Genomic DNA, 72,089 nt, shown 5'->3' with positions numbered 1-72,089 from the left:
ATTCCCAAAATGCTTACAAATACCTACTGTCCTCACAGAAGTGAGTTTTTATTCAGAAACCCAACCTTTTGTGGTATGAGGAATCCCCTAGATTATTTTGTGGTAGTCACTGAGGAAAACTCACATGATACAATTTTAGAGAGCTTATAGTTATAGAAATCACTCTAAATAGAAATAACATCAACTGTCCCTCTAGGGAGGAATGATGTACTCATTTTCATTCTCACTCTTCATGGCAGATGGTCAAAATGGAAACACCAATGTGCTGTGCTGAAATGTAAACGTTTAAACCCCTTTTTGAAAAACTCTCATATTATAAAATCAAAATGTATCAAATTAAGACCAACTGAACTTTAAAATATATGAAAAATGCTAATGAAGCTCCCTGGCTTGGAATGTGTGCTATTTTTTTGTCTGCAAGGCCTGGAATTTGAACTCAGGCTCTGGGTAACTCTGTTGCAGTCTGGGTGAAGGGGAAGGTCTCTATGCTTGAAGATCAGAATATCAGGCCAAGATAGGATTGAACTTCCAGACAGGTGTTCAGTCTATATCATGTTTGGTGTGGTTATTCATTGTACTTTTTGTTTTATTCATTTATTTACCGTTTATTTTCTTGACTGTGATGACACCTAACTATGTATTACATTGTTTATACCCAATCACATAGTATTTAGATTTGTAGACTTGTTCTCCATCATACCTGACACCCCGCACTCTCACAGAAAAAAAAAAAAACAGGTGTCACACTTGGCTTCTTACTCCAGGAGGAAATTTTTGGCAGCCTCTGAGATCGAGCCCCAGGGGTGGCCAAAATAGCCATACATGGATAGGCAGGTGGTAGTACACCAATAAATACGTATTAGTACAGAGTGCCAGAGCCATGTATCTGGTATTCAATGACATCTGCTACATTCCTACCAAGTCTTAGGTAGTTATTAGGCCTCCATTGAAGGAATATTATTCTTTTCATGCCTAATTAACCATTAATTAAGTTCAATCATCGTCCTAGGATTATTGCATCTAGTTTGAGTCCAGACAGCTGCACGAACTATTCAATCATGTGTTGGATATCATTCCATTGGAATTTCCATGCGCAGGCAGGAGTCTCTTGGGATCTCCTGCCATTGGTAGGTGTCAGGACCAGGATTTGAACTCAGGGACTGTGTTGTGGGGTTGGCCTACGGCTTTCCTGACAGTCCCCCAGCCTTGAGCAATGAAAGGTCACCTGTGTGTGGCATCCATGGCATTTAGACCTAGGATGGTCACCGTGCAAGGAACCAAAGTCAAGAAACCGCCAACCATATACGGCTTGCGGCTTGTTTTAGTGTCATATTCATTTTGTTTTCCTATCAGACATCCGGTCTTAGGATTCCAGGATCGGCTTTGGTTCTGGACTGCATCACAGGCTAGTGTGATGGAAGCTGAGACAGAGCAGTCACGATCTGAGTTCAAGCCATGTGCATGGCCAAAAATGAACAAAAAAATTGAATTAAAAAAGTAAAACAATTAAAAAATTAAAACTATTTAAAAATTATAAAAACAATTATTTATCTCCCTGTTTTGCAATTCGTGACATTTTTTCTGCCAGGCCTGGGATTTCAACTCAAATTCTAGATAAATAGGCAACACTGTCGGGCTAGGGGAATCACACCATACTTGAAGCCAAGAAAGTCAGGCCTCTTTCCTAGGCCTGAGTTCAAGCCTCAGTCCTGCAAAACATACTCCTTATATGCATCTTATTTACATTTTAAAGACAGGATTTATACTTCCATATAGTCAGACAATATCATGTTTGGTATGGTTACTCATTTCATTTGTTTTATTCATTTATTTACCATTTATTTTATTGACTCTTTTGACACCTATACCTTTTATTACATTTTTTTACTTCCTATCACATAGCATCTAGATTTGTATATGTGTTCGCTATCATTCCTAACACCCAGGACTCTCTCAGAAAAGGAAAACATGTGTCACACTCGGCTTCTTACTCCAAGATTAAATTTATGGCAGTGCTGGGAAACCGAACTCGGGGCCTAGCAGGCCCAATTCATGAATGGGTAAGGGTGAACACGGCAGCCTCTAGCCAATGAAGCTGTGAGGAGGTTCCCAGGCACTGAGATGGAGCCCCAGGTTTGGCCAAAACAGTGATACATGAATTGGCAGATGGTAGTATACAATTAATACATATTGGTAAAGCGTGCCAGAGCCATCTATCTGACTGAATGCCGCCTACTACATTCCTACCAACTCTTAGGTATTTATTATACTGTCTTTGAAGTGATATTATTCTTTCCATCCTTAGTAAACTATCAATTAAAATCAATCAGCATCCTAGGATTATTACATCCACTTTTAGACTCGACTGATGCACGAACTACTCTTTCAATCAGTATTCCTATGCATAGGAACGAATCTCTTGTGATGTCTTGCCATTAGTAGGTGTCAGGACTTAGATTTTTAACCCAGGGCCTATGTTGACAGGTTGGTCTATGGCTTCCCTGATGGCCCACCAGCCTTCAGGAATAGAAGTTCAGCTCCCCTTTGCAGTCATGTCATTCAGACTCAGGATGGTCACCCTGCAAAGAAAAGAATAACGTAAAACCCCTAGTCCTCTGCAGCTCACCACTTTCTGTGCTGTCCCATTATTATTTTCTTCATGCAAGTCCTCTGGGCCTAGGATCCCAGGATTGACTATGGGTGAGAGGCTGCAGCTCAGTCTAAGGCAATCGAAGGTGAGGTATAGTTGCCACGACCTGAGTTCAAGCTCCATGGTTGGCATAAATAAATAAATAAATAAATAAATAAATAAATAAATAAATAAATAAATAAATAAATAATTTAACTAAGTTGAAAAAATCCCCCTGGTTTGGAATTTCTGCCATTTTTCTTTCCTAGCCTGGGATTTGAATTCAGGATCTTGGTAAACCTGTAGCAATGTGAGGGAAGGTGCAGAGTTTCTACTATTTGAGTTCAAATCCTGTGCCAAGCCAAAAACAAAAACTTAAGTCACTGACCTCAGCTGGGGGTTTGGGGGATAGCTGTGGAGGTGGGAGGGAAGGGATGGCAAAGGGAAAACAAAGGAGGAGGCAACAATGCTCAATAGTAAATGTACTCATTACTTTGCTCATATAACTGTAACCCCTCTATACAACATTTTTACAACAAAAAGGGAAACAATTTAGAGCTCGGATAACCACTTTGCAGGTAAGGGAAGGGTGTCTGAATAGATATACAAAATTATACACTGTTGTTTTTAAAATGTTCAGTATGGAGCTGAATAAAAATAACTGCTTCCATTAAAAATAATTAAGTCACTGTCTTGGAACTGGGGCTTGTATTTCTGCCACTGCTGGGATTTGATCTCACCATCCGGGTAACTCTTTTGCATCGTGGGTGAAGGGGAAGCTCACGGTCCTTGAGGAAAAGAAATTCAGGGTAGAGTTCCCAGAGCCTGAATTAAGTCCTTATAATGGAAAATAATATTTGTGTACATGTGTAATATATGTTACATATTACATGTGTATGTTTAATACAAACTGATTTTTAATTATTGATTTTGTATTTCTATGTTTTATTTATTTAATTATTGTTTATTGTATTAATATTATTATTCACATAATATTTATTACATTTTGCACATCTATTATACAATTATACACAATAATTTAGGATATTGACTCATTTTTCATTAATACTTTATTAACTGTTGAAACATGATACATAGTTAAATGGAGGCATTTGTCACAGTCTTCACATGTTTAGAGTCTTTCCCAAATATGAGATTTGACTTGTTTATCTTTAACACCTTCCTACAGGAATTTCTTTAGATGATTTATACTCAGAAGCCTTTCCTTGAGGATAAGCAAGTTGAGGGATAATTGTAAGGGTGGGGCTGGGAATGTGGCTTAGTGGTAGACAGCTTGCTCAGCATTCATGAATGCCAGGGTTTGAATCCTCAGTGCCACATACTCAAAAAAAGCCAGAAGCTGTGGAGTGCCCAAGTGGTAGAGCACTAGCCTTGAGACAAAGAAGCATGGACACAGTACCCAGGCCCTAAGTTCAAGCCCCAGCACTGGCAAAAACAATAGGCCAGATGCCAGTGGCTCACACCTGGAACCCTATCTTCTCAGGAGGCTGTGATCCGTAGACCACAGTGCAAAGACAGCCTGGCAAGTAAAGCCTGTTAGACTCTTATCACCAATGAACCACGGAAAGGCCCCATGTGGCACTGTGGCTCAAGTGGTAGAGTGTTCGTCTTGAGATGAAGGGCTCAGGGACAGTGCCCAGGCTTGGGTTTGAGACACACAATGGGAAAAAAGTGATGGTTAATCAAAGTATTTTTCCTATTAGCTAATTAGGAGAACATTCTCTGGAAAATGAACGCTGATGTACACCAGAATTGGAGTCAGAGCTCAAGGTCCAGTTTAGCAGATCCATATGCCCAGCCTCTCAGACTCTAGCATTATAACCTTGTGTCCTACAGAGTTCTGAAAGGTCCATTGTTGAAAGGCTTAATATGCTCCCCAAGTCCTTTGTGATAAGTAGTTGACTTGTATTGTCAATGTTATTTCAGTTCTGACCTAGCAAGCCCCAGTAGCCAAGGCCCATCACCCTACCTCAGGAGGCCGAAGTCTGATGATCACAGGGTGAAGCCAGCCAGGGCAGGAAAGTCTATGACACTCTGACTTCCACTTCTGAAAGGGCAGATGTTTAAGAGCTTCCTGGGTTTCCCTTGGTGATGATAAGTTACTTGTACTTGAGTTGAACTCAAGGCCTGGGCACTGTCTCTAGCACTCTACTACTGGAGCCACAGCACCAATTCTGGCTTTTTCTGTGCATGTGCTACAGAGGTGCTGTGGACTGGCTCTTTGGGGACACCGGAGGACACCTAGTGGAGGAACTGGAATAGGTGAGGAGATGGCAAACAGACAACTCACACACAAGATTTGTGCATGCTGAGTGCGATTTAATGCAGAGGAAAACAAACTTTTATAGCAAAAGTCTCCATAAGAAAGGGCAAAAGGTTACACAACCTTGCTGCAAGGCTTCGTTCTTGGGTTTTCAGCAGCTGGTCGCCTAATCTTGTTTTTTAGATGACGAGCTATAAGGATAGGCACTTGTTTTTGGCTTTACCTCTATTTTTAAGAAATACAACGGGTTTCGATGTTTATCACCAATTAACCATTAACCAGAGCTTATGGGCAAGGTGCTGAACAGAAAGGCATGAACTCTAGTACTTCATAGTTACTTTTGTTTAGTTGTGTACTTTATACATTTTAAATCTTTTCTAAGCAATTGTGCTTAGAGGGTTCCCAATTTGTGGCCAAAAATTATGATATTCAGTATACTTATTTAAATCTGGCCATATATCAAATTTAAGCTCATAGTGTCTTTTCTGTAACCCTTTCACATAATCGCTTACTCTTTTCTATAGAGGCCTTAACTGTCTCATAAGACCTTTTTTGTTCCTTCTTTAATAGTAAGCACCAAGATGGCCTAGATCTAGCAAGTGTCTCAGTAAATGAAAGAGAGTAACAGGAAGTTCTTTCTCCTAATTAGTTTTCCCAACAGTTGCCATCCTTATCATACACACCTGTAAAAGCCTATGGATCTGGGGGAAGTCTTTGGGGTCCTCTAGGTAATGGAGGATCCCACTATTTTCCTCTGATAAGCCATTGCCACCTTTTATCTACCAACCTTTTAGGAATCTTATTTAGCTTTTGGTCTAAATATCTCTCTACATCTTTCTTACCTACAGGATATCTATATGAGTCTATTGTATATGTTTTAGGATTATAGGGAAGTCTCCAGTAGCCATACACTCTTTCTGCTCTAGCCATGCCTACAGCTTCTTGTAAATCTCTTACAAACAATTCCTTCTGCCGAAGTGACTTCATGAAACCCCCAATACTTTTATATTTACTTATGACTCATCTACTAACCTCCACAAGAGGGGCTTTTAGGGTAGCACTTAACTCTGGTGAGTTAGTCATATTCTCAGGACACTCATCAGATGTTGGAGTCATCATCACTTTTAAGAAAGAGCCTTGACTAAGGGAACATTGAGCATGAGTAAGTACAATAAGCAGCAGGAACAGTAAAAGATTAATAGGCACTCCTATACAGTGAAGAAAAAAAAAACCAGCAACACATCTTTCCCAGGGGCTTGCCAGCCTTTTCCAGGAGATAGGCCTCTTTGAAGACCCATTCTCAGATCTGAAAGCAGGTTTCCCATGCTAAGCAGACTCCACTGGAGTAGGCTTGGCACAGAGGGCTTCTTGCATTCTAAGGACTAATCCACATTCCCAGCCCTCTCATTTTTTCTTAATGGTAGTTTCTACATAAGTATGCTACCACTTTACATTCCCCAAGTTTAATTTTCTGAATACAGGTTATTTCAAAAACCCTGATCTTCTCTTCCTCTGCCTGATTTGTGACTGTTCCTGCCTTGGCCTCATAATAATATGAAATAAAGGCTGCTGTGAACTTAAGTGTGTATCATATGAGGACACAGGCCTGGAACTCTGGAAGAGAAAAGCCATGGGCCTGAAAAGAAGAGAATGATGCAGTATGTGCAACAAGCCTATCTGAAAAATAAATCTGTACATAAAAGGAGAAGCATTGCATACAATCTGATTACACTCAGAGAGGTAATATACACACATAAGTAGGTAGGGCACTGATACATAAACTTGGCCTTCTCTTTTTGAATTTTTTTGGTGGCCATCCCAGGGCTTAAACTCAGGGCCGAATGTGTCCCTCAGCTGTTTTCCTCAAGGTGGAGACTCTACCACTGCCACAGCTCAACTTCCAGACATCTGGTCCTTAATTGGACATAAGCACCTGCCAGGCTATCCTGCCTGGTCTCACTTGGATCTCCTGCTCAGCTTTCTTTCTCAAAGCTGGAGCTCTGTCCTCTGGGCCACTGATTCATTTCTGGTTTTCTGGTGATTTATTGGAAATAAGAGTCTCGCAGACTTTCCTGCTCGGGCTGGCTGTGAACAGAGATCTACTGAGGAGACTGTAAGTGGCTTTCCTCAGGGATTCGCTGAGAATCTGCTCCACACAAACCCTTAGTCTAAATCTAAAGAGGTACTAGAGAAAAAAGGAAACATGAAGATGCTTCCAGTATGTTCTAGATACTTCAGGTGGGAGACACAAAACATTCATAAGTATTAGATAATTTTATAAGCCTAAGGAGCAATTCAGACAGTATGAGGATCGCTCCAGCTTTTGGACCTCTCGTCCTGAGACAGTAAATTCACTGCAGCTCAATACTAAGTGACTGAACTGGCGTGTCCTGTGGACATTTGCTGCCAAAATCATGTCACACTCATTTCTCACTCTTGGCTTCAAACCTATGACCAGAGGAGAAGAGGAGGAGAGAAAATCCTTCTCAGAGAAAGCAACTATAAAGAACATTGAGTAGTGGACTTATAAATTCAAAGCATTGGAATGATGCTGTTAAGTAGTCAGATTGTCCAGATTAAAAAATGAAGAAGAAAAGAAAGGCAGGTGCCAGTGGCTGCTGACTGTAATCCCAGCTCCTCAGGAGGCTGAGATGTAGAGAATCTGAGTTTGAATCTAGCCAGCATAGGAAAGTCCATGACACTGTTATTTCTAAGACATCACAGAAAACCCAGAAGTGGGGCTGTGGCTCAAGGTTAATGCAATACCCTTGAGCACAAGTAACTCAGGGACAAGGCCTATGCTCATAGTTCAAGCCCAGGACCTGCTTCCATGTCTTTGTGTATGTGTGAATGTATTCCTATAGGTGAAGCTCCAGAGTAGCTATGATGAAAGGCACCAAGCTAGAAAATTTGTTTTCAATACAATGATTTCATAACAGAGACTGCTTTCATGACAGTGCATGTTCCTAGGCTCCCCTCATAGTTCCCAATGCAGCCTGAGGGTTTCTCTGCCTCCCAGGCCTGCTGGAAGAAGGCTCTCTCATTGTCTGAACAGACAGACAAAAGACCTCAGTCCTGTACAGCTCTGTAACAAACAACTCCATCTGGGCCAATTAGTGAGGATGAGTGTGGATGGGCTCTGAAGGTCAGGAAAACAGGCCTCTTTGTACTCCAAGCTATCTCTCTCCCCAGTGCTCTGTGTTGACAGGCAGCCTTCATTTGGGGCATCTCCTGTGGCAGGCCAAGTTCCCAGCACTTATCCTGCCTTTGTGAGACTATATTCTGGTGTTCAGATACAGTGCTCAATATAATTCAGGAGTCCTTCTGGCAGACAACTAGGGCACTTAAGTTCAAGAAATGTTTCATTGAGGGTGATGATGGGCCTATGATGCCTCTGCTAGGTTTCTGAAACCTTTGGAAATCCAAGCACATGTCTGATCTCACCATGCTTCCTGTCATCTAGGACTGCTGAAACACATTAGGTTTTGAAACCTTTGCACTCTCCTAGTTGAGCCCTGTGTGGCAAGGTTTTGGGGTTGAACACAGGGCCTGGGTGCTGACCATGAGCTCAGCGCAGGAGCCCAGTGATTTACCATTTTGTGTCACAGCTTTACTTCTGGTCTGTGTGTGTGTGTGTGTGTGTGTGTGAGTGTGTGTGTGTGCGCGCGCGCACATACACCAGTACTGGGGTTTGAACTCAGGACCTGAGCACTGTACCTAGTTACTCTTGTACAAGAATAGCCCTCTCCCACTTGAGCCACAGAGCCACTTCAGGCTTTTTGCTAGTGATGTGTTCCTGAGAAGTCAAGTCCAGGGTTTCATAGATGCAAAGCACTCTACCCCTAAGGCACATTCCCACCCCTCTACTTCAGGTTTGTTATTCATGCCATATTTTTCTGTCAGTCCTGGGATTTGAACACAGGGCCTAGGTACATCTACAGCACTTGGGAGAAGGGGAAGCTCACCATGCTGGTAGACAAGAAAGTCAGGCCTGTTCCCAGGGCCTGAATTCAAGTCCTAGCTCTGGCAAAAATAATATTCGTATTCATTTTAAATACAGGATTCATATTTACATACATATGTTTACTGCATATTGCAGTTAGTGTGGTTATTCATTTTATTTTGTGTTTTATTTATTTCTTATGTATTTTAGTGAGTATGATTACACACATAACCTTTTTTACATCTTATTACATAGGACATAGATCTGCCAATGTACTATACAGCACTCCTGAGACCCAGGACTTTCACCAATAAGGCAAACAAATGGGACATTTGGCTTCTTCCACCAGGATTACTTAAGTTTTTGGCAGTTCTGTGATTTGAACTCAGGGCCTAGAAAGCCCACTTCATGAATGGGGAGTGGGTCAATGTTAGCACACCAGTCTGATGCAAATGAAGTTGTGGGGCAAATTTGGCCCTAGGAGTGGCCAATATATAAACACATAGATTTGTAAAATGCAGTGTGTGTGTATTTACATATGTATACACATCTATAAATGTATACAGAGAGAGACAGATAGACATTTATGTAGATTCTAGTGTATAACTCTATATAAAGAGTGATGTCTATATCTTACTTTTGTATATTCTATTACTACTAATTATTCAGTCTACAATTATTCCTCCATTAATTAATCATGGTAGAAGACTTAATAAAGTATTAATTAAGTTAATCAATGACCTATATTTAATGCATACAATCTTACATTAGAAAGACATTTAGTACATTTCAAGCATTCTATTAGTGTTCCTAGAGATAAGAACCAGTTTCCTAGGACCTTCAGCCATCTGTATGTGGCAGTCCCAGGATTGAACTCAGGGCCCAGGTGTCTGGGTTAACCTCAGGTTTCACTGACAGCCCACCAGCCTCAGCCATGCAAAGTCATGTACAATTTTCAAGCCAAGTCAGTGAGACCCAGGATGGTCACTGTGCAAAAGAAACAAAGGTAAAACTGTTGTGTAAAACTTTCTGATTTTTCCTCTTCCATTTTGGTTTGTTTGTATTTTGGCCAGTGCTGGGAGTTGAAATTGGGTCCTAGGATCCCTGGATGATCTGTGGGTATAAAAGCTGCACCCCAGCCTAGGGTAATCAAGGTTGAGGCAGACTTGTGATGACCTGAGTTCAAGCCCTGTGCCTGCCCTCCCCCAAAAAAATTAAGGTTCTGGTTTGGAATTTGGGACATTTTATCTGCCATACCTGGGATTTGAAATCAGGGCCTGGGTAACTTTATTTTGTTGTGGCTGAAGTGGAAGCTCATCCTCCTTGAATAAAAGAAAGCCAAGAGCATTTCCCAGGGCATGAATTCTAGACCCAGGCATGGCAAAATATTTATATACATTTATATTGTATATCATATATATGTATTTGCATAGGTATTACATATTGTACCTAGGAAACAATATTTTCACAGACAGCAGAACAGGTCAACATTGCCTTCTTACTCTACCTATTGTGTTTGGCACTGCTGGGATTTGAACTCAGGGCCTGGAATTCCAATTCCTCAAGGGATCAATGTAAGCACAGTAGTCTAAAACAATTACATTGCTAGGGAGTTCCCAGGACCTAAGTTTAACCTCCAGGAGTGGCCAATATATAAATAGATAGATGCGTAAATTGCTGCAAACACATATATATGCATAGTGAGTGAGACAAAAAGAGAGAGAGATGTATATGTATATTCCAGTCTATGTTTAAATATATAAATATATTTATAGAATGTGAGATGTCTATATATCATTAAATTACACGTAATATATTACTAATAATTATTAGGTATTGAATTATGCCTTCATTTAATGATGTATCATGGTTTAAGGCACAATAAAGTGTTTCCTTGTGAAAAAGGAACTCAGGGACAATGTCTAAGTTGACAGTTCAAGCCTCAAGACCTGCGCCAAAAAAAAAAAAATATATAGAGCCAGTAACTCCATGTCTGTGTATGTGTGAATGTATTTCTATTGGTGAACATCCAGAGTCGCTATGAAGAAAGGAACCCAGCTAGAAAATTTGCTTTGAATAGAATGATTTCATAGCACAGAGGGTGCTTTCAAGACAGTGCATGGTCCAGGGCTCCCCTCCCTGTTCCCAGTGTAGCCTGAGGGTTTTTCCACACCCCAGCTTGCTGGAGGAAGTCTGCCTCATTGTTGGAACAGGCAGACAAAAGGCCTCACTCCTGTACTGCTCTTTAAAAAACAACTCTATCCCGACCAACTAGTGATGATGAGTGTGGGCAGACCCTGAAGACCAGGAGAAAAAGGCCTCTTTGTAACCCAAGATATCTCTCTTCCCAATGCTCTGTTTTGACAGGAAGCCTTCATTTGTGCCACATCCCGGGGCAGGCCAATTTCCCTGCACTTATCCTGTCTTTGTTAGACTGTGTTCCAGTGTTGAAACAAATTGCTACAATTAATTCAAGATTCCTTCTGGCAGACAACAACTAGGGAGCTGAACCTAATTCAATGATTCATTATTGGCAACGGTGCCTCCCTAGGTTTTCAGAAGCTTGCTACATCTAAGGCAAGCACTCTACTACTGAGCCACCTTCCCTGCCCTTCTCCTTTTTCTTTTATCAGTCCCGAGATTTGAACTCAGGACCTAGGATCTCAGGATGGGCTGTGGGTCCATTGGCTGCACCCCAGCCTAGGGTGATCGAACCTGAGGCAGAACTGCCACAATCTGAATTCAAGCCCCGGGCCTGGACAAGGCCCAAGGCCATGACTTGGAATTTCCTCCATTTTTCTGGCAGGCCTGGGATTTGAACTCAGGGTCTGGGTAACTCAGTGACACTGCAGGGGAGGGGAAGCTCATTGTTGTTGAAGACAAGAATTTCAGTTTCCAGGCCTGAATTTAAGTGCCAGCACTGGAAAAATTAATATTCATATATGTGATCTTTTTACATACATGGGCTTACTGCATATGACATTTATTACCCTTTTTTATTCATTATTTATTTTATTTAGTATTATTACATATATAACATTTATTTCATTTATTGCCTCTTATCACATGCATATATTTGCATATGGATTATACTTCATACTGAGACCAAGGATTTTTACAGAGAAGGAAAAAAAATGTGTCAAAGTAGGCAGGATGACAGATATCAGCCACAGATGCCTAGACTGTAACATTTTGTACAGGTGTCCTTGGGTCCCCTTGGTAGGGTGCTAGCCATGAGCCCAACAGGGAAGAGTCAGTGGCTAGGCCCTGAGTTCAAGGTTCATGACCAAGAAAAATAAACCAAAACAAACGTCTGCAGGAGACAACTCACTAGAGTTCAGTACATACATCATTTTGGCCCTTACATGGGGACATATCTGAGCCTCAAGGTTCTCACCTGCACAATAATCTGTGGAGCTCTTACAAGGACCAGATGCAAGAATGCACTCAATACACCATTCCTCATATAAGACTCATGACATAGCTGTATCCACACACTGTCATTAGATTAGGGTGCTTTCATCAGTTCACCAAACTACACAAAGTTCACATCTAATGATTTAGAGGGGTGGGTTTTTTGTGGGAGGGGCGGGGAGTCAGCCACAGGGATTCCACTGAAAGTTTGGGGGTACTGTCCTAAGATCATTTGCTCAAGGCTAGAGCTCTACCACTTTGAGCCACAGCTCAGAGTTTTGCAGATTTCCTGTCAGGGCTGGATTTTAAAACCACCAGTGTCTGATCTCAGCCCCCAGTATCTTGGATGACAGGGCTGAGAGAGCCAGAAGCATCTGGTTCTGTGTAGCTGGGTTGCAAGCAATTTACCTCTGGCTAAGTCAGGTTAGATTGCAGCTCTCAGCACCAGACTCCTAGCTTGCTCTATGATGATGTATTTGCAGTCCTATCCTTAAATCTTTGCAGTCAGAACATTCTATCATTTTGCTTTGGTACCAGTTCTGCATCTTGAGTAAGTGTCTAGACACAGTCCCTAAACTTTTGTGCTCAAAGCTAGTACTAAACTGCTTGAGCAACAGCATGACTTCTGGATTTTTCTGTGCAACTGGTAGTGAGGAATGGAACCCAGGGCTTTGTACATACTCGGTGAGCACTCTAGCACTGAGCCCCAGGAGTGACAAGTGTATAAACAGATAAATGTGTAGATTGGTAGATAAAGATTGATAGATAGATAGATAGATAGATAGATAGATAGATAGATAGATAGATAGATAGATAGATGGATGTAAATGTATAAAACAAAAGAGATGTCTGTATATTATGAAACTGCATATATGATATTACTACCAATTATTGGCAATTAAATTATTCCTTCCTTTTTAAGTATCATGATTGAATACATAATAAAGTATTAATTGAAAATTAGTCAATGTGGAATAATTGTGGTCTATAATTTTAGAATATAATCATACACTAACTGCTAATTTAAATGTTATTTTATAACATTGCATTTGTACGGATGTATATCAGGATGCGTTTCTTAGAACCTCCCACAATTCATTATTGGCAGTTCTATGATTCGACCTCCAGGCCTAAGTAGCTGGTTTCAGCTATGGCTTCCCTAAAAGCCCACCAAACATTAGCAATGCAATGTCATGTACACATTCTTGGGCTTGTCATTTAGACAATGGTCACAATACAAAGGAAAAAAAAAGTAAAACCTCCTTCTTGAATTTCTCAGTTTTATCCTTCTCCTTTTTATTTTTTTATTTTTTTGCCAGCCCCAAAAATTGAAATAGGGTCATAGGATCCAATGATCAGCTGTGGCAAAGATGCGAAGACCTGAGTTCAAGTGCTAGGCCAAAAACAAAGTAATAATAACAATAAGACCCTGGCTCGGAAATTGCACCATTTTTCTAGCAGTCCTGGGATTTGAACTCAGGGTCTGGGTAACTCAGTGACACTGTGTTTGAAGGGGAAAGCTCACCGGCCTTGAAGACAAGAAATTCATGGGGCTGGGAAGGTGGCTCAGTGGTAGAGTTCTTGCCTTGCATGCATGAGGCTCTGTGTTCAATTCCTCAGCACCACATAAGCAGAAAAAGCTGGAAGTGATGCTGTAGCTCAAGTGGTAGAGTGCTCACCTTGAGCTGAAGAGCTGAGGGACAGTGCCCACGCCCATAGTTAAGGCACCATGGCTGGCAAAAAAAAAAGAAAGAAAGGAAGAAAAAAAGAATGAAGAAATTCTGACCTGTTCCCAGGGCCTGAACTGAACCCCCAGCACTGGAAAAAAATAATATTCATATATATGAGATCTATTTCCATACATGGGTTCTACTGCATATGACATTTATTACCCTTATTTATTTAGTATTATTACATATATAACATGTCCTTTATTACATCATATCACATAGGACATGTTTGCATATGGATTATCCATCATATTGAGACCCAGGGCTTTCACAGAGAAGGAAAAAAATGTGTCAAATTAGCCTCATAGTCCACAAATAAACTTTTGGCCATGCTGGGATTTCAACTCAGCCTACAATGTTCTACCCATACATGAGGTACAGTCATAGAAAACCATCCACTGGCAAACTGAGCATCCAGGAAATTCTGAAGACCTGTGATCAAGCCACAGTAGTGCCAAATAGATACATGTGTAAATTGATATTATATATAGATATCCATATATACCTGCATATATATGTATATATATATATACACATACACATACAAAGAGGGAATATGAGGCTATTATTAAATTATATATATGATATTACCAATTATTAGTAACTAAATTATGACTCCATTTAATGAAATATCATGGTTGAATACTTATAAAAGCATTAATTAAAAATTAGTCAAGGGGCTGGGAAGTTGGCTCAGTAGTAGAGCGCTTGTCTTGCATGCCTGAGGCCCTGGGTTCAATGCCTCAGCAGCACATAAGCAAAAAGAAAAAAGCCGGAAGTGGCGCTGTCTCAAGTGGTAGAGCGCTAGCCTTGAGCTGAAGAGCTGAGGGACAGTGCCGAGGCCCAGAGATCAGGCCCCATGAACGGACCAAAAAAAAAAAAAATTAGTCAATATCCTTAATCATACCATGGTGCTAGAATGGAAGATATGAATCCAATAATTTTTGTGTAGCATTCTAAAATAGAATCATAAATTAACTGCAAATTCAATGATTACTTTTATAACATTCCATTAGCATTCACATGAACAGGAATTAGTTCATCAGGATCTCCCTCCATTTGTGGGTGGTAGTCATAGCATTTGAATCCCAGGCCTGGGTAGATTACTTTGAATGCAAACCATTGGAATGACACCATGAAGATTTCAGATTGTCATGATTAAAACAAAAGAACAACAAGAAGAAAAGAAAGCCAGGTGACAGTGGCTCCTGCCTATAACCCTAACTCCTCCTGAGTCTGAGATGTAGAGAATGCCAATTTGAATTCATCTGAGGCAGGAAAGTCCAAAACAATCTTCTTTCTAACAGATCATAGGGAGAAAAAAAGCTTATGAGTGGGGCCGTGGATCAAGGGCAGAGTGCTATTCTTGAGCAAAAGGAGCTCAGGAACAGGGCCTAGGCTCATAGTACAACAACCCTGGACCTGCCTCACCCCCACCCCAAAAAGGAGGCAATAACTCCACGTCTCTGTGTATGGATGGATGATGTATGGATGGTTTGCATTCAGCAGGTTTCCCATGTCCATCCCCCTAACCTGGGCAAGTCCTCAGAGAGTCCTAAGTCTGAGCCAGCAGCTTGAACAAAGCATCCTTCTCTGCCATTTAATAACTAAAGCCTGGCCGGCATTGCCTGGGCTGTGCAACAGTTGCCTTATGTTCTGGCTGAGATGTCCCATCGGGACACCTAGCAGCCAGCCACTGCCACCAGGGAGATCACAGTTCCTAGGCTGTAGGAGTTGTCAAAGGTTCTGGCTCCACATTCTCTATCCCTCTGTAGGATATGTGAGCCTACTCCTCTGGGGCCTGGTGGCTATCCCTCATTCACCATTCCTCATTGCTGAGTCATAGGCTGGTCACAAATCTTGGCAAAGATATGAAATAGCCAGCTATTTCTGCACCAAAAAGGGGTAAGTCAATAAATCCCACCCTCATAGTTACTGTCAGAAGTGAGCCTTGGGCTGTGAATGTGGCTTAGTGGTACTGTTTACCTAGCATGCATGAAGCCCTGGGTTCGATTCCTCAGTATCACAGAAACAGAAAAAGCCAAAAGTGGCACTATGGCTTAAGTGATAAGAGTGCTAGCCTTGACCAAAAGAAATTCAGGAACATGCCCAGACTCTGAGTTCAAGCCCCAAGACTGGCAAAAAAGTGAGCCTGGTGAAACACATTCTTCTCCTACTCATAGGAGGGCCAAGGATAGAGGTCAGAGGTAGGGTAGAGGACAGTTGCTGGTAGCTCACCCCTGTAATCTTAGCTAATCAGGAGGCTAAGATCTGAGGATCACAATTGCAAGCAGGAAAGTCTATCTGAGACACTTTTCTCCAAATAAACACCCAAAAAGACAGAAGTAGAGCTGTGGTTCAAGTAATAGAGTGCTAGCCTTGAGCACAAAACCTCAGGGATAGCATCCAGGCCATGAATTCAAACCCCAGGACTGGCACAAACACACAAATACACAAACACACAAACACACACACACACACACCAAGCTAGAGCATTTGTCAGTCAGCCTGCATAAGTTCCATCTCTAGCAACTCAATATTAAAAAAAAGAGGGAGAAAGAAAGACTTGCTCCTGGAGGTGATATAACCAGTGCCAAAATTCCACAGGAGTTCTAAGATGTGGAACAGGATAGAGAACCTCAGGCAAAAGGTACAACACTGCACAAAGTTTCCTGAGGTGTGGTGTAGAAAAGGTGGTGTGGGTGGAATGAAGGTTCTGTGGCTTCAGACAAGTCCGGCAGGATATTCAAGGCTGCATAAAGGTTTGTACTTGAGTCACAGGGAGGGCAGAGGGTGGAGGTCCCAGAATGGGGCCCAGAGGGAAGATTAGCTTGACTTTTCACCATGGACCCCAAGTATTTCCTGTGGCTGGAAGCCTATTTTTCACAGCTCCTGACTCTCAGGCCTCCTTTACATGGAGGACTCAGGGCAAATGCAGGGAAGAACACTTGCTTAAGAAAAGCTTCTAGCCCAATGCCACTGGTGGCTCAACCCCTGTAAACCCTAGCTGCTAAAAAGACTGAGATCAGAAGTTGTGGGTCAAAGCCAGCTCAGGGGAGGAAAGTTAGTGAGACTCTTCTTGCCAGTGAACTACCAAAAGCCAGAAATGGAGGTGTGGCTCAAGTGGTAGAGTGCCAGGCTTGAGACAAAAATTAAAGAGACCAGAGCTTAGACCCTAAGTTCAAGCCCCAGTACTGGCACATAAAAAATAAAGAAAAGATTTCAGGAGTTCCTAGTTCACTGTGGTGAAAGTCCAAACCAGTTGAGTGCTGGTGGCTCATGCCTATCCTCCTAGCTCTTCAGGCGGCTGAGATCTGAGGATTATGGTTGAAAGCCAGCCCAGGCAAGAAAGGCCAGGAGACTCTGATCTCCAGTGAACTACAAGAAAACTGGAAGTGATACTGTGGCTCAAGTGGTAAGCTGAAGAGCTGAAGGGACGGTGCCCAGGCCCACAAGTCAAGCCCTATGACCAACACCGGGCCTGCTTGAACCTTACTCTGTAGCTCTAGGCAGAGTAATTTCCAGTGGGCCCCTTAGCATCTCCCAATATCTAGATGTCCTACAAGTCTTGAAAGCAGCCTCTTTGGGAGCCTTTGCCTACAGAGTCGGCCAGAGTTTCAGAGAAGGGTCTAGCCTTGGGGCACGGAGGACATCGGCCAGAATGACATCAGAGTGGCATCTGTCATGGGTGCAGTGTGGATCTGAGCAGTAAATCAGCATTTCAGACCATGTTTCTGGGCCAGGAGGGGCAAGAGCTGCAAGATGGCACAGCAGGTATTGCCTAATCACGGGGGCAAATTTGACAGGCACACCTTGAGTGGGTGTTGAGTTGGGCTCATGAAAGATTCGTAGGATCAGGAATCCACAGCTGGTTGGCTGCTGCTGGTAGCAGTGGCTATCCCAGGAGTCCCAGGGCTCAGAGCACTGCTTTCCTCACCAATGTTCAGTGGCAGATGAAGGTCTGCAATCATGCACGGAGTATAAACGAGCATCCATCGTGTTCTTCCCTTGGTCCTGTACCCTATGCATGGATGGAGGCGCAGGTTCCATGGAACTTACTGCCATGGCCCAGACCCCTCAGCCCAAGAAGGAGTTGGGGAGAAATAACTTACGTGTCGAGAGTTCACTATGAATGTGCCTCTAGACTGCCCCCAGTTCTAGCTCAGCTGATCATTACCACCTTCCTGTGTGTGTGTGTGTGTGTGTGTGTGTGTGTGTGTGTGTGTGTGTGTGTGTGTTCACACGCACATCTTGGTACTAGGGCTTGAACTCAGGACCCGGGCCCTGTCCCTCACTTTTTTCATTCAAGGCAACTCTACCACTTGAGCCACAGCTTTTCTTCCAACTTTCAGGTGGTTATTGGAAGAGGAGTCTCACACACTTTAGAAAAGTGAGCTGGTGATAAGAAATATACTCATTATCTTGCCCATGGAATTGTAACCCCTCTGTACAGTATTTTCACAATAAAAAAAAAGATCGTACTGATACAAAAAAAAAAAAAACAAGAAAAGTGAGCTAGGATGCCTCTTAATACCAATCCTTAGATCTCAGCCTCCTAAGGAGCTAAGAATATGAGAGCATGAGCTATTAACATCTGGCCACACTTTCCTTCTTGGCTAAGACAGTGTACCTCTCTCCCAGCTTAGCACAATGTACAGCTAACCTTCCTTCTCCTTCTTCTACTCCTCCAGGCTTCAGAGGAAACGTACCCTGCCCTGAAGACATAGAAATAGGATGCTTGACAAGTTTGAGCTTTATGTTCTCCACACAGTCAAGGGCTGCTGGGAGCTGATGTAGAGATCAGAGATCTAGGCCAGGGCAAGTAGACAGCTGTTAGAACAGAAGACAGTATGAAGAGACATCCTTGAAGCTGGATGCCAGTGGCTCATGCCTATAATCCTAGCTACTCAAGGCTGACACATGAGGATCAAGCAAGATTCAAAGCTAGCCTGGGCAGACTCTTATCTCCAATGAATCACCAAAAAGCAGAGGTACTGTAGTTCAAGTGGTAGAGCACCAACCTTGTGCAAACAAGCTAAAGGATACCACCTAGGCTCTGTGTTCAAGCTCTAGTAAACACACACACACACACACACACACTAACAACCCTACCAGGTGCCAGTTGACTCATACCAGCAATCCTAACTACTTACGAGGCTGAGCTGTTAATATGGCAGCTTGAAGCCAGCCCAGGCTGAAAAGATTGTGAAAATCTTATCTCCACTAAACTACTAAAAAAGATGAAATGTGAGCTGTGGTTCAAGTGGTAACATTTTAGATTTCAGCAAAGGAAGCTCAGTGCCTAGGCCCTGAGTTCCAGCTGTAAGAGTTTTTTTTTTAAGACACCTTTTGTCCCCCTCCTTCCCTCAGGCCATAAATCCAGATGTTGGTCATCCTAGATCTCACTTCTACTCCTGCCACTTCCACAGCACCACAAGTGGCCAGTTTCTGGCCAGCTCTGGGTTAAGAAGTGAATGTACACAAGGGGGGCATACCCAGGTCAAGGCTAATGCCCCAGAACATTGAGGTATTGGCCATACCAGTTTCTCCTCCCCCAATTCCCTGGCCCTTGAATCTAAAGTCTGTGCCTCTGTATTCTGGGCATCCAGAATTCTCTAGAAGGATTGGAGAGTCCCAGCTGGGGCTGGAAGATAGACTTGCCTGCAATAAAGTATGTTGACATTTCCTAGACAACAATAGATATTTCCAAGCCACCTTGGCCTCACCTCCAATGTAGCCTGGAATCCTCCTTGCTTGGGTGGCCTTCAGTCCGCTATCAAGCTGGAGTTGGCCAGAGCCACCGGCAACCCCCTTCCCCCACTCACTGCCAGCCTGCTGAGAGGGACATGCAGCCAGAGGTCTAGCTGAGGAAAAGGGAAGGACATCCCATGTCTGAGTTCCCCACCCACAGACAGGCAAGGCTTTATTGCAGCTGGCCCAGTTGACCCAGAATCCCCTGCAGGAGGCCAAAGATTTGGACAGCTGGACTTGGGCTCCAAAGAAAAGCTTGAACTCAGGTCTCTGGCAATTTAGGACTCATTGTAGACCCTGATAGGAGGATAAAGACAAAGTTGGTGTGGAGGAGGGGCACCATCCAAGGTCAGAAAGAGGCAGACAGGCACCCAGGAAGGGGACAGAGAAAGATGAGGAAAACAAACACACACACACACATACACACACACACAAATATGGCACAGGTGTCTCACACCTGTCATCCTAGCTACTCAGGAGGCTGAAGTCAAAGCCAGTCAGCACAGAAATATCTGAGAGACTCTTATCTCCAATAAACCACCAAATAGCCAGAAATGGAGCTGCAGCTCAAGTGTTAGAGCACTACCTTTGAGCACAGAAGCATAGGAATTTCAACTAGACCCTGAGTTCAAGGCCCAGGTCTTCTACATCCAAACACACAGACACAGACCCACACAGACAAAAGACACACGAACACACAGATACAGCCAGTGGTAGCCCAAAGCCTCAGCAGTCCCTGAGCACCCTGACTATTCCACCCCAGAGATGATAGCACTACCATCATCAGACCAACTGTAGACAAAACTCAGAGCCTCTCACATGTCTGGAATGGTTCGCAACATATCATGGCATTTCTACTGTACACATTGTTATGCTGAAAATTCAGCTACCTTTTGTTTGGTTGTAGGTTATAGGGTTTGAACTTTGGGCCTGCCAGCAGGGTCTCAGCTCTTCAGATGAAGGTGTGCGCTCTACTACTGGAGCCACAGGCACCACATCCTATTTTCTGGTGGTTCATAGAGGATAAAGTCTCATAGACATTCCTGCCCAAGCTGGCTTTGATCCGTGATCCTCAGATCTCAGCCTCCTGAGTAGCTTGGATGACAGTTGTGAGCCACTGCCAGCGCTCGGCTACACCCAACTTCTTTTTTTTCTTCAGATCTTTTCTTTCTTTCTTTTTTTATTGTGAAAATACTATAAAGACAATGTTCAAGAGGAAGTGTACTCATTACCTCACTCATGTACCTGTAACCCTTTGTATAGTATCCTTACAATAAAAACAAAGAAAATACTATAAAGAGGGGTTACAATTACATGGGCAAGACAAGGAGTACATTTCTTATCAAACATTGTAGCCTCCTCTGCAGCCACCTTCTTATACCAAGGGAAAACCCAACTCATCAAGACACAAACAAAATGTAACCCTACACTTCAGACTTGGTCACCAGCATCCAAAACCTTCTTCCATGGATGGAGAGCATATAATTGACACTACCATCCCACCCCTGCTCCCATTCACCCACTCCCTGCCTGCCACAGGCCACGACCTCTGGAGTTCTTGGTAAGGCACCACCCACTCTGCTATGGCTTCACACTGGGGTAAACCTGGGGAGTTATTAGAAATGTCTGTACTGTGAGGCCAGCATCTGGTGTCACAACCTCAACCACCCCAATACTTCACTATCTCTTGCAAGCAAGGAAGGGGTATCTTTCTTTCTTGTTTGGTTTTTTGTTTTTGTTTTTGTTTTGTTTTTGTTTTTGTTTTTTGGTTGAGAGCCTTGAACTCAGGGCTTGGGTACTGTCCCTGATGTCTAATTTTCTTCAAGGCCATTGTTCTGCCACTTGAGCCACAGTGCCACTTCTGGTTGGAGATTGGAGATGAGGATCTGGAGGGACTTTCGTGCCTGGGCTGGGAAATGAGATCCACTGCATCTCAGACTCCTGAGTGGCCAGGATGACAGGTGTGGGATGATAGGTATGAGCCAGCAGCTCATGGCTCAAGGTGTCTAGTCCTTCAGAATTTCCACCTACTCCTCCTCTAGAAGATACCACCTAGACACCCCTCTACCTCCTTCAGAGACAGCAAAGGGAGGCTAGAATTTGGGTGGGGCCATGGGTATTAAAGAGCCCACTCCACATCACTAATCCCCTCTAAGCTCCCATCTGCCTCCTCCTGATTGCCTGGTCTTCCAGGGCAGATCAGACCCACAAGGAGTTCTGGGGCCTGCCCTATGTCCCCCTGCCCCACCAAACCAATACCTGAGGACTTCCGGGGCCAACTGCTCCATGTCCTGGTGGAAGACCTTGGGAGGCTTGCTGAAAACTGGGTACAGGGGTGCACAGGGCAGGAGTGTCCAGCTCCCCTCTGTCAAAGGAAACACAAAGCACGGATGGATCTACTAAGAGCTACAGGGCATAGCCATCCACCTGTCACCAAGGTCCCTGGGAGAACTGCTTTATGGTGACAGCCCTGGGGCCTGACCACAGGGCCCCGGTACTGTGCCTGACTTTCTTTGTCTCCAGAGGAGTGCTCTTTCACCTGAGCCACAGTGCCACTTCCAGCTTTTACTGTGTATGCAGGACTTAGGAATCGAACCCATGCTATCCTGTGTGCTAGGCGAGCCCTCTACCTCTATGACGCAATGCCACCCCTGGATAGCTGTTCTTCTGTGACCCCTCAGGCCTGTCTTGGGACAGTCTCGCACATCTATACCAAGTCTCTCACCAGCAGCCCTGGCTGGAAATGAACATGCTCTGCTATGTTGTCTCCAAGAAGCCCTTTCTGATCACCTTGGCATAGCTGGAGACTCTCCACTGTGCAGCCTGCCAGACTTGTCAAGCTCTGCCTTCCAGCCAGTGTGGGTTGAGAGTGCACAAAGAGGAAGTCCTGGATTCCACCACAGGATTTCTGAAGGCCCTGATACACCACCCAGGGGCAGGTGTTGTATCACACTCAGTGAGAGGGGGAGCGAGGCCTGGGCAATCTGTGGGCAACTAGACAGGACCATTTCTTTGTGTGAGCTTGAACTGAGGATCTGGGAACTGTCTCTCTGAGTTTTATTGCTCAAGGCTGGTGCTCTACCACTTGAGCAAAAGCTCCACTTCTGGTTTTTTGGTGGTTCCATGGAGAGTAGATTTTCATGGGCTTTCCAGCTTATGGCTTGCTTCAAACTGTGATGCTCAGATCTCAGCCTCCCAAGTAGCCAGGATAACAGGCCCGAGCCTGAACCCCAGGTGACCGGCACCAAAAGCTTTTTGGTTTTTGTTGGCTCACATTCATATCCTATCAACTAGCAAGCCCAAGTTAAAATAATCAGTTACAGGGGATCAAATTCCTCTCCTGGGTCAGTTAATCCAAGGAGATAAAGTGTCTTTGGAAAAGGCTAGTCTGAGTTGCCTAAGGGATGTTTGTGTGTTTGTGTGTGTGAGTGTTGGGGTCCTTACCCTCATCTCTGTGGTGCCTCATCCTCCCAGCAGGGAGTGCATCCAGGATCTACATCCAAGGCTATGATCCGAATTCTGTCCTGCAACCTAAGCCTGGACAGATAAAGGAGAGAAGGAGAGGGTTGGGAGAACATCAAAGGTATCCCCTTTTCTTTGGCTGAATGTACCAGCCAGAAAACTGAATACATCTTTCTTGGTAGTCAGCTAAAAGGTGTACACTATTCATTTATTTTATGATTGTGTTAGTCCTAGGGCTTGGATTCAGGGCCTGGGTGTTATCCCTTAGCTTCTTTTGTTAAGGCTAAGGCTCTACCAGTTGGGCCACAGCACCACATCTGGCTTATTTGTGTGTGGGTTTGGGGAGGGAGGTGGTTTATGGGAGATAAGAATCTCATGGAATTTCCTTCCGGGGCTGCTCTGAGTCACAACCATCAGACCTCAGCCTCCCGAAGAGCCAGGATGATGGGTGGGAGCCATGAGCTCCTGACCGCCACCATCCATTTATAATCCCTTAGGCCCAGGGCTGGGCCACCCATACTAAACCTCTTGCTGGGAGTAGGAAGCAGACATGAGTGGGTTTGATACTTCAACAACCTACCTATCTTTGAGCATTGTTCTGGGTCAGTCTGATGGAGGCTTTGTCCTTATCCACAGCAATGACTTGGCTCTGTCACAAGAACAAATGTACAACGGGAGGTGTCAGGTCTTGGGTCTTTCCTCTGAACCCCGCCACTCTAACCGAAAGGAAACTCTCCAGCAAAGGGTATTACACATAGAGTGTTTTTATTGTCTTATATCCAGGGTCTTGTCAGATAGGTGGGGATATAGGTCAGAGTCCCTGGATTGTGCTGGGCAGGGGACAAGATGACACCTTCTCATCCACTTTCCTTCAACGGTGTAGCAGAGTGATGTGGGGAAGGACTCATGGGATGGACAATGAATAACCATCACTGTCTAGCCAGGGCACAGAGGGGCTTACCTCATGGGGCTGGTTCAACAGGCTGACCAAAACAGCTCCTGACCCACAGCCCACCTCCAGAATGAGAGGGCCACCTTGGGTTCCAGCCACATGGGGATGCTGGGACACCTCCTCCAGCACTCATTCAACCAATTCCTGAGAGAGACAAAGAGAGAGGGAGAGAGAGAGAGAGAGAGAGAGAGAGAGAGAGAGAGAGAGAGAGAGAGAGAGAGAGAGAGAGAGAGAGGGAGGGAGGGAGAGAGAGAGAGAGGCAGAGGTTCAGTATTACACTTAAGCCAGGTGCTGGTGGCTCAGACCTATAATCCTACCTACACAGGAGGGTGAGATGTGAAGATCGTGGTTCATAGCTGGCTCGGGAGGAATGTCTGTGAGACTTTTTTCCTCAAAGAACCAACAGAAAACCAGAAGTGATGCTGTGGCTCAGGGGGTAGAGTACTAGCCTTGTTCTGAGGAGCTCAGGGATAGCATCCAGGCCCAGAATTCAATCCCCACAAATGACAAGAAGTGGACTTCCCACCACAAGAAGTGGACTGAATAACACCCACTGTTCTAGGAAGCATGGCAGAGAAATCAGGCCAAAATTCTTGTCAGCTAGAGGTCATGAGTAGGTCACCTGGCTTCTCCATGACTCATTTTCCCCAGCTGGAAAAATGAATAGAATGAAGGATCCCTTCCTCATGGAGACAGGATAATGATGAAAGACAGCCATGTTTTGTTTCATTATCCCACACCTGTTGCATGATTAATAGCAGACCCCATCTGAGCTCTTCCCCCGGCAACTTCCTGTCATATGCTCACAGAATTGTTGACAACTGTATCTGACACCTGCTCCCTCTGTGCCTGGCCCTGCTCCAGAGATCCTTCTGTATTAGTCCCTTATTTACTCACAACTGTCCCATGAGGAGACTGAGGTCCGATGGTCGACATCCAACCCAGAGCTTCACCTGTGGTCAAGAATCAGCTGCCCTGAACTAAGAGTTTTGGACAATCCATCTAAAATGATGACTGAGCAAGGCGCTAAATGTCTACCACCACCACCCCTCACATACACACACACACACACACACACACACACACACACACACACACACACACACACATACAAACACACCTCCACTGTCCTTTGTAGGCAAAGATGTTTTACTTTCTTTCTTTTTGTTGGTTGTGGGGCTTGAACTCTGAGCCTGGGTGCTATCCCTGGGCTGTTCAGCTCAAGTCCAGCACTGTACTACTTGAGCCACAGCACCATTTCTGGTTTTCTGTTGCTTTATTGGAGAGAAGAGTCTGAGGGTCTTTCCTGCCCAAGCTGGCTTTTACCCGTGATCCTAAGATTCAGCTCCTGAGTACTTAGAATGACAGCCATGAGCCACTGGCACCCGGCCAATGATGCTTTTCTATGCCTGTCATCCTATCCCCTCAGGAGACTGAGATCTGAAGACTGCAGTTGGATGCAACCCTTGGCAGCAAAGTCATTCAGAACTCTTATCTCCAATTAAACACCCAAATATGTTGCAAGTGTAGCTGTGGCTCAAATGGTAGAGTGCTAGCTTTGAGCATGAAACAAGGGATGGGACCCAGGCCCTAGTTTTAAGATTTTTCTAGCATAAACCCACCCAAGAAAAGGAAGCAGGTGAGCACACGGGAGCTCAAAGCTCACACATAATACTCATCCTGCTCTGAGTCTCTAGATTCTATGTCCTAGGTCATGGCAGTCTTAGATGGGACTGACCACGCACCAAGTCAGGACGTTCAAGTACAATCTCATACTGAGGATCCCATGACCTCATCAAGGACTCAAGATCTCTCACTTTCCTGTCTTGACAGTGGGCAGTCAGGTGAGATCTAGTTATCCAAACAAAGCATACGGAAATGAATGAATTTCTCAGCCAAGGGTTGGAGATTGGAGGGCTCTAGGTCCTTCTATCTCGGGAAGGAGAAAACGGCTGATCCATTTAGGAATGTTCCTGGGTTGTGAGTATCCTCTAAGAAACAACCCTGCTCCCAGCCCAGTGCCTCCTGTTTTCCCACTAGCCTCACCTTCAGTCAGCCCCTCCCACATCTGCCATCTAGACTAAAGGCTGAGCTAGCAAAGAGACCCACCTCTACCTCTGAAGATGGCAGTCACAGGGCCCTAGAGTCCCCTAGATGAAGTCTGGGGGCAACACAGTTCTGACTCTCGCCCTCATTCCCTGAGTGTCCTGTTCCAGTAGCACGCTTAACTCTGTCTCTGGTCGAGGAATGAACACTGGGGGTGTCATCTTCAGATTGAGCCAGCAAAAGTCCCAGTCCCCACGGATGTACTGCACAGGCATCCTGCAGTGGATGACAGCCAGGTTGTCAACAGTGAACCCAGAGTGCCAGGACTTTTAATAGCCATGTGGCTGGGTTGAAGATTCTATCACTGATGGTCTAGGTTATCAGTTGAGGTCCTGGCTCCAATAGCCTGACTCACTGGATCTGGATTGTCCTCCCTCTTGATCTTCCTGTTTATCCCTTGCTACCCCCGTCTTGCCCCTCCCTCACCCTATACCTCCCTAGACTTTGGACAGTTTCTTCTTATCTGACCAGAAAATAAACTCCGTGAGCCTGGGGAGATTGAAACTCTGTGACCCACCCTGAGCCCTAGGGTCTACCCGAGGCTGCTTCCCTCTGCAGTCAGCGACCACTCAGATTTGGATGTCATGAAGTTGCTGATGTCATGAATGGGTCAGTGGCTTGGTCCTACACACTAGCTTTAGGCTCTGAAACTGTCCCCACAGAGATTGTGAATGGTTGGCTCCCTTGATCCAGGGACTCCAAATCAAGGCTTGCATGCTCCCTTCTTCCTTCCTTTCCTCCTTTTCTCCCTCCATCCTTCCCTCCTCTCTTTCTCTTTCCTTTCATTGTGTCACTCCTGGGCATGAACTCAGAGCCTGGGTGCTGTCCCTGAGCCATTTTACTCAAGGCCAACAGTCTACAGCTTGAGCTACTCATCCACTTCTGGCATTTTCTTTTTGGTAGTCAGTTGGAGATAAGAGTCTTACAGGCTTTTCTGCCTGGGCCTTAAGCCTCAATCCTCCTATCTCAGCCTCCTAAGTAGCTAGGATGACAGGTGTGAGGCACCAGCATCCAGCTCAAACCAAGATTTCTTCATGTGTTGTGGAACCAGCACTGGAACCTTTCATCGTGTATGACCCCCCACTCTCTCCCCCCCCCCAGAACTGGCACACACTGTAATGTTTTGTTAGATAAATAGATGAGCATCTGTCTATGACAATACTATAGAAAAGTCCCATCCAACTCAGGTAAGCATCCTGGGTGGGGGAAAAGCGTGACGTAACTCTCCCACAGTTCTCCCTCCTCCCTCTTCCCACCCTTCTGGTGCCACCGCACTTAACTGTTTTGGTTCCAAGGACATGAGCCATGATGTACTCACTGTATTCTGGGGCCTCTGGGATGCCTATCTTCTCAACGATCTCTGTCCAGCAACTGACCAGCTGTGTGGCACTCCATTCCCCACTCAGCTGTGAACAAGGTTGTCGTGAGGTGAAAGCCTAGCTCAAGTGTCCTCCTCTGCACTCCCTAGGGCCAGACAGGATGGTCCACCATAACCGGCCCCCAATTTTCATGTTGCAGAAAAGGATCCCTGAGGCATCCTGGGTCTCTGAATCTCCCAGAGTCCAGTACAGGTTCTGGGAATTGTCTCTGCTCACAGCGATCAGGCTGCAGATGGCAAGGGCACAATCTCTGCTCCCCACAACATCCTCGACTGTAGTGATCACTCTAGAGAGAGCCGGAGGAGAATCGGCAGCTGCCGGAGAAAGGCAGTCAAGGCACGACGTTCATTGCAGGAGACCATTTGGCTCAGGAACTCTGCTTGTGCTGCTTGAATGTCATTGTTTGGTGACTGAAATGGTCCATCTCATTTGACCCAGTATCCCAAGCATTAGTAGAAATTGCCACCTTCAAGAAAAAACTCTGGAAATGCTGCCATTTCAACTTGTCCCAATCAAACTTAAAGGGTTCCAAAGTCAGTGGTCCCCTTTTCCTTCCAGACAGCCTACAGCAGGTTACAGAAAATGGCATTCAGAAAGCCCGAGCTAACTGCCATGTCCTGATCCCAAGTAGGCTCCAGCAGGGGGAACACACTTGCCTACCATTGCCCAGCTATAAACAGCCCAGGAGGAACATAGATTGGTGTCTGCAGGAATCCAGGGAGGACTACCCACCAGTGCACTGTCTCTAGAGGGAATCTATGCCACCATTGGAGGCCCGCAGCCCCCTGCCCAGATGCCCACGTACACCATCAATACCCTGGGTAAGATTCCCCTCTCACCCTCAGTCGTGGTGAACCATCTGCTATGTCACATCGTTCGTCACTTCCCAGACCCTCCTAGATTCACAGCTCCTGCCCTACTACCTCCCATCTCGTTCCCTATTTATGTTTGGCAGACTCATTTCCAACCTTGAATTAGCTCCAACTATACACACCAGAGCAGACTGTCTGGCTGGAAGAGTGCGGTTGTGATCACAGTAGCCTCATGAGCCTTCTGGCTGAAGACAGAAGAATAGGTGTCCACTCTGGTCTGTGGTTCACACAGGACTCCTAGGGGAGACCCACACAGGTCCAGCAGCTACTGTGGGCTGCAGGAAAGGAGAAGAAAAAGGTGGAAAGGAACATTTACTGAAACCTTCTCTAAAGGAGCCAAGAAACGGTGAAAGAGAAAACAAAATTATGGCTGGGCTCATACTGGGCATTAATTGAAAAAGAATAACAAATACACACAAATAAAATGCTTTTGCTCTTTTTAGACATGGTGACTGTACAATGAGAAAGATGATCTCTCTCTCTCTCTCTCTCTCTGTCTCTGTCTCTGTCTCTGTCTCTGTCTCTCTCTGTCTCTCTCTCTCTCTCTCTCTCTCTCTCTCTCTCTCTCTCTCTCTCTCTCTCTCTCTCTCTCTCTCACACACACACACACACACACACAGATTCAGAGCAGTGTCTCTCCTGAGTTTGTTGGTTTCTCATCTGGGCAATGTACTAGCTGGAGCACAGGGGTTCCCTAGCCAGAACCAGGGGATCTCACCCAAGGGGAACAATGCTCTAATAATGCAGAACCATCCTGATTCTCCCTTTCTCCAGTGTCAAACCCTTCCCATTGTGAACAACCAGCCTTGACTCCCCATTCACCAAAACCCTAGGCCAGGGCGCTGGGTGAAGGAGTTCTGGGACATGTGGCTTCTCAGAGCCTGGACAGAAAACAAAGCAGGTGCCTCCAGAAAGGTGTCTGATCTGGGGTGGGGGTGTTGTTGGGGACTTTGATGGGGTCCTAAAGGCTATATACATGGATGGACTCCCTACTTCCCTCCTACATACTTCTGGGCAACTTGGCAAATTCTTGGGGAGGACAAGGAGACAAGATGGACTGGTAGCACTAGCAGAAGCTGGCAGAACTGGGAAATGTGATCACCCAGTCAGAACTGTTGACAGCTGGGGTTGGGGGTACAGGGAGAAAAAGGATGCAGATGCACAGCTGTGTGGCTCCCACTGCTCGAGACCAGGGGCTCTGTTTTGCCCCCACCTCCCCATCCCTGCAACTCCCCTTTTCCTGGAACACTGGCCACTAGGGATGAGGGTGGGATCCCCGGGTGGACACCCATCTCCACCCCCCACCCTTGGGGTGCATTTGTGGCAGAGCCAGGACAGACTGTGGGGCATGGGGAAGACAAGAGGCAAGGGTCCAGATCCGCGAGGGTGGGGAGGAAGGGTAGAGTGGGGGACGGGGTTTACGGGGAGGGGGTTGTGGGGTGCGGGAGCGAGCGCAGGTCGGCCACTCACGTGTGCTGCTGGGAGAAGCTGTAGGCTGGGACTCCAGGTGCGTGCCGGGAGTCTGAAGACCAAGGGCCGGAACCAAGTCAGGCCCACAAGCAGGCCAGGGGTGCAACATCTCCGCCAGGTGACTGCTAGAGACTCCGTGGGTCCCAGCCAGCAGCGCCATGTTTGAAACCCAGCGCGGGCGCCTGGTGGAGCTGCGCGCAGCCTCTGCTCCTCCTCAGCCACCACCGCAGCCTCAGTGGCCTCCTAACCTGTGGCCGCCGCCGCCTCAGCAGCCACTGCCTCTGCCGTGCTCCCCGAACCAGGACCTCAGATTCAGGGCCACCATGGCTGGGCGCCTCCGAGGGGCTGCGTGTGGCGATGTTCCTGCCTTGCAGGCTCCGCATGCTCTGCGCTCCCGGCCAGGACCCACACTATGATCTGAGCAGCCGCCAGCCATTGAAGCCATTTCCACGGGTGCTAGTGCTCCTGCTCGCTCTTCTCCCAGCTCTCCCTGGGCCCCACACTCCTCTCCTGGGCCACCCCGCCCCTTCTGCGCACACACCCCTGCCCCCTTGTGCCCCTGGCCATTGCTGCCACCAAAGTGTGCTCCTGGGCCCCGCCCCGACCTCCCCTGGGCCCCGCCCCCCACCCCTGGCCACAATTGCAGCCCTGACTGGGCCCTGAGGCTTCTAGACCATGGTATTGCAGCCTTACCTCAGCTCAGCACTAACCCCCACCCCCAGTACTGGCCCAGGGGATCGAATCTCCCCTCAGCCCCACCAGTGGAGGAGACTCTCCTCCATCCCCCTCCACACCACAGGTGCATGGTGACACTGGTGTGTGTATGTGTGTTTGTATTTGTGTGTGTGTGTGTGTGTGTGTGTGTGTGTGTGTGTGTGTGTGTGTGTGAGTGTTGGGGATAACCTCTCAAGGACTCAGATCATAGCACCCTTTGGGATGAATCAGCACACAACGCACTTCCAAAATCAGCACAAAGCACCCTGTGTAAATGACTCAGCACACAGCTCTCTTTGAAGGACTCAGCATGTAGTATGCTGGATAGAGTATTCAGCACACAGCACACTTTGAAGGAGGGAATCCATAGCCCACAGTGTAAAGGACTCAGTCCATGGCACACTTTGAAACACTCAGCACATAGCACTCTTTTCCAGGGACTCATCACACCCTGTGTTGAAGCATGCTGTGTAAAACACCCAGTGCACAGCATCCTTCGAAAAACTCAGCACACAGAACAGTTTTGGAAGACTCAGCATTTACCACACTGTGGAGGCACTCAGCACACAGCATCATTTGAAGGACAGTACAGAGCACCCTGTGAAAAAACTTGGCACACAGCACTCAAAAACACCTCATCCCTCTTTTCTCAAGGGCTCAGCACATAGCAGGACCCTTTGGGATACATTAGCAGACTCAGCATACATTACATTGAGTAATGGACTCAGCACACAACACCCTTTAAAAAACCCAGGACGACCCACTCTTCTCAGGGACTCGGCACATAGCACCCTTTGGGATGACTTAACAAACAGCACTTTTGTGAGGACTCAGCACACAACTCCCATGAGGGAAGGACCCAGCAAATAGCTCCCTGTGAAGGAATCAGCATATAGTTGTATGTCACAAGTTCAGCTGTCATTAGAATTAGGGTGCTTTCTTCAGTATCACCATTCTTCAGAAACACTTCATAAATGCTACTAGTTCACATTTAGACAGCCAGTGTTTTATGGGGGAAGGTCAGCTGGGGGTCTTGAACTCAAAGCTTGGGGGCCCTATCCCTGAGCTCTTTGGTTCAATGCTAGAGCTCTACCACTTGGAGGCACAGCAACAATTTTGTTTTTTGGGTTGTTCTTTGACAGGTCTTATGGTGATAAGTAAGGCCAAGTTGGGGTATCCATGGGCAAAGACTCTTAGCTCAGCTTGGAGCTGACCTCTCCCTTTCTTGTGTTCCTGGAAAGCTGGGCTTCCTGGAGCTCTATTGGCCTAGGGTTGAACAGACCTGCTCTGGCATCAGCAATCAGGGTGAACAAAAGTGAGCTTGACCATGGTAACTTCCCCAAATTGAACTCAAGAGGATACTGGCACCAGGTCACATGTTCTGCGTGTGGCCATCAGGGGGCAGCAGTGGCCCACCATAGGGATTGTACCTGCAAGTTCTGTTTACTCTTGCTTCCCTAGGGCCTCCATCATGCTTCAAAGCCACCCTGGAGAGAAAAGTGCCTGAGACTCTTACCTATAATTAACCATTGAAAAGCAAGTGAGGCTGTGGCTCAAGTGGCACAGCACTATCCTTGAGCAAGAAAACTCAGGGTCTATAGAGCCTAGTCCCTTAGTGTACACACACACACACACACACACACACACACACACACACACACACACACACACACACACACACACACACACACCACACTACATACATGCAAAATCAGAGATTTCTACACTGCAGTCTTTGGATATTCTCTATTTTTTTCCCACTAAGCCTGGTGGCTGCTGGCCTAGGTGTTTGGTGCATACAACATCACATGGCATCTTCAATTTTGGGGGAACAGAATGGCTAGAAGGTCAACCTTCCCCTATCCCAGCTCCTTGATTGGGTCATGGTCTATCCAGGCCCTTTGGGGCTCCTTTACAGACTCAGCAAGATGCCTTCAAAAGGCATCACATACTGGGCACTGGTTGCTCATGCCTGTCATCCTGGAGGATCATGGTGCCAAGCCAGTCTGGACAGGACAGTGTATGAGACTCTTATCGATGAACCATCAGAAAACAAAGTGGCATTGTGACTCAAGTAGTAGAGTGCCAGCCTTGAGAAAAAGAGCTCAGGGACAGTGCTCACGGCCAACAAAAAGGAGAGGCATTGCATGATGCCTTTGGGATTGGCATGGGCCAAATATAATTGGAATTAATTATAATTGGAATTAATCAAGTCCTCCAAGACAAAGCAGTACCTCCTTTAGTCCTGGGCTCCTCCATCTTGTCTCACCCCCTGGCCTTGTCTGTGCTTTGGGTCACCATGGATCTGGCTGGGTGGGAGGGCTCCAAGGAAGATCCCAGAGCAATCACCCCACCTCCTTCTGCCCTGCTCACCCTGCTGCTTCTGCTCTTTGCCATAGACCTTCTTCCTGGAATCCATCCATGAGGTCATCACCACCAACATAGTGGTGAGTGGTGGGTCTGGCCTAACTAGGGGCAGTCAGACATGGAAGTAGGTCTGGGACTAGGAGCTTCCACCTTGGGTGTGGGCTGAGGCCATGGCTGACCTTTATTTCATCTTGAGCCTTGCAGTGGTGGGGAGACAGTGTAGACTTCACATTGAGTCAGATAAGATCAGAATCTGGAGGACTACTTGAGTGGGGGAGGATGTGGGACTCAGGGGGCCACTGTTCTTGGTACTCTCTTGGGACTCCCCTCTTCCTCTCTCATCCCTCAATGGTAGAAGAGAAACTTCAACTAAGGGTGTGGGAAAAGGGGGCGGGAGAATATTTTGATGTGAACCAGACTTGTGCTTCATATTCATCCTAGCCCCTACTTCCTATTGATCTGAGGAATGGCCATATGGGTTTGGGAGGGGGAAGAATCATCCTAACTGAGAATGTGGCTTAGTGGTAGAGTGTTCGCCTAGCATGCCTGAAGCCCTGGGTTCTATTCCACACAGAAAAAGCTGGAAGGGGAGGTGGGGCCAGCCTTGATCAAAAAGAGCTCAGGAATAGTGGCCAGGTCCTGAGTTCAAGCCTCAGGGCTGGAAGAACAAATCTTTGTTGGAGGCTTTTTTTTTTTTATTTTTCTTTGAAAACACTTTATTCTTTGTGATAAGCATAACATGGGTCTCTTTCCTGGCCACCAATGGGCCATTAGCTATCCCTTGAGTTTGGGAAAACTCCCTGCAGCCTCTGCCCTACCCTACTCCCAGTTTAACCTTCCTGTCACCTCGCATATGGAGGCTTAAGAGAAAGCCACTTGGCCACCTACTTCTGGTGGCTGCCAAGGCTTTTGAGAGTCGGTATATCACAGAGTTCGTCATCATCCACATCAGTCTATAGGAGAATGTGAGAGAGCATTCCTCCCCTGAGCCTGGGAGCTGTGGGGAGATCTGGATGTGGGGCATCTGGGGCAGGACCTTCTCTTTGGGGGACTCCACTATGGGGACGGGAATCCTGACCTCTCCTCTAGCAGGTTCCATGCTGTCTTCAAGTGGCAATTCTTCAAAACCTTTCTGATCCTCCCTCATTTCACCCACCACACATCCTGAGGCATCTGAAGCAGAGTTGGTGGGGGGTGGGGGGTTCAGCCTGTGCTGTCATCTGGAGACTGCTGTCTGTGCCTTCCCTTGGGAGGAGTGACAGCAGCTCCCGCAGCACTCTCCTCTTCTCCATCTTCTCCTGGGACAGCCAGTGCATGCACTGGGCTTTCTCCCAACACAGCTCATTCAGGACCAACATCTGCTCTTTACACACCATGAGGGACTCCTCGATGGTTTGGATGTGTGCCGACAGCTGGCTGCATCAATGGTGGAGCTCACCTGCTGGACTCTGGAAGTCTACCTCATCAGGCAGGTCATGGATGAAGCAGATTTTCTTCTCAGATGCCCACGTGTCTCAATTCCAATCCCCATGCCTGCTCTGGTGGCAGTTCATGAGGGTCTGTGGCTCCAGCTCAGTCTGGCACTGAGCTGCTGGGTCGGCCAGGGGGTGCCTCCAGCTGGCCCGCCATTCTTGTGGCAGGAGTTTCCCCCTGTGGATCTCATCCTCCAAGAGCACTCTCAGAGCCATGTCACTCTTGGTCTGGGGGACATCTCTGTCCTCTGTGATGGTCACATGGAAGGGGGAGGGCGGGTGTCACCTCCTTACCTTTTGCTTCTCCAGGGCTCATGCCTTCCCCTTCCCCAGGGAAAACCAAGGAGCTCAGCTGGACCTGCAGGCACTCCTCCTGTGATCTGGTGGCTTCCAGGCACTTGAGAGTGTCCTGCCACTTGGCAAACCACCTGGTCCCTCCAGTTTGTTGAGCCCTTCACTTGCATCAGCTGCTCCAGCAGCTGGATCTGCCTCTCTAAGTGCTGCTGCAGGGCCTCCTTCTCAGAGCACAGCCACTCATTGGAGGCGATGTGCCTCACAGGAGGCTCTGAACTCCTGCACTGGCCCAGGGACTGCTCCTGCTGCTCCTGAGCCTCTTGGCTCTCTCTCTCAGCCACCACTATCCATTTCTCTATCTTCTCCTCTGAGCATCTCCTGCTGTTCCACGTTCTGAAGACTGAGACTGGTTTTCCTAGACCTGGATGTGAAGTTGTTCCTCCAGGTTTTTCAATTCCATCTCCTTGCTGTAGGCCTGGACTTACAGCTGCTGCTTGGCCTGAGATGGTCCTGAGGGGGGGGGGCGTGGTATTACCAGCTTTCTTCTCAGTTCCCACAGCTCATTCCCTAGGTCCAACACATGCCTTACCCCTCATTCCTTCTCCTCTGTCAGTTGGTTCACCCATTGGGTCAGCCATCATGCCTCCTCCTTCCCTGCGGACCTCTCAATGCTCAGGTCCTCCATGAAGGTGTCTCTCTCCAGATTCGCTGTGGTCACCAGCCAGCTCAGGTTGTCCAGTAGTCTTTCAGTACCTCACGTCCCTCCAGCACTTGTTGGAACTTGCATATTCTCTTCTTCATGTGGCTCCTCTGTATCCACAGCACTTCCAGCGTCTCCTGCAACTCTGTGTTCACTTGCTCCAGGTCATCGAAGCTTCTGGTCTTTTCCTCAAGCTGAAGGGTCAGACCATTCAGCTGTTCCAAGAACATTTTGGTCTCCTTCTTTGCAGCAGTGACCGCAGAAGCCGCTATCTCCAGCTCTGCCATGGGCCACTCTGTAGCTTGCAGGCAGCTGGTGAGAGCTTCGTGCTCCCTTTCTCTGTCATCAGTGGCCTGCTGCACTTGGGCCAGTGCACATTGTAAAACACTTTCTGCTGAAACCAACCGCTGTATGGGTGCCTTGTGGATCTCTACCTCCATTTTTGGTGCTGCATGTATCTGGGCTATCTTCGCCCTCTCTTACTCCCATTGATCCTGCCAGTCTGTCTTTCCCTGCTTCAGTGGTTGGATCTTGGCACAGAGTGCCTGGTTTCTTCTTTTCTGTAGTCCAGGGTGGGCACCACATGCCAGTAGCCCCTCTGTGGATCCTTGGTGTTATTGGGACCCTGGACACCCTGGACCCTGGTGGCTGTGACTGTGTCCAAAAGCAAGGGAGGCCCATGGTCGGCATCACCTTTGGCCGGACTCTCCATTCAATTCGGCTCCCCAGAGATGTTTGTCTTGGGGATGCCTTCTTTTTTCGTGTTCTTTGTTTTCTTGAATGTTTCAGGTCTGTCGGAAGGATACTGCTGGTGTTCTTGTGGCAATTTCTTGCCCACAGTTCTCTCATTGAGTCTTATTGTTTCAGACATCTGAGTGCTGGGACAGGAAAGTTGGGCAGGCCACGTTCCCAGGCTCTAGGAAATCCTCTCACTGACTAGGACATGGTTTCCTACTCTACCTCAAAGTCACCTGGAGTCTCTTGCTCACCACTCAGCCACCTCTACCTTCCTCAACTGCTTTTAGTGTTATCAACCAACAGAGGGAATCCTAGTGATACAGGGAAACATGGAATGTGGTCTTGGCCACTATTCTTGTATCCCATTGGTCAAAAAGAACCATGAAAGAATGAGGGTGTGTCTGGAATTCTGTGATACAGACAGAATGGATGGAGTCAAGATGACAGCATACCCTTTACCAGGAAACTCTGTCAAATCCAGTTGGGGACAAGAGGGAGACCTGCTTTAGCCAGATGGCTGCACAGATTGTTGTGTATGTCTATTTGTTGCCAGTCCTGGACTTTGAACTCAGGATCTGGGCACAGTCCATGAGCTGTTCTTGCTCAAGATTAGCCCTCTACCACTGGAGCCACACAGCTCTGCTTTTGCTTTGTTGGCATTGAGGTTGGACAGGGGTCTCAAGGACTTCCCTGCCTAGGGTGACTGTGACCATAATCCTCCTATCACAGCCTTGTAAGTATCAAGGAGGACTGGTGAAAGCCACTGGTGCCTGGCTAATCATTGTTCAGGATTATGGCTTCCCCAGTAGCCTGCAAGCCTTCAGCAATGCAAGGTGAAGTGTCCTTTGGAGCCGGATCACTCAGACCCAGATGGCCACGGTGCCAAAGAAGAAAATGTTAAAACTCCATCCCACCACTTTTTTTCTGTGCATCCTTCCCCGTTCCCACCCACCCGCCCGCGGCACAGGGCCTGAAGTTCTAGGATCTCAGGATAGGCTGTGTTTCGAGCAGCTGCACCCCAGCCTATGGTGATGAAAGCTGAGGCATGGTTGCCATGACCTGAGTTCAAGACCTTGTTTGGCAAAATAAAAGCAAAAAAATAGCTCCCTGGCTTGCAATTCATGCCGTTTCTCCTACCCTTGAATTTGAACTTAAGGCCTGGGTAACTCTGAAGCACTGTGGATGAAAGGGAAGCTCACCATGCTTGAAGACAAGAAAGTAAGGCCTGGTCGTTAAGCCTGTATTCAAGTACCCACCTCGGAAACATTCTATTTATATTCATTGTAAAGGTAAGATTTGTTCTTACGTATAGATGGTCAGTCCATATCCTGTTTGTTATGGTTACTTATTGTATTTTTGTTTTATTCATTTATTTTCCATTTTTTATTTTGAAAATACTGTACAGAGGGGTTATAATTACGTGGTCAAGATAATGAGTGGATTTTGCGGTGCTGTATTCATTTTGTTTTCCTGTCAGCCCCTGAGGCCTATTATCCCATTGTAGGCTGTGAGTCCAGAGGCTGCACAATCCCAGCCTAGGGTGATGGAAGCTGAGGTTCAAGTCCTGTGATTGGCAATCGATCAATCAATCAATAAAATTTTAAAATATTAGAAATAGCTGGCGGCCGGTGTCTCACACCTGTAATCCTAGCTAATCAAGAGGCTGAGGATTGTGGTTCAAATCCATCCCAGGGTATAAAGCCCATGAGACTCTTATCTCCAATAAAGCACTAGAAAACCAGAAGTGGTGCTGTGGCTCAAGCGGTTGTGTGCTCGCCTTGAGCTGAAGAGCACAGGGAAAGGGCCCAATGCCAGAGCTCAAGCCTCACAAAATAAAAATTGTAAAAATACTAATGAAGCTCCCCAGCTTGGAATTCGTGTCTTTTTATTTTGCTGTCTGGTATGGGATTTGAACTCAGAGTTTGGGTAACTCTAATGCACTGTGGGGGATGGGGAAACTCACCATCTTTAAGACAAGCAATTCAGGCCTGTTCCCTAGGCCTGAATTCAATCCCCAGTCCTGTTAAAGTAATATTCATCCACATTTGAAATAATGATTAATAAATATCTACATACTTATGTTTACTGCATATTATTTTACTGTGTATTTATTTTATTTTTTGCACTATTCATTCATTCATTATTTATATTGACTATTATTATACTTATAACATGTATTAATTGATTACATCTTATGAGAACTATACAGATTAGCATATGTATTATATATCTTATTTCAGACCCAGGACATTCACAGAAATTCTATAGTAGATGATCCCATGCTTAGAAAAACAGAAAGAATGCACCAACCAAAGTCAAATTCATCCCTAGGCACCTCAGTGGCTCACATCTGAAATCCCAGCTACTCAAGAGGTGAGAACTGGAAGATGAAGTATCAAAGCCAATCCAGGCAGAAAAGCCTGAGAGATGACATCTCCATTTAACTGGCAAAAAGCCAGGCTTCAGGTATGGCTGAAGTGGTAGAAAATCAGCTATGAACAATCAAGCCAAGAAAGAGCAAGCTGAATTCAAGTGCAGAGAGAGGGGGGTAGAGGAAGAAAGCACAGAGAAATTCTCCAAAAACAGAGAACAAAACAACAGTACACACATCCCACCTAATTTATGGCACCAACAAACTGAAAATAAAAAATCAAGCTTGTGTAGTGTATAACTTTACATGAGCACATATGCTTTTAGGTACACTTCAAAGCTATGTTTTAATAATATATATGTATGTATATATATATTAAAAATGTTTATATATATATATATATATTTAAATGAACTAAGAAACCAGCCAATGAATAAATACTTCTGAATTAGTGCCTTAACCATGGCATTATAAATTATTTCTATTAAAAGTGTATTTCAAATTTCTTTCCTCAGAATCAATCTTTAAGTTTATTCATGCTCTGGGCATCGGTGGCTCATGCCTATAATCCTAGCTACTCAGGAGGCTGAGATCTGAGGACGGCGGTTCAAAGCAACCTGGGCAGGAAAGTCCATGAGACGCTTATCTCCAATAAACCGGAAATCACACTGTGGCTTATCTCCAATAAACCGGAAATGGCACTGTGGCTCAAGCTGTAGAGCACTTGCCATGAGTTGAAGAGCTGAAGGCAGGAAGTCAAGCCCAGAGTTCAAGCCCCACCACCGACCAAAAAAAAAAAAATAGAAAAAAAGAAGTTTGTTCATACAGATCATAAAATTCTAACCTTCTGACCTTTAGCAAACTTGCCTTCCTTTTCTTCCAGGGTCTTATGCTCTTTAGGCAAGCACTCCACTACTGTGCTACATCCCAGTCCCAATGTTTTTGTTTTTCATTTTACAATTCACTTTATTCCCAAAATGCTTACAAGTACCTACTGTCCTCACAGAAGTGAGTTTTTATTCAGAAACCCAACCTTTTGTGGCATGAGGACACCCCTAGTGTATTTTGTGGTAGGCACTGAGGAAAACTCACAAGATACAATTGTAGAGTGGTTATAGTTATAGAAATAACTCTAAATAGAAATAACATCAACTGTCCCTCTAGGGAGGAATGATGTACTCATTTTCATTCTCAGTCTTCATGGCAGATGGTCAAAATGGAAACACCAATGTGCTGTGCTGAAATGTAAATGTTTAAACCCCTTTTTGAAAAACTCTCATGTTATAAAATCAAAATGTGGCAATTAAAGGCCAAGTGAACTTTAAAACATATGAAAAATGCTAATGAAGCTCCCTGGCTTGGAATTTGTGCTATTTTTTTGTCTGTAAGGGCTGGGATTCGAACTCAGGGTCTGGGTAACTCTTGTATCTAGGGGAAGGGGAAGGTCTCTATGCTTGAAGATCAGAAAGTCAGGTCTCTTCCTTAGGCCTGAATTCAGGCCCCAACCCGGGAAAACGCAGTCCTTACATGTATTCTAAAGATAGGATTGAACTTCGAGACAGGTGTTCAGTCTATATCATGTTTGGTGTGGTTATTCATTGTACTTTTTGTTTTATTCATTTATTTACCGTTTATTTTCTTGACTGTGATGACACCTAACCATGTATTACATTGTTTACACCCTGTCACATAGCATTTAGATTTGTAGACTTGTTCTCCATCATGCCTGACACCCCGCACTCTCACAGAAAAGGAAAACAGGTGTCACACTTGGCTTCTTACTCCAGGAGGAAATTTTTGGCAACCTCTGAGATCGAGCCCCAGGGGTGGCCAAAATAGCCATACATGGATAGGCAGGTGGTAGTATACCAAAAATACATATTAGTACAGAGGGCCAGAGCTGTGTATCTAGTATTCAATGACATCTGCTACACTCCTACCAAGTCTTAGGTAGTTATTATGCCTCCATTGAAGGAGTATTATTCTTTTCATGCCTAATTAACCATTAATTAAGTTCAATCAGCGTCCTAGAATTATTGCATCTAATTTCAGTCCAGACAGCTGCACGAACTATTCAATCATGTGTTGGATACCATTCCATCGGAATTTCCATGCACAGGCAGGAGTCTCTTGGGATCTCCTGCCATTGTAGGTGTCAGGACCAGGATTTGAACTCAGGGACTGTGTTGGGGGGTTGGCCTATGGCTTTCCTGAGAGTCTGCCAACCTTGAGCAAGGAATGGTCACCTGTGTGTGGCATCCATGTCATTCAGACCTAGGATGGTCACCATGCAAGGAACCAAAGCCAAGAAAGCACCTACCATGGGTGGCTCGCAGTTCGTTTTAGTGTCATTTTCATTTTGTTTTCCTGTCAGATATCAAGTCTTAGGATTCCAGGTTTGGCTTTGGTTCTGGAGGCTGCATCCCAGGCTAGTGTGATGGAAGCTGAGACAGAGCTGTCACGATCTGAGTTCAAGCCACGTGCATGGCCATGGCCAAAAACAAACAAAAAAATTAAATTAAAAAAGTAAAATAATTAAAAAAATAAAAAAATTAAAAAAACAATTATTTATCTCCCTGTTTTGCAATTCGTGACATTTTTCTGCCAGGCCTGGGATTTGAACACAAAGTCTGCATAAAAAGGCAGCACTGTCGGGCTAGGGGAATCACACGATACTTGAAGCCAAGAAAGTCAGGCCTCTTTCCTAGGCCTGAATTCAAGCCTCAGTCCTGCAAAACATACTCCTTATATGCATTTTATTTACATTTTAAAGACAGGATTTATACTTACATATAGTCTGACAATATCATGTTTGGTATGGTTATTCATTTCATTTCTTGTTTTATTCATTTAATTACCATTTATTTTATTGACTCTTTGACACCTATACCGTTTCTTACATTTTTTTTACTTCCTATCACATAGCATCTAGATTTGTAGATGTGTTCTCTATCATGCCTGACATCCAGGACTCTCTCAGAAAAGGAAAACATGTGTCACACTCTGCTTCTTACTCCAAGATTAAATTTTTGGCAGTGCTGGCATCCAAACTCGGGGCCTAGCAGGCCCAATTCATGAATGGGTAAGGGTGAGCACGGCAGCCTCTAGCCAATGAAGCTGTGAGGTGGTTCCCAGGCACTGAGATGGAGCCCCAGGTTTGGCCAAAACTGATGAATGGATTGGCAGATGGTGGTATACAATTAATACATATTGGTAAAGAGTGCCAGAGCCATCTATCTGACTGAATGACGCCTACTACATTCCTACCAACTCTTAGGTATTTATTATACTGCCTTTGAAGTAATATTATTCTTTTTATACTTAATAAACTATCAATTAAAATCAATCACCATCCTAGGATTATTTCATCCACTTTTAGACTCAACTGATGCACGAACTACTCTTTCAATCAGTATTACTATGCATAGGAACGAATCTCTTGTGCTGTCCTGCCATTGGTAGGTGTCAGGACTTAGATTTTTAACCCAGGGCCTATATTGACAGGTTGGTCTATGGCTTCCCTGATGGCCCACCAGCCTTCAGGAATAGAAGTTCAGCTCCCCTTTGCAGCCATGCCATTCAGACTCAGGATGGTCACCCTGCAAAGAAAAGAATAAGGTAAAACCCCCAGTCCTCTGCAGCTCATCACTTTCTATGCTGTCCCAGTTTTTTTTTCTTCATGCAAGCCCTCTGGGCCTAGGATTCCAGGATCGACTATGGGTGAGAGGCTGCAGCCCAGTCTAAGGCAATCAGAGCTGAGGTAGAGTTGCCATGACCTGAGTTCAAGCTCCATGGTTGTAAAAAAAAAAAAATCCCCTGGTTTGGAATTTCTGCCAGTTTTTTTTCCTAGCCTGGGATTTGAACTCAGGATCTTGGTAAACCTGTAGCAATGTGAGGGAAGGTGCAGAGTTTCTACTACTTGAGTTCAAATCCTGTGCCAAGCCAAAAACAAAAAATTAAGTCACTGACCTCAGCTGGGGGGTTCAGGAGATAGCTGTGGAGGTAGGAGGGAAGGGAGGGCAAGGGGAAAACAAAGGAGGATGCAACAATGCTCAATAGTAAATGTACTCATTACTTTGCTCATTTAACTGTAACCCTTATATACAACATTTTTACAACAAAAAATGTACAAAAAAGGAAACAATTTAGAGCTCGGAGAAACACTTTGCAGGTAAGGGAAGGATGTCTGAATAGATATACAAATTTGTACACTGCTGTGTTTAAAATGTTCAGTATGGAACTGAATAAAAATAACTTCTTCCGTTAAAAGTAATTAAATCACTGTCTTGGAACTGGAGGTAGTATTTCTGCCACTGCTGGGATTTGATCTCACCATCCGGGTAACTCTTTCCCATCGTAGGTGAAGGGGAAGCTCACTGTCCTTGAGGAAAAGAAATTCAGGGTAGAGTTCCCAGAGCCTGAATTAAGTCCCTATAATGGAAAATAATATTTGTGTACATGTGTAATATATGTTACGTATTATATGTGTATGTTTAATACAAACTATGATTTTTTATTATTGATTTTGTATTTCTGTATTTCTATATTTTATTCATTTACATATTGTTTATTGTATTAATATTATTATTCACATAATATTTATTACATTTTGCACATCTATTATAAAATTATACAAAATAATTTAGGACATTGACTCATTTTTCATTAATACATTATTAAGTGTCAAAACATGATACATAAGTAAATGGAGGTATTTGTCACAGTCTTCACATGTTTAGAGTCTCTCCCAAATATGAGATTTGCCTTGTTTATCTTTAACACCTTCCTACAGGAATTTCTTTAGATGATTTATACTCAGAAGCCTTTCCTTGAGGATAGGCAAGTTGAGGGATAATTGTAAGGGTGGGACTGGGAATGTGGCTTAGTGGTAGACAGCTTGCTCAGCATTCATGAATGCCAGGGTTTGAATCCTTAGTGCCACATACTCAAAAAAAGCCAGAAGCTGTGGAGTGCCCAAGTGGTAGAGCACTAGCCTTGAGACAAAGAAGCATGGACACAGTACCCAGGCCCTAAGTTCAAGCCCCAGCACTGGCAAAAACAATAGGCCAGATGCCAGTGGCTCACACCTGGAACCCTATCTTCTCAGGAGGCTGTGATCCGAAGACCAGAGTGCAAAGACAGCCTGGCAAGTAAAGCCTGTTAGACTCTTATCACGAATGAACCACGGAAAGGCCCCATGTGGCACTGTGGCTCAAGTGGTAGAGTGTTCGCCTTGAGATGAAGGGCTCAGGACAGTGCCCAGGCTTGAGTTTGAGACACAAAATGCAAAAAAAGTGATGGTTAATCAAAGTACTTTTCCTATTTGCGGGTTAGGAGAACATTCTCTGGAAAATGAAAGCTGATATACACCAGAATTGGGTCACAGCTTAAGGTTCAAGTGTAGCAGATCCACATGCCCAGCCTCTCAGACTCTAGCATTATAATCTTGTGTCCTACAGAGTTCTGAAAGGTCCATTGTTGAAAAGCTTAATATGCTCCCCAAGTCCTTTGTGATAAGTAGTTGACTTGTATTGTCAATGTTATTACAGTTCTGACCTAGCAAGCCCCAGTTGCCAAGGCCCATCACACTACCTCAGGAGGCTCAGGTCTGAGGATCACAGGGTGAAGCCAGCCAGGGCAGAAATGTCTATGACACTCTGACTTCCACTGAACTCAATGCTAAGTGACTGAAGTGGCACGTTCTGTGGACATTTGCTGCCAAAGTCATGTGACACTCATTTCTCACTCTTGGCTTCAAACCTGTGACCAGAGGAGAAGAGGAGGAGAGAAAATCCTTCTCAGAGAAAGCACCTATAAAGAACATTGGGTAGTTTACTTATAAATTCAAAGTATTGGAATGGTGTTGTTAAGTAGTTAGATTGTCCAGATTTATAAATGAAGAAGCAAAGAAAGGCAGGTGCCAGTGGCTGCTGACTGTAATCCCAGCTCCTCAGGAGGCTGAGATGTAGAGAATCTGAGTTTGAATCCAGCCTGCATAGGAAAGTCCATGACACTGTTATTTCTAAGACATCACAGAAAACCCAGAAGTGGGGCTGTGGCTCAAGGTTAGTGCAATACCCTTGAGCACAAGTAACTCAGGGACAAGGCCTATGCTCATAGTTCAAGCCCAGGACCTGCTTCCATGTATTGTATATGTGTGGATGTATTTCTATAGGTGAAGCTCCAGAGTAGCTATGATGAAAGGCACCAAGCTAGAAAATTTGTTTTCAAAACAATGATTTCATAACACAGAGATTGCTTTCATGACATTGCATGTTCCTGGGCTCCCCTCACAGTTCCCAGTGCAGCCTTGAGGGTTTCTCTGCCTCCCAGGCCTGCTGGAAGAAGGCTCTCTCATTGTTTGAACATGCAGACAAAAGACCTCAGTCCTGTACAGCTCTGTAACAAACAACTCCATCTGGGCCAATTAGTGAGGATGAGTGTGGATGGGCTCTGAAGGTCAGGAAAACAGGCCTCTTTGTACTCCAAGCTATCTCTCTCCCCAGTGCTTTGTGTTGACAGGCAGCCTTCATTTGGGGCATCTCCTGTGGCAGGCCAAGTTCCCAGCACTTATCCTGCCTTTGTGAGACTATATTCTGGTGTTCAGATACAGTGCTCAATATAATTCAGGAGTCCTTCTGGCAGACAACTAGAGCACTTAAGTTCAAGCAATGTTTCATTGAGGGTGATGATGGGCCTATGATGCCTCTGCTAGGTTTCTGAAAGCTTTGGAAATCCAAGCACATGTCTGATCTTGCTTCCTGTCATCTAGGACTGCTGAAGCACATTAGGTTTTGAAACTTTTGCACTCTCCTAGTTGAGCCCTGTGTGGCAAGGTTTTGGGGTTGAACACAGGGCCTAGGTGCTGACCATGAGCTCAGCACAGGAGCCCAGTGATTTACCATTTTGTGTCACAGCTTTACTTCTGGTCTGTGTGTGTGTGTGTGTGTGTGTGTGTGTGTGTGTGTGTGTGTGTGTGTGTGTGTGTTGTGCGCACATACACCAGTACTGGGGTTTGAACTCAGGACCTGAGCACTGTACCTAGTTACTCTTGTACAAGAATAGCCCTCTCCCACTTGAGCCACAGAGCCACTTCAGGCTTTTTGCTAGTGATGTGTTCCTGAGAAGTCAAGTCCAGGGTTTCTTAGATTTGCAAAGCACTCTATCCCTAAGGCACATTCCCACCCCTCTACTTCAGGTTTGTTATTCATGCCATATTTTTCTGTCAGTCCTGGGATTTGAACTCAGGTCCTAGGTACATCTACAGCACTGTGCGAGAAGGAGAAGCTCACCCTGCTCGTAGACAAGAAAGTCAGGCCTGTTCCCAGGGCCTGAATTCAAATCCTAGCTCTTGCAAAAATAATATTCGTATTCATTTTAAATACAGGATTCATATTTACATACACATTTTTACTGCATATTGCAGTTAGTGTGGTTATTCATTTTATTTTGTGTTTTATTTATTTCTTATGTATTTTAGTGAGTATGATTACACACATAACCTTTTTTACATCTTATTACATAGGACATAGATTTGCCAATGTACTATACCTCATTCCTGTCACCCAGGACTTTCACCGATACGGAAAACAAATGAGACATTTGGCTTCTTCCACCAGGATTACTTAAGTTTTTGGCAGTTCTGTGATTTGAACGCAGGGCCTACAAAGCCCATTTCATGAATGGGGAGTAGATAAATGTTAGCACACCAGTCTGATGCAAACGAAGTTGTCGGGCAAATTTGGCCCTAGAAGTGGTCAACACATAAACACATAGATGTGTAAAGTGCAGTGTGTGTGTATTTACATATGTATATGCATCTATAAACATATACAGAGAGAGACAAATAGACATTTGTGTAGATTCTAGTGTATAACTCTATATAAAAAGTGATGTCTATATCTTACTTTTGTATATTCTATTACTACTAATTATTCAGTCTAAAATTATTCCTCCATTAATTAATCATGGTAGAAGACTTAATAAGGTATTAATTAAATTAATCAAAGACCTATATTTAATGCATACAATCTTACATTAGAAAGACTAGTTAATTAGTAATTCAATTAGTACATTTCAAACATTCTATTAGTGTTCCTAGAGATAAGAACCAGTTTCCTAGGATCTTCAACCATGTGTATATGGCAGTCCTAGGATCGAGCTCAGGGCCCAGGTGTCTGGGTTAACCTCAGGCTTCACTGACCGCCTACCAGCCTCAGCCATGCAAAGTCATGTACAATTTTCAAGCCAAGTCAGTGAGAACCAGGATGGTCACTGTGCAAAAGAAACAAACGTAAAACAATTGTGTAAAGCTTTCTGGTTTTTCCTCTTCCATTTTGGTTTGTTTGTTTGTTTGTTGGCCAGTGCTGGGAGTTGAAATTGGGTCCTAGGATCCCTGGATGATCTGTGGGTGTAAAAGCTGCACCCCAGCCTAGGGTAATCAAGGTTGAGGCAGACTTGTGATGACCTGAGTTCAAGCCCTGTGCCTGCCCTCCCCCAAAAAAATTAAGGTTCTGGCTTGGAATTTGGGACATTTTATCTGCCATACCTGGGACTTGAAATCAGGGCCTGGGTAACTCTATTTTGCTGTGTGTGAAGTGGAAGCTCACCCTCCTTGAATAAAAGAAAGTCAAGACCATTTCCCAGGGCATGAATTCTAGCCCCAGGACTGGCAAAATAATATTTATATACATTTATAATGTACATCATATATATGTATTTGCATAGGTATTACATATTAGCCAGGTGCTGGTGGCTCACGCCTGTAATCCTAGCTACTCAGGAAGCTGAGATGGGAGGATTGCGGTTCAAAGCCAGCCAGGGCAGGAGACACCGAGAGACTCCTATCTCCAATAAACCACCAGAAAACTGGAAGTGGCGCTGTAGCTCAAGTGGTAGAGCGCTCGCCTTGAGCTGAAGAGCTGAGGGACAGAGCCCAGACCCAGAGTTCAAGCCCCACGACCGACAAAAAAAAAAAAAAAGTTATTACATATTGTACCTAGTAAGCAATATTTTCACAGACAGCAGAGCAGGTCAACATTGGCTGCTTAATCCACCTATTGTCTTTGGCACTGCTGGGATTTGAACTCAGGGCCTGGAATGCCCAATTCATCAAGGGATCAATGTAAGTGCAGCAGTCTAAAACAATTACATTGCAAGTGAGTTCCCAGGACCTAAGTTTAACCTCCAGGAGTGGCCAATATATAAATAGATAGATGCGTAAAATGCTGCAAATGCATATATATGCATAGAGAGTGAGAGAAAAAGAGAGAGATGTATATGTATATCCCAGTGTATGTTTAAATATATAAAAATATTTATAGAATATGAGATGTCTATATATCATTAAATTACATGTAATATATTACTAATAATTATTAGTTATTAAATTATGTCTTCATTTAATGATGTATCATGGTTTAAGGCACAATAAAGTGTTTCCTTGTGAAAAAGGAGCTCAGGGACAATGTCTAAGCTCACAGTTCAAGCCTCAGGACCTGCACCAAAAAAAAAAAAAATAGAGCCAGTAACTCCATGTGTCTGTGTATGTGTGAATGTATTTCTATTGGTGAACATCCAGAGTCGCTATGAAGAAAGGCACCCAGCTAGGAAATTTGCTTTGAATAGAATGATTTCATAGCCCAGAGGGTGCTTTCAAGACAGTGCATATTTCAGGGCTCCCCTCCTTGTTCCCAGTGTAGCCTGAGGGTTTCTCCAAACCCCAGGCTGCTGGAGGAATTCTGCCTCTTTGTTGGAATAGGCAGACAAAAGGCCTCACTCCTGCTCTGTAACAAACAACTCTTTCTGGGCCAATTAGTGATGATGAGTGTGGGCAGACCCTGAAGTCCAGGAGAAAAAGGCCTCTTTGTACACCAAGATATCTCTCTCCTCAGTGCTCTGTTTTGACAGGAAGCCTTCATTTGTGCCACATCCCGGGGCAGGCCAATTTCCCTGCACTTATCCTGTCTTTGTTAGACTGTGTTCCAGTGTTGAAACAAACTGCTACAATTAATTCAAGATTCCTTCTGGCAGACAACAACTAGGGAGCTGAACCTAATTCAATGATTCATTATTGGCAACGGTGCCTCCCTAGGTTTTTGGAAGCTTGCTACATCTAAGCACATTTGCAAAAATCACAATGTTCCCTGTTATGTAGGGCTGGTGGAGCTCATCAGGTTTGGAAACTTTTGGCCTCTCCTAGTTGGGCCTTGGGTGGCTAGGTTTCCAGGTTGAACACAGGGCCTGAGTACTGACCATGAGCTCAGAAGCTCAGTGTGTAGTAGAAAGACCCCTACTCAGGCAGGCAAACCCACCTAGTCATCTGGAGTGACAGAGCCCACCTCAGCAAAGTTGTTTACAAAGAAGCAACTTTATTGAGAAGTTTCCTACACTGACCGGCCAGGGCCACAGCACAGGCTAAGGAGCTGATACTGCTACCCTGAGCAGCCCCCATTCTTTGGTTTTTAAAGGCAAAATCGATAAGGTTGAGCCTGGTCATGCACAGGTGACCAATGGGATCATACCACACAAAAGGATTGCATGGTCATACCAGACCACACACAGGCGGCCAATAGGCAGAGTTTACTGTGTGAAAGGCAGGGTTTACCACCACAAGCACGTGTTGTTGGGCAGTTGGAGCCAGATTACAACCTATCTGTTTTATAGGTCAGTCTTTAACTCAACAATCAAGGTGGGTTAGGTTGTTAAGGGGAGGGGGACCTAGAGGCATTCTTTCCATTCCAGGAACAGGGCTGGTTGGAACCAAGTTCTAGTTAACCTTGTTTAAAGTTGTTTTTCTAAAATCCCTATAACAAAGGCAAAGCCTTGAAAGAAGCTGTACCAGATCAAGTCTCCTCTCAGGACCTACTTCCCAGTGCTTAACCCTTTGATGTCACAGTTTCACTTCCGGTATCTGTGTGGGGGGGGGAGGGGAGATGGTAATTTGTGTGCATATACCAGTCCTGGAGCTTGAACTCAGGACCTGAGCACTGTACCTGAGTTTCTCCTGTACAAAGATAGCACTCTACCACTTGAGCCACAGAGCCACTACAGGCTTTTTTCTAGTGATGTGCCACTGAGGATTCCAAGCAAGGGTTTCATACACGCAAAGCACTCTACCCCTAAAACCCATTCTCAGCACTGTATTTCAGGTTTCTTTCTTTCTTTTCTTGTAAGTTGGAGGAGTTGAAGTCTGGGCCTGGGTGCTGTCAGTCAGCTCTTCAGCTCAAGTTTAGAGCTGTACCACTTGAGCTACAGAGCACATTCAGGTTTTCTGGTGGTTCATTGGAGATAACCATCTCAAGGATTCTCCTTCTCAGGCTGGCTTTTGACTGTGATCCTGAGCTCTCAGCCTACTGAGTAAGTAGCTAGGATAACAGGCATGAGTCACCGGCACCCAGCTTCCATTTCAAGTTTCTAAGTGGTAAATAGGAGATGATAGTGTCATTGGACCTTTTGTGTGTGGGATAGTTTTGAACACAGATCCTCAGTTTCCTGAGCAGGCAGGATGATAGACCTCAGCTAAAGACACCTAACCCGTGACACTTTGCTGTGAGAGGGTCCTTGGCTCCGCGTGGTAGAGTGCTAGCCATGAGCATAAGAGGAAAATTAGAGTCTAGGCTCCGAGTTCAAGGTTCATGATGGAGAAAACTAAACCAAAACAATTGTCTGCAGGAGACAACTCAATAGAGTTCAGTACATACATAAATTTGACCCTGTCTTGGGAAATATCTGTGCCTCAATTTTCTCATCTGCACAATCATCTTACTTGTGGAGCTCTGACAAGGATCAGATGAAAGAATACATCCCGTGAAGGACTCAGCACACAGCACCCCGTGAAGGACCTAGCACCCCAGGAAGGACTCAGCACCCAACACCCCAGGAAGAACTCTTCATATAGCTGTATCTCACAAGCTGTCATTAGAATTAGGATGCTTTCATCAGTATCACCATTCCTTCAGAAACATGTCACGAACCACATAAGTTCACATCTAATTGTTTGGATGGATGCTTAGTCAGGGGGTGGGGGGAGGAAGGGTCATCAGACTCAGGGGTTGCACTCATAGGTTGTGGGTACTGTCCTAAGATCTTTTCCTCAAGGCTAGAACTCTACCACCTTCAGGCACAGCTCAGAGTCTCACAGACTTCCTGCCAGGGCTGAGTTTTCAACCCACCAGTGTCAGATCTCATCCCCTGAGCAGCTACGGGTGAGCCAGCAGCATCTAGTTCAATGGTGTTGGTTTGCAGCTGTTAACATCTGGCTGTCAGGATAGATGGCAGCGGTCATGTTCAGATTCCCAGCTTGCTCTGTCATGAAGTATTTAAAGTCCTGGCCTTGTATAGTTACAGTTAGAACATTCTAACTTTTCTTTGGTGCTGGAGTGACAGCACCACTTCCGGCTTTTCTGTGCATGTGATAGTGTGGAAAAGAACCTAGAGCTTCATACATACTAGGCAAGCACTCTACTACTGAGCCCCAGGATTGACAAGTGTAGAAATAGATATATAGATAGCTTATATATATACACATATATATATGTATGTATAAAATAAGAAAGATATCTTTATATTACTAAATTACATATACTATATTACTACCAATTATCCATAACTAAATTATTCCTTCATTTCTCATTGATGAAAATATAATAAAGTATTAATTGAAAATTAGTCAAGGTACTATGATTATTGTTTCTAATTTTAAAATATAATCATATGCTAACTACTAATATAATTTTTACTTTTACAACATTCCATTCATATGGATGTATGTCAGAATGCATTTCTTAGGATCTCCCACCATTTGTAGGTGGCGGTCCCGGGATTTGAACCCTGGGCCTAAGTTGCTGGTTTTGGCTATGGCTTGCCGGAAAGCCACCAAACTTCAGCAGTGTAAGGTCACATACTCTTTCCCGGCCCTTTCATTTAGACCCAGGATGGTCATAATGCAAAGGAAAAAACAAAGTAAAACTGCCTTCTGGAACTTCCCAGTTTTAGCCTTATTCTTTTTTCCCCCACCTCTCCCTTTTTTTTAATTTTTTGTTGGTTTTGGGGCCAGAAATCTGGGTCTGGACACTTCCTTAACTATTCAGCTCAAGACTAGGGTTCTACCACTTGAGTCATAGCACCACTTCCAGCTTTTTTTCTGCTTATGTGGTGCTGAGGAATCGAGCCCAGGGCCTTATGCATGTAAGGCAAGCACTCTACTACTGAGCCACCTTCCCTACCCTTCTCCTTTTTTTTATCAGTCCCGAGATTTGAACTCGGGTCCTAGGATCTCAGAATGGTCTGTGGGTCCATTGGCTGCACCCCAGCCTAGGGTGATCGAACCTGAGGCAGAATTGCCACAAGCTGAGTTCAAGCCTAGGGCCTGGACAAAATAAATTAAGGCCGTGACTTGTAATTTGCTCCATTTTTCTGGCAGGCCTGGCATTTGAACTCAGAGTCTGGGAAACTCTGAGACACTGTGGGGGAGGGGAAGCTCACTGTTGTTGAAGACAAGAATTTCAGACCAGTTTCCAGGCCTGAATTTAAGCACCAACACTAGAAAAATTAATATTCATATATGTGATTTTTTACATACATGGGCTTACTCCATATGACATTTATTACCCTTATTTATTCATTATTTATTTTCTATTTAGTATTATTACATATATAACATTTATTTAATTTATTGCATCTTATCACATGGATATATTTGCATATGGATTATACTTCATACTGAGACCCAGGATTTTTACAGAGAAGGAAAAAAATGTGTCAAAGTAGGCAGGATGACAGATATCAGCCACAGATGCCTAGACTGTAACACATTTGTATGGGTGTCCTTGGGTCCCCTTGGTAGGGTGCTAGCCATGAGCCCAACAGGGAAGGGACAGTGGCTAGGCCCTGAGTTCAAGGTTTATGACTGAGAAAAATAAACCAAAACAATTGTCTGCAGGAGAAAACTCACTAGAGTTCAGTACATACACCATTTTGGCACTGACATGGGGACATATCTGAAACTCAAGGTTCTCATCTGCACAATCATCTGTGGAGCTTTTACAAGGACCAGATACAAGAATGCACTCAGTACACCATTCCTCATATAAGACTCATGACATAGCTGTATCCCACATGTTATCATTAGAATTAAGGTGCTTTCATCAGTGTCACCAAACTACACAAAGTTCACATCTAATGATTTAGAGGGTTGGGTTTTTTGGGGGGAGGTGGGCAGTCAGCCACTGGGATTCCACTGAAAGTTTGGGGGTACTATCCTAAGATATTTTGCTCAAGGCTAGAGCTCTACCACTTTGAGCCACAGCTCAGAGTTTTGCAGACTTCCTGTCAGGGCTGGATTTTAAAACCACCAGTGTCTGATCTCAGCCCCCCAGTATCTTGGATGACAGGGCTGAGAGAGCCACAAGTATCTGGTTCTGTGTAGCTGGGTTGCAGCAGTTTACCTCTTGCTAAGTCATGTTAGATGGCAGCTCTCAGCACCAGACTCCTAGCTTGCTCTACGATGATGTATTTGCAGTCCTACCCTTATATCTTTGCAGTCAGTACATTCTATCATTTTGTTTTGGTGCCAGTTCTGCATCTTGAGTAAGTGTCTAGACACGGTCCCTAAATTTTCTGCTCAAAGCTAGTACTCGACTGCTTGAGCAACAGCATGATTTCTGGATTTTTCTGTGCAAGTGGTAGTGAGGAATGGAACCCAGGACTTTGCACATACTCAGTGATCACTCTACACTGTGCCCCAGGAGTGACAAGTGTATAAACAGATAAATGTGTAGATTGGTAGATAGAGATAGATAGATAGATAGATAGATAGATAGATAGATAGATAGATAGATAGATGTGTATGTATAAAACAAAAGAGATGTCTCTATATATTGAAACTGCATATATGATATTACTACCAATTATTGGCAATTAAATTATTCCTTCCTTTTTTAAGTATCATGATTGTATACATAATAAAGTATTAATTGAAAATTAATCAATGTACAATAATTGTTATGTATACTTTTATAATATAATCATACACTAACTACTAATTTAAATGTTACTTTTATAACATTCCATTTGTATGGATGTATAGCAGAATGCATTTCTTAGAGCCTCCCATCATTCATTAGTGGCAGTTCCAAGATTCTACCTCCAGGCCTAAGTTGCTTGTTTCAGCTATGGCTTCCCTAATAGCCTGCCTAACATTAGCAATGCAATGTCATGTACACATTCTGGGGCTTGTCATTTAGAACCAGGTGGTCACAATACAAAAGGAAAAAAAAGTAAAACCACCTTCTTGAACTTCTCAATTTTATCCTTCTCCTTTTTATTTTTTTATTTTTTTGCCAGCCCCGAAATTTGAAGTAGGGTAGTAGGATCCAATGATCAGCTGTGGCAGAGATGGGAAGACCTGAATTCAAGCCCTGTGCTAGGCCAAAAAAAAGTAATAATAACAATACGACCCTGGCTAGGAAATTGCACCATTTTTCTAGCAGGCCTGGCCTGGGATTTGAAGTGAGGGTCTGGGTAACTCTGTGACACTGTGTGTGAAGGGGAAAGCTAACCACCCTTAAACACAAGAATTTCATGGGGCTGGGAAGGTGGCTCAGTGGTAGAGTGCTTGCCTTGCATTCATGAGGCCCTGGGTTCAATTCCTCAGCACCACATAAGCAGAAAAAGCTGGAAGTCGCACTGTAGGTCAAGTGGTAGAGTGCTTTCCTTGAACTGAAGAGCTGAGGGACAGTGTCCACTCCTAGAGTTCAGGCACCTTGACTGGCAAAATAAAAATAAGAAAGAAAAAAGAAAAAAGAAGTTCAGACCAGTTCCCAGGGCCTGAATTGAAGCCCCATCACTGGAAAAAATAATATTCATATATATGAGATCTATTTACATATATGGGTTCTATTGCACATGAAATTTATTACCCTTATTTATTTAGTATTATTACGCATATAACATTTCCTTTATTACATCATATCACATACGACATATTTGCATATGGAATTATACATCGTATTGAGACCAAGAACTTTCACAGAGAAGGATAAAAAATGTGTCAAATTGGCTTCTTACTCCACAAATAAATTTTTGGCCATGCTGGGATTTCAACTCAGCCTAAAATGCCCTATCCATAAATGGGGTACAGTCTTAGCACACCATCCTCCGGCAAACTGAGCATCCAGGAAATTCTGAAGACCTGTGATCAAGCCACAGTAGTGCCTAATAGATACATGTGTAGATTGGTATTATATATATATATACACATATATACCTCTCTATATATGTATATATATACACACACACATACAAAGAGGGAATGTGAGGATATTATTAAATTATATATGTTATTACCAATTATTAGTTACTAAATTATAACTGCATTTAATGAAGTATCATGTTTGAATACTTATAAAAGCATTAATTAAAAATTAGTCAATATCCTTAATCATAACATTGTGCTAGAATGGAAGATATAAATCCAATAATTTTTGTGTGGCATTCTAAAATAGAATCATGAATTAACTGCAAATTTAATTATTACTTTTATAACATTCCGTTGGTATTCACATGAACAGGAATGAGTTCATCAAGATCTCCCTCCATTTGTGGGTGATAGTCATAGCTTTCGAATTCCTTGCCTGGGTAGATTACTTTGAATGCAAACCATTGGAATGACACCGTGAAGATTTCAGATTGTCACGATGGAAGAAAAGAACAACAAGAAGAAAAGAAAGCCAGGTGTCAGTGGTTCCTGCCTATAATCCTAACTCCTCTTGAGGCTGAGATGTAGAGAATGCCAATTTGAATTCATCATGGGCAGAAAAGTCCACAACATTCTTCTTTGTAAGAGATCACAGAGGAAAAAAAAACCATGAGTGGGGCTGTGGCTCAAGGGCAGAGTGCTATCCTTGAACAAAAGGAGCTCAGGGACAGGGCCTAGGCTCATAGTACAACCCTGGACCTGCCTCACCCCCCGCAAAAAAAGGGGCGATAATTCCATGTCTCTGTGAATGGATGGATAATGTATGGATGATGGGCATTCAGCAGGTTTCCCATGTCCATCCCCCCAACTTGGGCAAGTCCTCAGAGAGTCTTAAATCTGAGCCAGCAGCTTGAACAAAGCATCCTTCTCTGCCATTTAATAACTGAAGCCCCGTGGGATTTGCCTGGGCTGTGCAACAGGTGCCTTATGTTCTGGCTGAGATGTCCCATTGGGACACCTAGCAGCCAGCCACTGTCTCCAGGGAGACCACAGTTCCTAGGCTGTAGGAGTTGTCAAAGGTTCTGGCTCCATATTCTCTATCCCTCTGTAGGATATGTGAACCTACTCCTCTGGGCCTGATGGCTATCCCTCATTTACCATTCCTCATTGCCGAGTAACAGGCTGGTCCCAAATCCTGGCAACAATATGAAATAGCCAGCGATTTCTGCTCCAAAAGGGGTAAGCCAATAAATCCCACCCTCATAGTTCCTGTCAGAAGTGAGTCGTGGGCTGCGAATATGGCTTAGTGGTAGAGTGCTTACCTAGCACACACGAAGCCCTGGGTTCGATTCCTCAGTATCACAGAAATAGAAAAAGCCAAAAGTGGCACTGTGGCTTAAGTGATAAAGAGTGCTAGCCTTGACCAAAAGAAACTCAGGAACATGCCCAGACTCTGAATTCAAACCCCAAGACTTGAAAAAACTGAGCCTGGTGAGACATATTCTTCTGGTACTCATAGGAGGGCCAAGGTTAGAGGTAAGATGTAGGGTAGAGGACAGTTGCTGGTGGCTCACCCCTGTAATCTTAGCTATTCAGGAGGCTGAGATCTGAGGATCACAATTGCAAGCAGGAAAGTCTATCTAAGACACTTTTCTCCAATCAAACACCCAAAAAGTCAGAAGTAGAGCTGTGGTTCAAGAAATAGAGTGCTAGCCTTGAGCACAAAACCTCAGGGATAGCATCCAGGCCATGAATTCAATCCTCAGGACTGGCAACACACACACACACACACACACACACACACACACACACACACACACACACACACACACACACACACACCAAGCTAGAGCATTTGCCAGTCAGCCTGCATAAGTTCCATCTCTAGCAACTCAATATTAAAAAAAAAAAAAAAGAGGGAGAAGGGAAGGAAAGACTTGCTCCTGGAAGTGATATAACCAGTGCCAAAATTCCACAGGAGTTCTAAGATGTGGAACAAGATAGAGAGCCTCGGGCAGAAGGTACAACATGCACAAAGTTTCCAGAGGTGTAGTGTAGAATAGGTGGTGTGGGTGGAAAGAAGGTTCTGTGGCTTCAGACAAGTCCAGCAGGACATTCAAGGCAGGCCCAAGGTTTGTACTTGAGTCACAGGGAGGGCAGATGGTGGAGGTCCCAGATTGGGGCCTAGAGGGAAGATTAGCTTGGCTTTTCACCATGGACCCCAGCCATTTCCTGTGGCTGGAAGCCTATTTTTCACAGCTCCTGACCTACAGGCCTCCTTTGCATGAAGGAGTCATGGCAAATGCAGGGAAGAACACTTGCTTAAGAAAAGCTTCTAGCCCAATGCCACTGGTGGCTCAACCTCTGCAAATCCTAGCTACTCAAAAACTGAGATCAGAAGTCGTGGGTCAAAGCCAGCTCAGGGGAGGAAAGTTAGTGAGACTCTTCTTGCTGATGAACTACCAAAAGCCAGAAATGGAGCTGTGGCTCAAGTGGTAGAGTGCCAGCCTTGAGGCAAAAATTAAAGAGACTGGAGCCCAGAATCTAAGTTCAAGCCCCAGTACTTGCAAATAAAAACATAAAAAGAAAAGTTTTCAGGAGTTCTTAGTCCACTGGGGTGAAAGTCCAAATAAGTGGGTACTGGTGGTTCATGCCTATCCTCCTAGCTCCTCAGGAGGCTGAGATCTGAGGATCATGGTTCAAAGCCAGCCCCTGTAGGAAAATCCGGTCGACTCTGATCTCCAATGAACCACAGGAAAACTGGAAGTGTTACTGTGGCTCAATTGGTAAGCTGAAGAGCTGAAGGGACAGTGCCCAGTCCCAGAGTTCAAGCTCCATGACTGCAGGGAGCCGGGGCGAACGCAATTAGACTCTGCCCACTCCCTTGCAGCTTTGAGGTCCATATTAGGCAGTGCTTGGCGGGACGGTGTGTCCTGGGCTTTGCGCATGCGCGAGCCAGGTAGAGTCCCCAGCCAATCCCGTGGCACCTGGTGCCGGTGAAAGGCAGACGACCAATGATAGAACGACCCGTGTTCCTATTCCCTATATAAGCGGCCATGTTTTGGGTGCACGCTCTCTCGCGCTCAAGCTCTCCTACAACTAACAAGTCTCTCCAATAAAGCGTGATCTGAGAAGACTCCTGGTGTGGTGGTCGTTCTTCCTCGCTGGTCGAGAAGGCGTTCGCCGCAAGTGGTGCCGAAACCCGGGACCCGCGCGAGAGGCTGAACAGGAGCCATAACTCAACACGTGGAGAGGAGACGTCGGTAAGTATCCCCCGGTATGCTGTTTACTGTAGATTATTGGTTGCTTGCATTGCTTCTTCCCTTGTGCTTTGTCCTTTTGATAGTGCACACTTGCCTCGAGGAGGGAGGGTTTGATTTAATCCAGGAAGGACGCAAAGTACTAACACGGCATCAGGATAGTCTATCAGAGGCAGCATCCAGTAAAGGGGAGGAAAATAGGCCTAAAAGAAAAAGGGAAAAAAGACAAAAGGATCCTAAAGAATTAAAGCAGGAGGGACTGCAGCCCTCACAAAAGGAGAAGGGTCTTAGGGATGACCACAAAGAGGGGGTCTCAAGGAGACCCCTATACCCTTCTTTAAAGGCAAACCGGTTCTCAGCCCTACATGTGGAAGGGCAGGACCAAGAATGCAGTGATCCTGTGAGTGACTCAGAGTAAGAAATGTTAGAGGAGGAGGGAGAGCAGCTCGATCCAGCTGATAATGAAGACCTAGAAGAGGCTGCGGCTGGGTATGAGGCAGACAGATATGGGGGGTGGCGTCCCCAAATAATAAGAGTACCGCAGCAGCCAGAAAGGAGGAAAGGAGCTGGCCCTCACCCGTCGGCCCCCCCCCGCCGTGCCCGCCGGTGGGGCGGAGTCACTTTATAAGAGGGAGCACCTGGTTGCGGCTGGCGGCCGCCTTTCCAGTTTTTGAAAATCCAATTACTAATGAAAGAAATTTTGAGCCGGTTTCCTACTCCCAGCTTAAGGATTTAGTTGAGGCAGTCTGGACTTATGGAGTGACGGCTAATTGGATATGTGGGCAATTCTTGTTTGCTCGTTTCCCAATGTAATTGATAATCATTATCCTAAGCATCCCCTGCTTGCCATTGTTAATAAAAACTTAGTGTATTTTCCTGTCGTTACTTCAAAGGAGCCCCTAGTTAGTGCCCTGACCATCTTTACGGATGGATCAAAATCTGGACAAGGTGCCTTTTTTGTTCAAGGACACAAACAGCCAGTGGTCTTTAATTTTCGGCCGAATGTTCCACAGGCTGTTGAATGTTTAATTGTGCTTGAAGTTTTTAAAAGATTTGATCAACCTTTTAATTTATTTTCTGATTCATCTTATGTTGTAAATGCCGTTGCTTCCCTTGAAGTTGCTGCTTCAATTAAGCAGGCCAGTACAATTTCTAATGTTTTGTTACAGATTCAATCCCTTATCTTAAACAGAAAACACTCTTTTTATATTGGACATATTCGCACCCACTCTATGTTGCTGGGCCCGATGGCAAAGTGTAATGCCCTGGCGGACCAGGCAGCTCGGGCTGTGGCCCTGGTTGCTGCTGATCCTGTAGAATTGGCAAAAGACTTTCATAAATTGTATCATGTACCCGCAAATACCCTTAGGAAAAGATATAATTTGCCCAGGCATGTGGCAAGATATATTGTTAAAGCCTGTAAATTTTGTGTTACCTTTCTTCATCCTCCCCATGTGGGGGTAAACCCCAGGGGGTTGAGACCAAACGCCCTATGGCAAATGGATGTTACTCATCTGACAGAATTTGGTAAGTTAAAATATTTACATGTGTCTATCGATACCTTTTCCGGTGTCATTCATGCCACACCTCTGGCAGGAGAAAAGGTGTCTCATGTCTAAATACACTGCTTAGAAGCTTGGGCAGCTTGGGGAAAGCCCCTTAGACTCAAGATGGATAATGGCCCTGCTTATACTTCCCATGGTTTTCGCGCCTTTTGTGCACAAATGCAGGTTGCCCACACCACCGGATTGCCCTACAATCCTCAAGGACAAGGTATAGTGGAAAGAGCTAATAGAAGCATAAAAGAAATGCTTCAAAAACAAAAAGGGGGAATTGCTGAGTCAGCGTCCCCCAGGGAAAGACTTTCTCTTGCGCTCTTTACCCTTAATTTTTTAATTCTAAATGACAACGATCAGTCTGCCGCAGATCGGCATATGACAAGAGACCCCATGGATACTAAAGACATGGTTATGTGGAAGGATGTTATTAATAATAAATGGTATGGACCGGATCTGGTAATAACGAGATCCAGGGGAGCTGTTTGTATTTTTCCACAGAGTCAAGAAGTACCTCACTGGGTGCCAACGAGACTGACCAGGCTGGTGGAGACTGCAGAAGAACCCCCTCTTGAAAAAGAAGACCCGCAAAATGAAGATGCCATCCACTCGTGTCCTGATGCAGCTGATCTTCCTGCTGTTAGCAACAGTGCTAATAGCAATCCCTGTGATAGCTAAACCTATGATGCTGTGGGCTGTTAAACCAATGATGCTGTGGGCTGTTACAATTTACTGACTGGGCCTCTGCGGTGTCCTTTTTCAATGAGCGGGTGGGAGTCGGAATGTTTTTAGCCTGCTGCCTGGGAGGATGCGTGGTCTGCCTATGGTTGGTCTGTCGCCTTCGATCCCAAACCAGAAGGGACAAGGTTGTTATCTCGCAAGCATTAGCCGCTTTGGAGAGTGGATCCTCACCCCAGATCTGGCTGTTGGCCCTGAGAGGCAATTAAGCCTTACCATCCTGCATAGCCTTAGCACCCCGAGGGATCAGGGGATCCCATTGCACCGGGACAGGTATGCAATTTGCAATTTGGGACAGGGTGCAAGGCAAGTGCACTGCACTTGAGGAGATGGTTCTCATCTCCTCAAGAAGAGCATGCTGGGTTGCAAGTGGGTTGATGCCCAAGATCCCACCTCTGCAAAAAAGGCATCGGACGGGCCTGGTCATCACTGGGGAAGGCGCGCCCCTCAGGCGAAGGCCAGTGCAAGGTCCTCTCATTAATGTTTTAGACAGAGGCCCAAACTCTACTCTTACCTGTCGCCAAAAAACAAAAAGGGGGAACTGCAGGGAGCCGGGGCGAATGCAATTAGACTCCGCCCACTCCCTTGCAGCTTTGAGGTCCATATTAGGCAGTGCTTGGCGGGACGTTGGGTCCTGGGCTTTGCGCATGTGCGAGCCACAGTAGAGTCCCCAGCCAATCCCGTGGCACCTGGTGCCGGTGAAAGGCAGACGACCAATGATAGAACGACCCGTGTTCCTATTCCCTATATAAGCGGCCATGTTTTGGGTGCACGCTCTCTCGCGCTCAAGCTCTCCTACAAGTAACAAGTCTCTCCAATAAAGCGTGATCTGAGAAGACTCCTGGTGTGGTGGTTGTTCTTCCTCGCTGGTCGAGAAGGCGTTCGCCGCACATGACCAACACCTGGCCTGCTTGAACCTCACTCTGTGGCTTTAGGCAGAGTAATTTCCAGTGGGCCCCTAAGTGTCTCCCAATATCTAGGTGTCCTACAAGTCTAGAAAGCATCCTCTTTGGGAGCCTTTTGCCTACAGACCGAGCCAAAGTAGCAGAGAAGGATCTAGCCTTAGGGCACGGATGTCATTGGCCAGGTCATCAGAATGGCATCTGTCATGGGTGCAGTGTGGATCTGAGCAGTGAATCAATATTTCAGGCCAGGTTTCTGGGCCAGGAAGGGCAAGAGCTGCAAGATGGCACGGGGGCAAATTTGTCAGTCACACCTTGGGTGGGTGTTGAGTTGGGCTCATAAAAGACTTGTAGGCTCAGGAATCCACAGCTGGCTGGCTGCTGCTTGTAGCAGTGGCTATCCCAGGAGTCCCAGGGCTCAGAGCATTGCTTTCCTCACCAATGTTCAGCGGCAGATGAAGGTCTGCAATCATGCACTGAGTATAAACGAGCATCCATCGTGTTCTTCCCTTGGTCCTGTACCCTAGGTATGGATGGATGTGCAAGTTCCATGGAACTTACTGCTATGGCCCAGACCCCTCAGCCCAAGAAAGAGTTGGGGAGAAATAACTGACATGTCAAGAGTTTACTATGACTGTGCCTCTGGGCTGCCCTCAGTTTTAGCTCAACTCATCATTACCACCTTCCTGTGTGAGTGTGTGTGTGTGTGTGTGTGTGTGTGTGTGTGTGTGTATGTGTGTGTGCATGTGTGTGTGCATGGGCACATCTTGTTACTAGGGCTTGAACTCAGGATCAGGGTTCTGTCCCTCACTTTTTTCATTCAAGGCTAGCAAATCTACCACTTGATCCACACCTTTTCTTCTAGCTTTCAGGAGGTTATTGGGAAAGGAGAGTCTCACACACTTTAGAAAAATGAGCTGGTGATAAGAATGTACTCATTATCTTGCCTATGTAATTGTAACTCCTCTGTACAGTATTTTCACACACACACAAAAATAGATCCTACAGATACTAAAAAAAAAGAAAAGAAAAGAAAGAAAGAAAGAAAAATGAGCTGGGCTGCCTCTGAATGCCAATCCTTAGATCTCAGCCTCCTCAGGAGCTCAGAATAGGAGAGCATAAGCTATTAACATCTGGCCACACTTTCCTTCTTGGCTAAGACAGTGTACCTCTCTCCCAGCCTAGCTCCCACCCACAGCTAACCTTCCTCCCTCTACCCCTACTTCTCCAGGCTTCAAAGGAAACTTACCCTCCCCTGAGGACATAGAAATAGGATGCTTGACAGGTTTGAGCTTTATGTTCTCCACACAGTCAAGGGCTGCTGGGAGCTGATGTGGAGATCAGAGATCTAGGCCAGGGCAAGTAGACAGCTCTTAGAACAGAAGACAGTATGAAGAGACATCCTTGCAGCTGGATGCCAGTGGCTCATGCCTATAATCCTAGCTACTCAAGGCTGACACATGAGGATCAATCAAATTCAAAGCTAGCCTGGGCCTACTCTTATCTCCAATGAATCACCAAAAAGCTGGGAAGCAGAGCTACTGGAGTAAAAGTGGTAGAGCACCAACCTGTGCAAACAAGCTAAAGGATACCACCTAGGCTCTGAGTTCAAGCCCTGGTACACACACACACACACACACACACACACACACACACACACAGAGACACACACACACACACACACACACACACACACACACACACACACACTAACATCCTTAGCAGGTGCCAGTGGCTCATGCCAGCAATCCTAGCTACTCAAGAGGCTGAGCTCTTAAGATGGCAGCTTGAAGCCAGCCCAGGCAGGAAAGTTCGTGAGACTCTTACCTCCATTAAACTACTAAAAAAGATGAAATGTGAGCTGTGGTTCAAGTGGTAGAGTGTTAGATTTGAGCAAAGGAAGCTCAGTGCCTAGGCCCGGAGTTCCAGCTCTAAGAGTTGTTTTTTACAAGACATCTTTTAACCCCCCCCCCCCCCGCAGGCCGTAAATCCAGATTTTGATCATACTAGATCTCACTTCCACTCCTGCCACTTCCACAGTGGCACCACAAGTGGCCTGTTTCTGGCCAGCTCTGGGTTAAGAAGTGATGTGCAAAATGAGGGCATACCCAGATCAAGGCTAATGCCCCAGAACATTGAGGTATTGACCATACCAGTCTCTCCTCCCCCAATTCCCTGGCCCTGGAATCTAAAATCTGTGCCTCTGTATTCTGGGCATCCATAATTATCTAAAAGGATTGGAGAGGCCCAGCTGGGGCTGGAAGATAGACTTGCCTGCGATAAAGTACGTGAACATTTCCTAGACACTAACAGATACTTTCAAGCCACCTTGGCCTCACCTCCAATGTAGCCCGGAATCCTCCTTGCTTGGGTGGCCTTCAGTCCACTATCAAGCTGGAGTTGGCCAGAGCCACTGGCAACCCCCTTACCCCACTCCACTGCCAGCCTGCTGAGAGGGACATGCAGCCAGAGGTCTAGCTGAGGAAAAGGGCAGGACATCCCATGTCTGAGTTCCCCACCCAGAGACAGGCAAGACTTTATTGCAGCTGGCCCGGCTGACAGAATCCCCTGGAGACGGCCAAAGATTTGGACAGCTGGACTTGGGCCCCAAAGAAAAGCTTGAACTCAGGTCTCTGTCAATTTAGGACTCATTGTAGACCCTGATAGGAGGCTAAAGGCAAAGTCTGGGTGCAGGAGGGGCACCATCCAAGGCCAGAAAGACAGGCACCCAGGTAGGGGACAGAGAAAGATGAGGGAAATACACACACACACACACACACACACACACACACACACACACACATACACACACAAAAATATGGTACTGGTGTCTCACACCTGTCATCCGAGTTACTCAGGAGCCAGTCAGCACAGAAATGTCTGTGAGGCTCTTATCTCCAATGAACCACCAAATAGTCAGAAATGGAGCTGCAGCTCAAATGTTAGAGCAGTAGCTTGAGCACAAAAGCATAGGAACTTCACCTAGACCCTGAGTTCAAGGCCCAGGTCTTCTACATCCAAACACACAGACACAGACACACACAGACAAAAGACACACAAACACAAAGACACACACACTGGTAGCCCAAAGCCTTAGCAGTCCCTGAGCACCCTGAATATTCCACCCCAGAGATGATGGCACTACCATCATCCGACCAACTGTAGACAAAACTCAGAGCCTCTCACATGTCTAGAATGGTTCACAACACATCATGGCATTTCTACTGTACACACTGTTATGCAGAAAATTCAGCTACCTTTTGTTTGGTTGTAGGTTATGGGGTTTGAATTTTGGGCCTGCCAGCAGGGCCTCAGCTCTTCAGATGAACGTGTGAGCTCTACTACTGGAGCCACAGCACCACATCCAATTTTCTGGTGTTTCATTGGTGATGAAATCTCACAGACTTTCCTGCCCAAGCTGACTTTGAACCATGATCCTCAGATCTTAGCCTCCTGAGTAGCTAGGATGAGAGTTGTGAGCCACTGGCAGTGCCCGGGTACACCCAACTTCTTTTTTTTTTCTTCCGCGCTTTTCTTTCTTTCTTTTTTTATTGTGAAAATACTGTACAGAGGGGTTACAATTACATGGGCAAAATAAGGAGTACATTTCTTATCAAGCATTGTAGCCTCCTCTGCAGCCACCTTCTTATACCAAGGGAAAACCCAACTCATCAAGACACAAACAAAATGTAACCCTACACTTCAGACTTGGTCACCAGCATCCAAAACCATTCTTCCATGGATGGAGAGCATATAATTGACACTACCATCCCCCCCCTGCTCCCATTCACCCACTCCCTGCCTGCCACAAGCGACGACCTGTGGAGTACTTGGTAAGGCACCACCCACCCTGCTATGGCTTCACACTGGGGTAAACCTGGTGAGTTATTAGAAATGTCTGTACTGTGAGGCCAGCATCTGGTCTCACAACCACAACAACTGTACTATTTCACCATCTCTTGCAAGCAAGAAAAGCGTGTCTTTCTTTCTTTCTTTCTTGTTTTTTGTTTTTGTTTTTGTTTTGTTGAGGGTCTTGAACTCAGAGCTCGGGTACTGTCCCTGATGTCTAATTTTCCTCAAGGCCAGTGCTCTACCACTTGAGCCACAGTGCCACTTCCAGTTGAAGATTGGAGATGAGGATCTGGAGGGACTTTCCTGCCTGGGCTGGGAAATGAAATCCTCAGGATCTCAGCCTCCCAAGTGGTCAGGATGACAGCTGTGGCATGACAGGCGTGAGTCACCGGCTCATGGCTTATGGTGTCTAGTCCTTCAGAATTTCCACCTAGTCCTCCTCTAGACACTACCGCCTAGACACCCCTCTACCTCCTTCAGGGACAGCAAAGGGAGGCTAGAATCTGGGTGGGACAATGGCATTTAAAGGGCTCCCTCAACCTCACTAACCCCCTCTAAGTTCCCATCTGCCTCCTCCAGATTGTCTGGTCTTCCAGGACAGATCAGACCCACAAGGAGTTCTGGGGCCTGCCCTATGTCCCCCTGCCCCACCCAACCGATACCTGAGGACTTCTGGGTCAGCTGCTCCATGTCCCAGTGGAAGACGTTGGGAGGTTGCTGATAACCAGGCCCAGGGGTGCCCAGGGCAGAAGGACTGTCCAGCTCCCCTCTGTCAGCTGAGGCACAAAGCACGGATGGATCTACTAAGAGCTTCAGGGCATAGCCATCCACTTGTCACAAAGGTCTCTGGGAGAACTGTTTTATGGTGACAGACGTGGGGCCGGACCTCATGGCCCGGGACTGTCCCTGACTTTCTGTGTCTGCAGGGGAGTGCTCTTTCACCTGAGCCACGGTGCCACTTCCAGCTTTTTCTGTGTATGCAGGACCTAGGAATGGAACCCAAGCTTTCCTGTGTGCTAGGCCAGCCCTCAACCTCTAAAACTAAATCCCAGCCCTGGATAGCTGTTCTTCTGTGACCCCTCAGGCCTGTCTTGGGACAGTCTTGCACATCTATACCAAGTCTCTCACCAGCAACCCTGGCTGGAAATGAACACGCTCTGTTATGTTGCCCATCATCTGTAGCACCTTTGTTCTCTGTGCTTCCTTCAGATCCTCCTAATTAAGCAAGACCCCCTTTTCAAGTGTTGTCTCCAAGAAGCCCTTTCTGATCACCTTGGAAAAGCTGGAGCCTCTCAGCTGTTCAGGCTGCCAGCCTTGTCAGGCTCTGCCTTCCAGCCAATGTGGGTTGAGAATGCACGAAGGGGAAGCCCTGGATTCCACCACCAGATTTCTGAAGGCCCTGATACACCACCCAGGGACAGGTGTTGTATCACACTCTGTGAGAGGGGCCTCAAGGCCTGAACAATCTGTGGCCAACAAGACACGGCCATTTGTTTGTGTGGGCTTGAACTGAGGATCTGGGAGCTGTCTCTCTGAGTTTTATTGCTCAAGGCTGGTGCTCTACCACTTGAGCCACAGCTCCACTTCTAGCTTTTTGGTGGTTCCATGGAGTGTAGAGTCTCACAGGCTTTCCAGGTTATGGCTGGCTTCAAACTGTGGTACTCAGTTTTCAGCCTCTGGAGTACCCAGGATGACAGGCATGAGCCTGAATCCCAGGTGACAGACACCAAAGGCTTTTTGGTTTTTGTTTGCTCCTGTTTATCTCCTGTCAACTAACAAGCCCAAGTTAAAATAATCAGTTACAGGGGATCAAATTCCTCTCCTAGGTCAGTTAATCCAAGGAGATAAAGTGTCTTTGGAAAAGGCTAGTCTGAGTTGGCTTAGGGGTGTTTGTGTGTTTGTGTGTGTGTATGTGTGTGAGTGTTGGGCATACCTACCCTCATCTCTGTGGTACCTCATCCTCCCAGCAGGGAGTACATCCAGGATCCTGACCCCAAGGGAGGTGGATGAGGGAGGGTACCTAAGGTCACATCCAGGGGGATGATCTGAATTCTGTCCTGCAACCTAAGCCTGGACAGATAAAGGAGAGAAGGAGAGGGTTGGGGGACCATCAAAGGGAGCTCCTTACCTTTGTCTACATGTACCAGTGAGAAAACTGAATACATCTTTCATGGTAGTCAGATAAAAGATGTACACTATTCATTTATTTCATGATTGTGTTGGTCCTAGGGCTTGGATTCAGGGCCTGGGTGTTATCCCTGAGCTTTTTTGTTCAAAGCTGAGCTCTACCAGTTGAGCCACAGCACCACATCTGGCTTTTTTGTCTGTGGTTTTGAGGAGGGAGGTGGTTTATGGGAGATAAGAATCTCATGGACTTTCCTTCCCGGGCTGCTCTGATTCACGACCATCAAACCTCGGCCTCCCAAAGAGCCAGGATGATGGGTGGGAGCCATGAGTTCCTGACTGCCACCATCCATTTATAATCCCTTAGGCCCAGGGCCAGGCCACTCACACTACATCTCCTTGTTGGGAGTAGGAAGCAGACATGAGTGGGTTTGATACTTCAACAACCTACCTATCTTTGAGCATTGTTCTGGGTCAGTCTGATGGAGGCTTCGTCCTAGTCCACAGCAATGACTTGGCTCTGTCATAAGAACAAATGTCCCCTGGGATGTTTCAGGTCTGGGGTCTTTCCTCTGAACCCCTCCCCCCTAACCAAAATAACACTCCCCAGCAAAGGGTAGTATACAGGAGTGTTTTTATTGTCTTATATCCAGGGTCTTGTCAGATAGATGGGGGTATAGGTCAGAAGCCCGGGATTGTGATGGGCAGGGGGACAAGGGGACAGCTTCTCATCCGCTTTCATTCAAGAGTGTAGGAGAGAGATGTGGGGCAAGACTCATGGGATGGACAATGAATAACCGTCATGGTCTAGCCAGGGCACAGAGGGGCTTACCTCAGGAAGCTGGTTCAACAGGCTGAGCAAAACAGCTCCTGACCCACAGTCCACCTCCAGAATGAGAAGGCCACCTTGGGTTCCAGCCACATGGGGATGCTGGGCCACATCCTCCAGCACTCATTCAACCAATTCCTGAGAGTGAGAAAGAGAGAGGGAGAGAGGGAGAGAGAGAGAGAGAAAGAGAGAGAGGACCAGAATTACACTTAAACCAGGTGCGGGTGGCTCAGACCTATAATCCTAACTACACAGGAGCCTGAGATGTGAAGATCGTGGTTCATAGCTGGCTCGGGAGGAATGTCTGTGAGACTTATACTCAAAGAACCAACAGAAAACGGGAGGTGATGCTGTTGCTCATGTGGTAGAGCCCTAACCTTGATTTGAGAAGCTCAGGGACACCATCCAGGACCAGAATTCAAGCCCCACAAATGACAAGAAGTCTACTTCCATCCCCAAGAAGTGGACTGAATAACACCCACAGTTCTAGGTAGCATGGCATAGAAATCAGGCCGAGCTTCCTGACAGATGGGGGTCATGAGTAGGTCACCTGGCTTCTCCATCACTCATTTTCCCCAGCTGGAAAAATGAATAGAGTGAAGGATCCCTTCCTCATGGGACAGGGCAATGATGAAAGAAAGCCAAGCTTAGTTTCATAATCCCACGCCTGTTTCATGATTAATAACAGACCCCATCTGAGCCCTTTCTGGTAACTTCCTGTTATATGCTCACAGAATTGTTGAGAACTGTATCTGACACCTGCTCCCTCTGTGCCTGGCCCTGCTCCAGAGATCCCTCTGTATTAGTCCCTTATTTCCTCACAACTGTCCCATGAGGAGACTGAGGTCCGGTGGTCGACATCCAACCCAGAGCTTCACCTGTGGTCAAGAATCAGCTGCCATGAACTAAGAGTGTGGAACAATCAATCTAAAACTATGACTGAGTGGGGCACTAAATGTGTACCAACTCCCGCTCACACACACATACACACAAATACACCACCACCGTCCTTTGCAGGCAATGATGTTTTCCTTTCTTTCATTTTGTTGGTTGTGGGGCTTGAACTCAGGGCCTGGGTGCTATCCCTGAGCTCTTCAGCTCAAGTCCAACACTCTACTACTTGAGCCTCAGCACCATGTCCAGTTTTCTGGTGCTTTATTGGAGAGAAGAGTCTGAGGGTCTTTCCTGCCCAAGCTGGCTTTGAAACTTGATCTTAAGATCTCAGCTCCTGAGTACTTAGGATGAGATGACAGCCATGAGCCACTGGCACCCGGCCAAAGATGCTTTTCTTTTTTTGGGGGGGGTCTGGTAGTGGTGCCTTAACTTTGGGCCTCGACACTGTCCCTCAGCTCTTCAGCTCAAGGCTAGTGCTCTACTACTTGAGGTATAGCGCCACTTCTGGCTTTTTTTCTTATGTGGTGCTGGGGAATCGAACCCAGGGCCTCATGCATGGAAGGCAAGCGCTTTACCACTGAGCCATCTTCCCAGCCCCCCAAAGATGCTTTTCTATGCCTGTCACCCTATCCCCTCAGGAGACAGATCTAAAGACTGCAGTTGGATGCCACCCTTGGCAGCAAAATCAATGAGAACTCTTATCTCCAATTAAACATCCAAAAACCTTGCAAGTGGAGCTGTGGCTCAAATGGTAGAGTGCTAGCTTTGAGCATAAAACAACAGATGGGCCCAGGCCCTAGTTTTAAGCTTTTTCTAGCATAAACCCACCCAAGAAAGGGAAGCGGGTGAGCACACCCGAGCTCAAAGCTCACACATAATACTCAAAACTTACAGAATAGAACCATTCTGCTCTGATTCTCTGGATTCTATGTCCTAGATCATGGCAGTCTTAGATGGGACTGACCATGCACCAAGTCAGGACATTCAAGTACAATCTCATACTGAGGATCCCATGACCTCATCAAGGACTGAAGATCTCTCACTGTCCTGCCTTGACACCGAGCAGTCAGGTGAGATCTAGTTATGCAACCAAAGGATATGGGAATGAATGAATTTCTCAGCCAAGGGATGCAGACTGGAGGGCTCTAGGTCCCTCTCTTTCGGGAAGGAGAAAAGTGCTGATCTATCTCAGGAATGTTCCTGGGTTGTGAGTATCCTCAAAGAAACAACCCTGCTCAGGCCCAGTGCCTCTGGTTTTTCCACCAGCCTCGACCTTCAGTCCGCCCTCTCTAAATCGCACATCTGCCATCTAGACTAAAGCCTTAGAAAGCAAGGAGACCCACCTCTACCTCTGAGAATTGTAGTCACGGGACCCTAGAGTCCCATAGAGGAAGTCTCAGAGCAACACTGGTCTGACTCCTGCCCTCATTCCCTGGCTTTCCTGTGCCAGTGCCCTGGTTACCTCTGTCTCTGGTTGAGGAATGAACACTGAGGGTGTCACCTTCAGATTGAGCCAGCAAAAGTCCCAGTCCCCAAGGATGTACTGCACAGGTATCCTGCAGTGGACAACAGTGAGGTCATCAACAGTGAACCCAGAATGCCAGGACTTTTAATAGCCATGTGGCTGGGTTGAATGCTCTATCACTGATGGTCTAGGTTTTCAGGTGAGGTCATGGTTTCAATGGCCTGACACACTTGATCTGGGATCGTCCTCCCTCTTCATCTTCCTGCTTATCCCTTGCTACCCCACTCTGGACACTCCCTTACCCTATACCTCCCTAGCCCTTGGATACTTTCTTCTTATCTGACCAGAAAATAAACTTGGTGAGCCAGGGGAGATTGAAACTCTGTAACCCACCCTGAGCACTAGTGTCTACCCGAGGCTATTTCCCTCTGCAGTCGGCAACCACCCAGATCCTGGATGTCATGAAGTTGCTGAGGGGACAGTGGCTTGGTCCTACATACTGGCTTTAGGCTCTGAAACTGTCCCACAGAGATTGTGCATGGTTGGATCTCTTGATCCAGGGACTCCAAACCAAGGCCTGCATGATCCCTTCTTCCTTCCTTCCCTCCTTTTCTCCCTCCATTCTTTCCTCCTCTCTTTCTCTTTCCTCTCTATGTGTCACTCCTGGGCCTTGAACTCAGATCCTGGGTGCTGTCTCTGAGCCTTTTTACTCAAGGCCAACAGTCTATGGCTTGAGCCACTCATCCACTTCTGGTGTTTTCTTTTTGGTAGTTAGTTGGAGATAAGAGTCTTACAGGCTTTCCTGCATGGGCCTCAATCCTCCCCTCTCAGCCTCCTAAGTAGCTAGGATGACAGTAGTGTAGCAATGATCTCCAGCTCAAACCAAGATGTCTTCATGTGCTGTGGAACCAGCACTGGTACCTTTAATTGTGTATAACCCCCACCCTCACCCCCGGACCTGGCACCCACTGTAACGGTTTGTTGGATAAATAAATGAGCATCTGTCTATGACAATATTACAGAAAAGTCCCATCCAATTCAGGTAAGCATCCTAGGTGAGGGCAAAGCCTGATGTAGCTCTCCAACAGTTCTCCCTCATCCCTCTTCCCACCCTCCTGGTGCCACTGCACTTAACTGCTTTGGTTCCAAAGACATGAGCCATGATGTCCTCACTGAATTCCAGGGCCTCTGGGATGTCTATCTTCTCAAAGATCTCTGTCCAGCCACTGACCAGCTATGTGGCATTCAATTCCCCACTCAGGTGTGAACAAGGTTGCTGTTAGGTGAGCACCAGGCTCAAGGGGCCTCCTATCCACTCTCTGGGGCCAGACAGGATGGTCCACCATATCCGCCTCCCAAGTTTCATGTTGCAGAGAAAGAATCCCTGAGGCATCCCGGGTCTCTGAATCTCCCAGAGTCCAGTACAGGTCCTGGGATTTGTCTCTGCTCACAGCTGGCAGGCTGTGGATGGCAAGGTCACAATCTCTGATCCCCAAGACATCCTTGACTGTGGTGGTCACCCTAGAGAGAGCTGGAGGAGAATCAGCAGCTTCTGGAGAAAGGCAGTCAAGACACAACGTTCATAGCAAGAGACCATCTGGCTTGGGAACTCTGCCTGTGCCA

The sequence above is a fragment of the Dipodomys merriami genome, unplaced genomic scaffold (assembly GCF_024711535.1).
Source record: "Dipodomys merriami isolate MVZ:Mamm:240054 unplaced genomic scaffold, mDipMer1.0.p SCAF_984, whole genome shotgun sequence".
NCBI lineage: Eukaryota > Metazoa > Chordata > Mammalia > Rodentia > Heteromyidae > Dipodomys > Dipodomys merriami.
This window is presented reverse-complemented; position numbering follows the sequence as displayed.